The following is a 60,948-nucleotide window of genomic DNA, read 5'->3' on the forward strand; positions in this document are numbered from 1 at the left end:
TGCCCTATATTGAATGGCTGAAATTTAATGGTGGGGCGCTGAAGGATGAGGAATAGAAGAATAGGTGGCACCCTGGGGTTTAGAAGCTATAAAGGAGAACCCTAAAATGGTTGGTGGAGATTTCACATTTGGGGTGGCTAGGGTTAGCTAAGGAGGAAAAGATTAAGTTAAAAAGGCTCCCTAGGGTTTTCTAAGGAGAGGGGAGCATGGTAATACAATAGGATGGGCGCTAATTGGGTTTAGTAGATAAGAGGCGCCCTCCTATTCTTAGTTCCTTACAAAAACACCCCCTCTCTCAACTGGACTTTGCACCAACTTTCCAAAAACTACACTTCGATTATGAAAACTTCCTAGTTTTCTACATAATTTGCACAAAACCCCTCAGAAGTCGCATAATTGATTTTAATTAGAAAAATTATACACTTCAGCTAATCGAATGCCGAAAATACCCCTAAATTGATGCCCTTAAGGCATCAAAATGTAGGATTATCAATACTCTCTTCAAAGTAACAAACAACATGTAAAGAGAAGGTTGGAACACATTAGTGCCTCTCTTGAAAGTAGAAGCACCCTTTCTGAAAAATAACAACCTTCTTTTTTTAGCCTTCATGTGAAGAAGGGAAAAACTAGAGACTACAGTCTTTACTCTCTTGTCAATAGGACTAAGTCAATAAGGTTGAGTCCTTTCCTTTCTTTGGACCAGAGTAAATGAGAAGCTAGAAACGTATCAGCCCTTTCTAGCTTCTATATTTATCTAAACCTATGTCCTAATCATAATAGGACTTTTACTTAGCTCAATAATTGAGACTGTACTTTAAATAATGGTCTATACTTGATTACTTAAAAACTTTTTAGGCCCATTGACATATAACTTGGGCCAATTCTAGTTTACAACATAGAACCATGCTTATTAGTTATAACATCCCTAACCCATTTAATTATGGATCCTTTAAGCCATATGTATTGATATAAAAGGGGGCACTATTAAGTTCTTAATTTTGTTAGACTGGGAGCAAGTTATTAGATTACTCCCAATCGCAACTTAAAAAAAAAACTAAAACTAAAACAAAGAAAACAAGATTTCTTTCCATTTTGATCTTTTAAGCATAGCTAGTCCTATGGGCAAGCTGAAACAATTTAAGAAAGAAAGGAGCCTACAATCCAGTATAGTGAATAACATGTCCCAAGTTAATTGAACCTTATTTATAATGCAATAAGCATTTAATGGACCTATAGTAGAGCCCATTTAGTGGGATAACACACTCTAAAATGATTAAATCTATATTAATTAATAATCTTGTGAGGTGTCCCACTTATTTATAAAAGGGATGTCAGTTGACTTATTCTAATAAGAGGGATACTTTCCCTCCTTTAGCCACTTGAAGTAGGGAGGCACATATTACCCTAGAGAGAGTTATTTTCCCTCCTTTAACCACTTTAAGTGGAGTGACACATGTCACGAATAGAAGATTCTTTTCCCTCCTTTAGCCACTTTAAGTGAGGTGACACTTGTCACCCTAGGAAGAGAAGAATTTTTTCCCTCATTTAACCACTTTAAGTGGGGTGACACATGTCATCCTAAGAAGGAAGAGTTTTCTTTTCCTTCCTTAACCTATTTTAAGTGGGATGCTTATTAACACCCTAACAAGAGAGGGGTGAAAAGATACTTAACCACCTCCCTCCCCTATATAAACCTCTCTCCTACAAGTAGGGGTGGCAACGAGCCAAGCTTTTCATGAGCTGCTCGAGCTCGATTCGTGAAAAGCTCAGCTCAGCTCGGTTTTAGCCAAGACCGAGTTCGAGCTTGAGCACAATTCAATGGCTCGATTATTAAACCAGTCGAGCTCGAGCCTACTAGAGCTTAGCTCGTGAGGCTCGTGATATATATATATATATATATATATATATATATATATATATATATATATATATATATATTAATGATTATAATTCTTAATTTTTTAAATATATAATTCATAAGCCGACCTCAAGCTTATGAACTTTTGACTCGAGCTGAGCTCGAGTTCAAGGTTTTGGCTCGAATCAAGCTCGAACTCGAGCTCGAGCCTTATAGAATAGTCCCGAGCTGAGCTCGAGCCTGATACTATTCGGCTCGGCTCAGCTCGGCTCGAATCCACCCGTACCTACAAGGAAGAGGGTTAATGCTATTTTGCTGGCTAATGTTATTTTGTTAACAGAATTTCCGGCAACAAAAGATAATCAAGTTTAGAAAAAGAAGATTATTGTGGTGTGGGGAAAAAAGAAGAAAATGATAAAGAGGAAGGTAGGGATTGAAGTGTTCCTCCCCTACCACTTCACTATGATACTCCTACAACTTCCTTTATGAGAACCGTCTTTCCTTCTACTTCTTTCACCTTTATCTCTTTATTATTATTTTTTTCTCTCATTCTACATCCTTGTCCATGAAAGTTGCCTGATTATGATTTTTCACACCATATTCACCTAAATTCATTACTTTATATGACAATCATCTATAGTCTTATTCATGAAACTTGGTTGATTATGGTTACTCACACCATGATAATGCACATAACACTATTTAAAGGATGGACATCTACAACCTATTCATGAAATATGACTACTTATGTCCTTATTTGCTTGTTATGCACAAAAAAAAAGTTTATTTATTTATATTTACTAGTTTTAAAATAAAGAGGAAATATATACTAGAATTATCAAAGAAACATTTTATATTAAAATTCTACTTAGTTTAGTCTATTCACTTGTACTTATAAGCCAAAATCAAGATGTTTTTTCTACCCCTTGTAGAGATGTAATTAAAGGGATGTCTACATGATTTCCTAAATGGGACTTACCCAAATATTGAAGCACCCAGTTATTAGTTTAATTTAGTGAATTATGTTATGTGAGAAAGTGTACTAAAGATCTTCCACTAATAGGAAAATATAAGAAAACAAGCATGAGAAGAAAAGCTAACATAAGAAAAGCTAGATTAAGAAAACAAACAGTAACACTGAGAACCCAAAAAGAAATTAAGGGGAATAAACCAAACAAACCCTGCAATCCAAAAACAAATAGTAACACTCAGCATCGCAATGGGTATCAACATTTATACTTCTACAATAAAGAAAATAATTGTCAACATAAACCCCTATAATTGGAAAACAAAGAGAACCCCCAAGATTAAGGGGAAAAATCCTACCAAATCCCTACAATAAAAAAAAAAAAAAAATAGTAATACTCTCCACTACAATGGAAATCCACCTTTTCACCGACTGAACCTTCATGAGCACCATCTTTGAAAAAGCAATTACCTGATGAAGAAGCAATACTCAATGTAGTAACTTGTGACACAGAAGGAAAAGGAAAGATTTTTGCTCTAGAAGACTTCTTCTGCAGACACCCAGAGAGAAAACAAAGAAACCTCACCAGAAATGTTCCAAAAAATCCAAGCCTAACTCCCATGATAGACACAAGGGGGAAGAGAATGGGAGGGGCAAAAATGCTCGATATAGCTTTCAAGAAGGTTGGAAGACATTTCCCACATGGGGTGGGCCTGGTAGGGGACCACATGTGAAATCTAGGACTTCTCTTTCAAGGGCCAAATAAAACTTCGCATGCATGAACGTACAGATGCAATGGCAACAGCAACAACTGGTGATGAATACTGAATCTTTCCAAAGATAAGGGGGCAAAATCCGCCAGTGACAAATGGTGAAAAAACCAATGGAAAGATAGGGTTTTAGAGAGAAGGTGAAGCCGGCCAGTGACTTTTTTCCCATATGTACAAAACTATCAATAAACTCCAAAATCCAAAACATTAAAAAACATATCTAAAAATCAATGAACCAAAACACCTAAAAAACATGTCACAGTAGAAACCAATGTACCTTCAACAGGAGGAAAGCACAATGCCCTACCAGTCACCATGCACAAGACCTGGAACGCCACAAAGTAAGAGAACAGGACAAGAAGGAAGAAACAAACGCTTGGAAGCCAAGGAGAGCACAACAAAAGGGGAGAAACAGACACATGAAAGACAAGATAGGGTTTCAAAAAGAACAGAAGAATGTAAGTTAGGGTTTCACCTGAGAAAAAAGAAGCAAGTAGGGTTTAGAGAACTTCAAAAAGGGTAGAGGATAGAGTTCCGAGGACATAGGCAGGAAAAGAACTGAAAGGGCATTTCACACACTCGACAAACATCCCATGTGCAGACATAATAACACTAAGGGGGATAACCTCACATTCACTATATGAATACCATGTCCAGGGACCATAAAGGCTAGGGAGGAGCAACCTTCCACGCTCCATACCCTTCCTATGTGCAGATACCATTTGTTGCAAGGAGAGCGCACTGTTGTACACCCATTTTGTTGTTAGTATGTATATTAGATGTTGGAATCTTGTGGCAATGGAAAAACCTGATGGAGTTGTGAATTGATCATGGATGCATCTATTTACAATGTTTTTTTGAGTTGATATGGAGCAGAAAATACTGAAATGGCATTATCTAAAGTTTGTTGGTTTGTAGTTTGTACTAAAATGCCAACATCTAAGGTCTGCTGCTTTGGACAAAGATCTGAATTTTGAAAGCTGCAAAAAGCAAAGCCCAAACCAGAAAGGAATCTGTTTTTGCTCACTTGTTCTATTCATGCAGATCATCAACCTACCAACAACATCAATTATTGAATGTGTTTCCATTGTATGCACTGTTAACTGAATTTTCACATCACTCAATCTCCATTGATATATGCTGCACCAACTATACATGCATTTGTGCTTCCCTCTGAATCTGGTACCAATGATAACATTCAGAATTCACTCTTTCTTTCTTCTTGTTCTTTTGCCCGTCTAACAATTAAATTGATTGTTCAGCAGCTTGTAACATTTCCAATTCTTGCCACAACCTCCTTTCTTCAGTGAAGATATCTCCCAACATACTTCTATTCCATCTACTCAGCACACCTATGGAGGGGTCAACTGATAATGTTTTCGACAAGATTTCACTCATTCTGATGGTTAGAATTTAGTTTGACATGAACACAGTCTGAGGAGATGGCCATGCATATAGGACATTTTATCCATATATGTTGGTATGGCGCTTTACCTTCTGGAGCTTTCCCCACTCTAAGATATTCAGAAGATTCATAGGATAAGTCACCAAAAATCCTTACAAGAGCAGGCTCCATCAATGAATCTGTGAAACCGAACTCGGTCCCTGACAATGATCTCCCGCTCATATATTTTACTGATTAACTTTGTCACCTCATGGCAATCCCCACAGACCCTTAAGTTCTTTACCACTCGAATCACCACAGGAGCCTTTGTCTTTAGTAATCCATAAGCAATAGCCAACCTTTCACTGTGCTCAAAAAGAGCATTTTCTTTCTCTTCATCACTCACATCATGTAGAACATCTGATGTACATGGCTCATGCCCAGCATGACGAATGCGATCAGATATATCCTCCAAAAGTCTAGTTATCTCCTTTGTCTCTGGGTGGGATCCATCAGCCATCACAAACTCATGTATAAAACCATCAATCTCTATTGAACTGCAACCAGGAACCAACTTCAGGCCATTGTCCTTCATCTTCTTCCTCACATATTTCGCTTTCTCCCACTGTGAACTTGATGCATACATATTTGATAAAAGAATGTAATTCTCCCCATTCAAAGGCTCCAGTTCAAGAAGCTGCCCTGCGATAATCTCCCCTTTATCCAAAAGACCACTCTTCCTACATCCTACAAGTAATGTCCTCCAAATTACTGGATTTGGTGATATGGGCATGGCTTCAACAAAAGTGCATGCTTCTTCAACAAGGCCAACGCGACATAGCAGATCAACCATGCAACCATAATGCTCAATTGATGGTTCAATTCCAAGCTTGAGCATGCATGACCAATATCTCCAACCTTCAGCTACCAGCCCACCATGGGCACAAGCAGATAAAACACCAACAAAGGTTGCCTTATTAGGCTTAACCTGTAGGAGTTTTCAAAATGAATTAGTTAACTTGCCAGTATTTGGCATTATGTAATTCTCTTAAGCAATTGAAAGAATGAACACTATCGTATTACCTTCATTTCTACCATCTGAGAAAAGAAATGTAAAGCATCCTCTTTAAGGCCATGAATTGCCAAGCCCATGATCATCGAGCTCCAAGCTTTGGTATCTCTCATAGGCATTCCATCAAATAATTCCCGTGCTTTCTCAATGCACCCACACTTAGCGTACATGTTAAAAAGTGCAGTACCGAGTTCAAGATCGACATTAATCATATGCTTATCAATAAATGCATGGACCCATCTTCCCAAGCCCAATGCCCCAGCAGCAGCACAAGCAGAAAGTACACTGACCATGGTAACCTTATCCGGACTAATCTCTGTCTTTTGCATTTCCCTAAACAAACTCAAAGATTCATTAACCAGCCCAGTTTTAGTATACCCACTAATCATGGTGCTCCAAGCGACTAAATTCCTCTCAGGAATTTCATCAAACGCACATCTAGCAAACCGAATCTCCTCACATTTTGCATAAAAATTGACAAGTGCAGTTTGTATGAACTGACTCGAACCGAGCCCGGATCTCAGAACATGGGAATGGATCTGCAGTCCTTCTCTAAAAGCCGAAACTATTGAACACGCCTTGAGGACAAATGCCAGGGTGAAGCTGTTCGGACTAGGGTAACCCCTTTGAATCAACCTTTTGAATAAAAATAACGGCTCTTTAGATGGGATTTCCAGAAGGGAACAACCCCTGATCAAGCAATTCCAAGAAAATATGCTTGGGTTTCGAATCCGAGAAAACACACTTCGGGCATAATCAATGTCCCCAACAGGCGAGAGGGCACAAAAGCCCACGATCTTGTTCAGAGCGTAAGATAAGGTGGTGGAGGGGAGGCCCTGTACTAGAAAATGGGCGTGGATTTGGTGCACAATACGCATGTTCGAACATTTTTGGATTAAAAAATCAATGTATGCCTCTTGTTCGAGCTCTTCTTCTTGTGGAGTTTTTCTGGTAGAGAGGGGGACGACAAAGCTCATATCTCGTATGTAAAGGTTTCGGACGTCTCCCCTGTTAGAACAGTGACCCGACTAATGTCATGGAATAGGTGGAACAAGTAACCCAAACAAAGAACAGACTGAAAAGAATAAAATCAAATCAAAATAAAAACGAAATGGGTATATCAGTTTCTCCCACTGATGCTATTGACCATGACCATGCCAGCAGGTTGTTCCGAGAAATGAAGGGAGTAGTCCTTCAGGTGAACAGAGCACCAAAATTGCAGTGTGAAAAACCAAACAATGAGCTTTTCTACCACTAAAATTGATGGCAGTTTTATCCAGCATTTATGGAGTGGTGCTCTTTAGATGCAGCAAGAGATCTTCTGGCTCTGTATTCGAACATCCCCTGATCAGCAGTGCTTCTTATGGCCAAGCGACCTTTAACCCGGTGGATCCTATGAATTGTTTTGAGCAGGTTGAATCTTCAATTGGCTTTACGTTAACGGATTCAGGAATCTTCTGGCTCATGCTCTTGCAACCTTAAACCGAAGCAATGGATTTGGGTTTATCAGCTTCCACGGAGTCTAGGGGTGAAAATGGATCGGATTATGATGCGATTTGGTCCTATTTTGTCGGGTTTTGAATTGAATCGGATAATTCGATCCGACTGAAAGGAATCCTATCCGATAATATCAAATTCGGATCATCCTTTCAGAGTTGAAAAAAATACTTATATATTTTGTTTTTCTTTATATAAACTGTTATGTTTTTTATTATAATAATTTGTTAATCACCATTTATGAGATCCGATTGGATCTTCAGGTTCAAATAAATCTCAGATATGTGTTATCAGATTGAATTCCAATGTACCTTGATTTGAATCCAATCCGATTTATTTGCATCCTTCATTTCTTTCTTCTATTTATTCATACAGGTTGAACCCAATTTTTGAAAACCCAACTAGGAATGGCAATGGGGCAAGGTGAGGACAGGGGGCCACTCTCCATCCCCAATGGGAATCCCCATGGCTTGTGATTATTTTGTTTTTTATTTTTTATTTCATTTAAAATTTTAAAATAAAATAGTTAACATTTAAAATTTTATTAAAAATATATAAATGTATTAAAACATATTCAACTATATTTTTAAAAATATTAATATACATACATGCATGCATGCATGAGTTAATGAAGGGGGAGTAGAGGCAACAATGTCAAAAAGTTTAATGAAAGACAATACTATTAGCATAAAGTAAGGTATTGAATTGCAATTATCAAAAACTATAGGCAAGGTTTAAGCAATTTACTCTAACTTAAACGCCCCAACAACAGGGGGGGCATCTTTGTGAAGTGAAAATTAACTTTGAAAGATCAAAACACCATTCCAACAACTATAAAATGACTAATTTTTAAGGGTATTTTGGTCAATTAAATTACTTTTAATTCCTACACCCTTATCCTCTTATTTCCATTACACCAATTTTCACACTCTCTCATACTTTCATATACTCTCACATAATCTATCATAAACTCCTGCTTCCATATACTCTTATTGGCTTCCTAGTCTCTGATTCTCATCTTTATTTAAGTTTCAATAAGAATAAGGCTTGTTCAATGTCTCAAATTAGCAATTTGGCAGGTTTTGAAGCTTCATACATTGAAATCAAATTGGGATTCCCAGATTAGAAAATTGAGTAAGTGGTAATTAATTTTCATATTTTTAGGGTTTTAATATTTCAAAATTTTAAATGGTTGGTTCTTCTCAAAATCTCTTTCCCTACAATTATGAAAAGGTCTTCCATTTTAGGATAGGCCCTCCCATTAGTCTATAACGCCCCTATCATCAATGAGACAATCTAACTTACTGTCTCAATGCAATAAATGGCCCAATTTTATGGTGCATCACTATCCACCAATTCAACATATTTTCATGCCATTGACGAAAGACCTTTAGAGATGTCATTCTATGATAATCTCTATTATTATGCACTTATATTGTTTATGAGGGAATAATAATAACAGCCCATAGGTTAGTTTAGGTCATACCAAAGTGACTCCAACTAACATACATAAAGTTAGGTTCAAATGGGTCCAAACGGGCTAAGGTTTCCACGGGATTCACCTCTTTGGAGAGGAAACAAGAGAATGGTTCATAATGTTGGGGATCATCCAATGCTCCATGGAACATCATGGCAATAAAGTGGATTGTGCAGGGCGTAGAGAGCCACATAAAATCTTAAAATGGGCTAAGAACTTGTGGCCCGTGTGCGAATTACATTCACATAACACATATCATCACATGTACTTGATCAAAATCAACTCAAAGCTTGTAAAACATAGGCCCATTTAGATTGACACACTATCAGCCGCCCATTATTGGACCCCTTTATCAAATAATATATGTGTTGGTATATAAGATCAACTACAAAAGCAATTCAATCCACATAGTAGTCCATTCTAAATGGATATATCTTGCTTGAATCTAAACACAACTGGGTTTTACAAGCATGGGCCGAACGAGTCCATGTAATGGCCCATCAAACCATTTGATAAGGTCTGTAATTGATCACTTAATCAATGATTTAAAAGGCTATTATCAGTCCCAAAAGAAATCTAAGTTCAGCCCATATAGAGTGGACCAAAAGTAGGTCAAATCAGCTTAGGGTTTGGTGTCCAAACCATGCACCAAATTCAAGTCTATGATCTGAAAGATTTCAATTATGATTCACAATCAAATTATCATATATAATAAACAATAAGAAACTCAAAAATTAAAGCTAGTAGGGTTGGGAGTGTGATGATCCGAATCCGATCCAAACAAAACTTCAAAAACACATCAGCTTCTCCTATGCACGTCAAACTTCTTTCTCAAAATGCACTACAATCCCTAGTTGTTTCTCCAATGTAATCATATGAGAAAATCCTAATTTTCTAATGCTCACATCAAGAAAAATCTAACACATTTTGCCAAAGAAAAAAAATTAATTACAATTTATGAATGTATGTCAAAATTGCATGGTGTGCATCAATATTGCACCTAATAAAGAATTCCATCTCCAACACACTCCACCCCATAGATTCAAGATTTCATTATAGAATTATTCCTAATATCAAAAAATATAAAGATTATAATCACAAGCGCAAAACCGAGAACCAAATTTTCAATTCACAAGTTAACTAGGTCAAATCGGCTAGACTAGCTTAGGCCGATTTGATCTTTGTTTCAAATCTAATTTAGTTTGGTCGAAGAACTAAACCTAGTTCTCTAATACCACTATTGGTTAGTTTTGAAATCATATTTCACGTGGCTGAACCAGATCTAGTGACTAGAGAAATTATAAAAAAAAAATTCCAACCCAACTTGGGAATTGATTTCTCGGTAATTTGAAATCTAATTTTTTTTGGATCGATCACACACTAATTCAGATCAGATTTGAAACCCAAATTAGATGTTGATCATACTTGATATGAAATCAACAAAAGTAGCTCCCCGAGTGGTAATTAACGCCCAATATCAAACCTAGACCGGCCTCTTGCTTAATATGGCACAATAGTGTGCCTAAAGACAATTCAACAAAGAAGTCTCAACAAATCGTACACCAACCTTGGATTAATGCAACTGTGTGAACCTTGATATGATATTTTTCTCCAAAACCACAACTAAGGACTAAAGAGAATTAACCCCTACAGTGGTTGGTTCGAACTAGGGTTTATGGGGTGCAAGGAAAGAGAGAAAGAGTGCAAAAGAGTGGGGAGAATTGGAATGGTTTGCCCCCTCTCTCCATACCTAGATCCATACCCATTTTTTATCCAAATTAAGTTGTCATGTGATCTCTTAACTAATATATTAGTAATGTGCCTAAGTTAAAAAAAAAAACTATTTTGAAATAAAAAAAAAGTTCTTTCTCAATCAAAACTATTTTTAAATAAAAAATCATTTCATATTAAATGTGTATGTCACACTATAAATTTATGTGTACAAGAAACTTTTTAAGATGTTCATGTAATATTAGATGTTCATGTGAACATATAAGTTTAAAATGTAACATGCACATCTAATATGAAATAATTTTCCCTTTAAAAATCTTTTTAATTGTCATTTTAAATTATTTACAAACAAATCATTATTACTAACAATATCAAGAGTAATAAAGATTTTTTATTTCAATACTGATGTAGCACAATCCGGACACTCCTATCAGGCGCTCGCGTGGCTCCTGAGAGGTACCTAAAATGAGAGGAAAGAGGAAGAACTCCCGGGGGGTTTCCTGGTAGGAATGCTCCAATGCTTAAATTAGTATTGTGTGCAAGAAGCTGAAGGAGAACGAAAACTAAGAGTGCAGGTTGCACTAGTGATTCAAGATACCTTTTCCTTGAGGATAAGCTCCTTATAACTGAATTCCGTTGCTTCAGGCCCTCTGACTTCTAGTAGGGTAGGTATAACCGCCACTGTCAGTATGTCACAGCTGTTACAAGCAGGGCTGAGGTGGCACATGCGGTGCCATCGTGCAGGGTACGGGTCTGTCAGGTGTGGGATGCCTTTCTAAAGGTGGCAGGCACGGCGAGAGGACATGCCTACTATTCGTAGGTTTGTCGGGTACGGTGGTCGGGCAAGAAGCCCTCCTGTGGTATACCAAGCTGTTCTCCTACGAATTACCCTGAGTTATGTTGTTCTTTGAGTGATGGGCTGCCTGTAGTCGCTTATGCCGAGCTAGCCGACCCGAGGTCTTTGTGCCTCAGGGCGTCCAAAGAAGAATCAGTGCGTTCTTGCTTGGGAGTGGCCTGAGGTCCATTGGGAGGAGCTCGGGTCTCAAAAGGGGTCAGGGTGCCCCAAACTTGGGACCCCCCGAAGTGCCTTAACCCTGGAGAGGTGTGGGCAAGGCAGCTTTCGGCGAGTAGTTTACCTACCAAGTTGTTGTGCTGAATTCGGTGGGACTTCCCCTCCGAGTTGTGCTCACATCCGTTGCGTTGTCATGCTGAGTCACTATTTGAGCTAGGTCACGCCCACGTGTACCTGAGCTACGAGGTCATGCCAAATCACCCTCCATCAATTTCCCCCCACTCCCTGCGCTTGCAGCGGTGACCCAACGCGGGGAGGTCATGACGTGTCGAGTGGATTTGTTGATGGTGTTTATGCTACGTTATCGCGGGTTCCGTCCAGCTGTACCGGTCTAGCGCCCAGCTCGACCGAAAAGAGATTTGACTCGCGTCCAGATTATGCGTGGACTTCACATGACTTGGACTTTGCGGATGTCAAAAACTTGCTAAATCATTTTCGCCTCAAAGAACCCGCAGTCGCAGCTATAAATAGGGGGTCCATTGGCCATTTTCTTCGCCAAAAAGCTTTCGTCGTTAGCGTTTGAGCTCGCACCAGGGGTCTCTTAGCTCGGGTCCTCCAAGTCATTATGTTCTTCTAGTCCGGTTGCGTTTCTTTGGTGAGTCCTCCCGAGCTTCCTTTTCCCTTCTAGTTTGTTTCTTTCTTTTAGTTCGGTATGTCGTCTAGTGTAGACAGTCTCATCAACGAGCCCGAGGTACGTACCTTGGCTCAGGATGTCCCCTCCGCTGCCTAGCTGTCTGAAGTACGGGTGGCTTTAGGTCATCTGGCGTCCACCTTCCACTGAGGTTGGGAACCAGTTAAGTTCGGACCTTCCATAATGACCTCGGAGAGGCTTCAGGACCTCATACAAAGGTTCCGTCTCCCTAGCAAGTACTCATATAGTCTTCCCACCGGCAACTTCCCATGGGAGCATGGTCCCAACGAGATTGTGATCTTCAGGGAGCAACTGATAGCCGGGCTCAGACTTCCACTTCACCCTTTGATCGTTGAGGTGTTGGTACACTTTAACATCACCTGGGACCAACTCCACCCGAACTCCATACGGAATGTAGTGGGGTCCATTTCTCTTTGTTTTGACCGTTCCCTCTCCATAGATTTAGATGTTCTTAGTACGATTTTGGCTATAAAGAAGAGCGCTCCAGATGATCTCCCGGGGCATAGGCAGTCCTACTGCCTGTCCCTCCGCTCGGGTTTTAAACTCATGCACAAGCTCCCGAGCAAAGTCCCATTGATTGGAGGATAGCCGTTCAAGACCCTAGTGTCATCCTGGACAGGAAGACCAAGAAGGAGCTCCAGTCATTGGCTCAGCTTGGGTTGCATTACAAAGACTTCACTTCTAAGGAGAAGCTCGTCCAAGCGAGCTTGAGTCCGGGTAGGTTTTCCCCACTTTGGCTTTCCGCTCATATATTTGCTTCAGGTTACTAATGTCATGTTTCACTGCAGGTCCCATGGAGGCAGAAAAAATAAACAACCAGAAGCTCTTCCATCAGATGAAGAGGAAGAATCGCGTGGCAAAGAAGACATGTGTTGGGTCCCCGCAAGCTTCAGCCGTGCCTCGACTTCCACAAACTTCTACCTCGGGGCCCGAGGTGGCAGCCATGCCCGCCATCAACTTGGAAGAGAGGGCTGTGCTTAAGGGGCCCGAGGTGATGGCGGAACCTGCCGCTAAGCCCGCCGAGCCTGCTGCCGAGCCCGCCAGACTTGCTAGAGAAAGCGTTGCCGAGGCCAACACTGCCGCTGCCGGGGCTCATCCTACCAAAGTTGCTGCCGAGGTCTCCAAGAGCTCTACTAATGATGTGGAGATGACGGCTTCCAGCTCGGAGGGTCAGGGGAGCCAAACCATCTTGAACCCCCAATGTAGCCTGAAGAAGAGTAAGCTGGCTGCATACTCGAGGGAGGTCAACGAGTGGGCCGAACTCACTCCTGGTCAGCTCGGCGCCCGAGCCATCACCCATACTATGGTGGTGAGTCCCCCTTCTTTTTTCTCTTCTCTCTTTTTTTTTTGGTGATCTCCCTCTTAACCGGTTCTCCTTTTTGCAGGTGAAGTCCACCATCCGCACCTTGACCCTCCAATCAGATCGACATCTGAGGCGAGCTCTGGAGGCTGAGGAATCGTCTCGCGCAGCCCATACTGAGTTGAGGGCAGCTCATTGTTAGGTTCACCGCTTGGAGAGCGACGCCTCGGCTCAAAAGAGTTTCATCGAGGTGTTAATGTCAAAGAAGGGAGAGCTGGCTCGAGATAAAGGCAAGTTGAGGCCCGAAGTGAACGGTCTCAAGGTCGGTCAAGAGGCCTTAGGGCTCGAGGTGAGCAGCCTCAAGGCTGAGCGGGATGCCCTGAGGCTTGAGGTACAAGGCCTCAAGGAGGCAAAGGGGAGACTAGAGCATGAAGTGGGGTACCTCTAGGAGGACATAAGGGAGAAGACTACAATCTTCAAAGGTGCTCTCAAGGAGGCCAAGACCCAGGCCATCATTGACTATGTCAACTCTTCGAGATTCGACGATGTGATGACGGAGGCCTACTGTAAGGGCTTCAAGCTCAGTCGGTAGCTGATCAGGCACCTCTACCCTAAGCTGGACACGAGCGCCAATTACTACTTCACGGATTATTGATGACATCGTGCGTCAGTCAAAAGATGACCCCGATTCCGAGGATGAAGGTCCCGAAGATGGAGCAGAGGATGCCGGCCAAACACTGTCCCCGAGGGGGCCCGGATAGAGGTGGTGGGCCCCTGAAGTAGTTCGCTCTTGTAACTTAGTCTTTTTCCTTTTTGAACTGTGAATGTACTTATCCTGAGCCTTTGAGCTCGGGTAAAAATTCTTGTACCTGAACTCTCTTTTTAGTGAAACATAGTTTTTTTTTTAGTATCTCTTAGTGCAAAAATACTTCTAAGTGTGAGTGGATACTGAGCTAGTCAATTTAATGTATAGGTTACCCGAGCTGTGTAAGAGCAACAGGGGTGTAGACGTCGTAGGGTTCATACCCGAGCTGTCTTTCCCTTAAGGGTTAGATATAACCAGGTTTTGTCAGTTTGGCGTTTTGTGGCCGTTAGGCTTTGGGAGGGATTCGTAGTCCGTTCTAGAATTTCCCCATACTGGAGTGGCACTTGGCTTTTTCTGGTGCACTCTTTATTTTTACTAAGGCGATCTTAACACCCAAGCTATTAGAGTTGTGTACGCAAAGTGAGTGACAAAGTAGGGTACATGCCCGACCTGTCTGTACTTAAGCTAAGTTGACATTGGCTGTCCTTAACAGGTTCGACTTGTTGCATGCCAGGGTGGGCTATTTGTTACAAGGTTCATGCCCGAACCAACTGCACCTTGGGCGTTGTAAGTACTTAGTTCATGCTGATGGCCACTAAGTCATATACGTTGCCGAGGTCTTTTCATTAGCTCGGTGTTTTAGCCCTTAGGCAAGAGGAGTTGGCTCATGGCCCACTCTCGGGGTCTACTCATGCCATAGAGGTGGTTGGGTCCTGTTGTGCCGAGGTCATGTTAGCTTAGTATTCTGGCCCTTAGGCTTAGGGAGTGGCTCATGGCCTACTCAATTTTTACAGATAATATTGCCTCAGGTTGATAATATTCCATGCTCGAGGTACTTGTTTCGCTTCAAGATTCACGAGCTTGTATGTTCCTTCCCTGAGCACTCATTTCACTCGATAAGGACCTTCCCAGTTGGATCCAAGCTTGCCAGCGCCGGGCTCAGGTACCATAACTTTACGAAGGGCCAGGTCGCCAACGCGGAGGTTTCGCTTCTTGACCCTAGCGTTATAGTACCGAGCTACTCTCTGCTGGTAAGCTGCGGTCCTAATGTACGTGAGGTCCCTTACTTCGTTGAGTAGATCGAGGTTGGTACATAGCTCATCTTCGTTTGTCTGATCACTGTATGTTTCTAGCCGCAAAGTAGGTACTTGGATCTCTGCAGGGATCACTGCTTCGGTGTCGTAGGTAAGGTTGAAGGGTGTTTTTTCCATGGTGGTCTTCTCCGTGGTCCGGTAGGTCCATAGGACATTGGGTAGTTCATCTGCCCACAATCCTTTAGCTCGGTCCAGCCGTGCCTTTAGTCCACGGAGGATGGCTCTGTTCGTAACTTCTGCCTGGCCGTTTGCTTGAGGGTGCGCGACTGAAGTGAAATTCTATTGGATCCCCATGTCTCGGCACCAGTCTTGAAACTTGATGTCATCGAACTGCTTGCCGTTGTCGGAGATCAATACCCGAGGTAATCCAAAGTGGCACACAATGTTCTTCCAAAAGAAGTTTTGGACATTTCGAGTTGTAATCGTCACAAAGGGTTCGACTTCCACCCACTTGGTAAAATAGTCCACTGCCACTGCTAAGAACTTCCCTCCACCCGTTGCTGGTGGGAATGGCCCGAGTGGATGGGTACCCCACTGAGCAAAGGGCCATGGGATGGTGAGATACTTGAGGTTGGCAGCAGATTGGTGGTGAATATTGGCATGTCTCTGGCATTTGTCACATTTCCTGATGAGCTCAATAGCGTCTACCTTCATTGTTGGCCAATAATACCCTTGTCGGAGTGCATTTTGGGCGAAGGCCCTGCCCCCCAAGTGTCCACTGCACAGAACCTCATGGGTGTCACGGAGTACGAGCTTGGCTTCGGTAGGTCGCAAGCAATGCAAGTAGGGGAGCATGCAAAATCTCCGGTATAGTTGTTCGACTATCATGACATATTTGGTTGCCCGGCGCTGTACCCTTCTAGCTGCATTGCGGTCTGCAGGGAGGGTCCCGTGGAGTAAGAAGCTCGCGAGCGGGTCAATCCAGCTCAGCTCTGCTTGAACGACGGGAGTGACCTCCTCTGCCCCCTTGAGCATGCTAGGCCGAGACAGGTCCGCTATGTATACAGTTCTCATGGTGATGTCGCTGGTGCTAGCTAACCTGGACAGGGTGTCGGACTCTACATTCTTTGACCTAGGGATTTGTCTGATAAAGTGTGACTGGAAGTTGAGTAGGGCCTTTCTGACTTTGGCTAAGTAGGCGATCATGGTTGGCTTGCAAGCTTCGTACTCGCCGGTGACCTGGTTGACCACAAATTGGGAGTCGCTGCAGACAACGATGTGCTTGGCTTTCACTTCTCTGGCTAGACCTAGTCCAGCTATCAACACCTTGTACTCCGCTTCATTGTTAGATTCCGCGAACTCGAAGCGTAGTGCGTACTCTAGATTTGTGCCACTTGGGCCATGCAGAACTATTCCTGTTAGACAGTTTTGTATGCCCTGAGCTTCAATCAAGATGATGTACTAAATGAATAAAATTGCATATTTGATTCATGTTCCCTTGGTATGTTTATGTGTAATACCATTAAACTGGACACTTAATGAGACTCATGTTAGTTTAGAATGTTCACAGCCAGTGGGTCGGTCTGGGGAGACCTATCCTGACAAGGCTGACACTGTGGTGCCACCAAGTCAGTTGGGGAGGTTTGTCTCAGCTGACAAGGTGAGACCCTAGGCACACACAGTGTAGGATTAATTGAATCTTTGAACTGGCCCAGATTTCCAGTATTGCCCTGGACCTTGGAAATTAATGGGCAAAACTGGAAAATTACACCCGACCCCTAGACTCGATTATGATACTGCACTAGGTGTTGGATTGGGTTGTCTTTGATATACCAATCAGTGAGATCCTTAGCGGGGCTCAAAACCTGGGTATGTTGGGATAGTCTGAGAATTCATCTGAGTGGGTGATCATAGTGACAGGATCAGCCCCTTTGTCAGGCAAAGGTAATGATCGGGGATGCACTCTCACTGATGAAAACCAAGACTGTCGGTAGCCGATTTCAATTGTTGAGATTTTTTTTGCAAAATATATTTTATATGAGATATGAAAGTATATATATTATGGTTTCAAAATGATTTGCAAAAGGTTTTAATTCCCGGGATCTATATAAGCAGAGTGCAACACTGTTCCTTGCAGCCGAGGGAGAGGTCCTCTCTTGTCGGGCAGTGTATGATCATTATGGGCTGAGAGGTTAAGTGTAAGACCATTGAGAATAATACCTGATGGGAAAATCTTGCATCTGCCCATAGTCCCTGTGTGTTTCAGGGGGTGCACTGTCCATAACAGTGTATTCAGCCAGGCCTTGTAACAAAAGCTGGGCCAAACCCATGTGGCTGATGTGTAGATCAATGTTTGGGTCCCACACCATACAAGGAAGCCCAACTGGGCAGTAGTTTGGAAGGCTAAGTGAATACATAACCTTAAATGGGCCTTAAGTCCATTTCGAACTGGGCTAATTTGATTAGTCACTTAAAGGGGCGAATTCTGAGATGGATCAACTGATAAGATTGGGCCCAAACCTTATCCACTTAGAGAGTCCAAGATGTAAATAAGATTTAGATCTGGAAGCCTCCTAATTAGATTAGGAGATGGCTGATCTGATCTACAGATAAGATAAGGGTTATCCCTTATCACTTAAAGGGACTTCTAATCCAAATATGATTTGGATCAACAACTCCTAATGGGATTAGGAGCTGATCCCTTTAAGATTATAAAAGGAGGAGGGGGCGGCAGCCTTTAGACATGCAACCATCACACTCTTGTCTCCAGAGCTGAAATCACAAGAAGAGAGAATTATGCACATCTGTGAATATTCTCTTGCCGCCTCCTTCCTGCAGCCGCCACCTCTAGCAGTTCGATCTCCAATTCTTGGGAGAGATCAAGATCTGATCTTAATATCAATCTTTTGGGAACGGATTGATTGGAGTTGTACTCACAAGCCATCCAGTTGATTCTTGCGAAGGGTCAAGTTCTTTTGGAAGAACACTACTGACTCTGCTCCACCCTGCACTGTGCCATCTTCAGTGGGAGCAGATTTTGGATCCTTCCTTGGGCATGAACACCTCCGTTGGGAGATACTATTTCTCCGTATCAGGTATAATCCCTCCCTACTCCTTTTGGTTCAGATCTGGTTCAGTTTATGGTTCAAGAATGATTCTTGAAAATCTGATTTTCTAAATAGGGAATGCGATTCTTTGTTGAAGGGAGAGAAAAATTTTTGAAATTCACCCCCTTATTCCACAACCTTTGGGCATCCATGTGATGGATATCCTATCCCTTCAATTCTAGCTCCATTGCCCTACTGGTTTGAGGAGCCATCTACGTGAAGGATCCAGGGTTCCTCATCCCAGCTTGGGCTTGGTCGAATTAGGAGAGATGCCACACTAGTTACTACCTCACAGGGCTCGAACTCAACCGGCCTGGGAGCTTCGGGCTCACCTGAGTTGGGAGCCTCGTGCTCAATCAGCCTGGGGGCTTCAGAGCCAAATGTGCACTCGGCGATGAAATCTACCAAGGCTTGGGCCTTAATGGTAGTTCGCGGCTTGTACTGGAGATCGTACTCGCTGAGCTCAACGACCCACTTCGTCAACCGACCAGAGACCTTAGGCTTAAGTAAGACTTGCCTCAGAGGTTTGTCAATGAGAACAATAACAGTGTGAGCCTAGAAGTACGGGCGGAGCTTCTGAGCTGCAATTACCAGTGCGTATGCTAGCTTTTCTATCTCCGGGTATCTCGTCTCTACTCCCTACAATACTTTATTAACATAATAGATGGGTCGTTGGACCCGATCTACTTTCTTTATTAGTACCGAATTGACCACTTCGTCGCTCGCCGAGAAGTACAATTCTAAAACATCACCCTCCTCGGGTCTAGTTAAGATTGGCACACTAGCGATGTATTTCTTGAGCTTGTCAAATGTGAGCTGACAGTCTTGGGTCCACTCGAACCCTTTGCTCTTGATTGCCTTAAAGAATGGCAGACATTGGTCCGCCGATTTGGACATGAAGCGGCTCAGGGCGGCTATGCGGCCATTCAACCTCTGATCCTCCTTCAACTTACGGGGTGGTCTCATGTCTAAGATGGCCATAACCTTATCCGAGTTGGCTTCAATGCTGTGTCGGTTAACGATGTATCCTAGGAACTTACCCGAGGTCACACCGAACACACACTTGTTTGGGTTCAATCTCATATTAAACTTATGCAAAATTTTAAAAACAGAATGCAAGTCTTTTATTAATTAATGTGAGAATTGAGTTTTGACGACCATGTCGTCTACATAGCATTCTACTTTTTAGCCGATTAACGGGGCAAACAATTTATTTACGAGCTTTTGAAAGGTTGCCCCTGCGTTTTTCAAACCGAAGGGCATAACCTTGTAACAGTAAAGAACGAATTCCGTGATGAAGGTAGTTTTTTCTTCGTCCACCAGGTCCATCTTGATTTGGTTAAAGCCCTAATAGGCGTCCAAGAAACTTAGCAACTCATGCCCTGAGGTCGCATCCACCAAACGGTCGATTCTGGGGAGCGGGAAGCAGTCTTTCGAGCAAGCCCGGTTCAGGTCGGTGTAGTCGACGCACATGCACCACTTGCCGTTGGCCTTCTTTACCAGGACGGGGTTGGCTTATGAGTTATGAGTTCGGGGTCTATACCGGGCATCTCTGTCGCGGACCATGCAAAAATATCTAAATTTTGAAGTAAAAAGCTTACCAGTTCGGATTGTAGGGGCTCCTAGACGGAAGCGTCGATCTGAAGCATCCAAGTTGGGTCTGCTGTTGAGGTCGGACCGCGACTGTTTCTTCCGTGGGCGTGGCTTGCTCTTCACCTTGCTCCGTGGATCGTTCCAGTTCGAGATCATCGACCACCTTGGTTTTCCCCTTCAAGGCGGCAACGTAGCACTTGCGGGACTCGAGCTGGTTGCCCCGCGCTACTCCCACACCAAAGTCTATTGGGAACTTCATAGCCAAGTGATAAGTGGAGACCACCGCCCGTAGGACATGGGTGATCGGTCGACCTATTATGGCATTGTAGGGTGAGGGGGTCACTACCACCAGGAAGTTGTGTTCGAATCTGACCACACAAGGCCATGTGCCGATCTCTATAGGTACTGTTACTTTCCCAAGGGGGCGGACTTCCTCTCCGCTGAAGCCTGCTAAAGGGGTGTTCGTAGGCCTCAGATTCCTTCTCTACAACTAAAGCTGGTCGAACTTAACTTTGAAAAGGATGTCGGTTGAGCTACCTGAGTCCACGAGTACGCGTCTGACCTCGAAGTCATTGATTCTTAGTTTTATTATGAGTGCATCATCAAGGGGGTAGTGGACCCCTTGCGTATCGTCTTCTATGAAGAAAATTGGGTCTCCCGTCTTCGGCCGCTTTGAGGGGTTCCACCCTTCCCGGGTGGCCTCACGAACTAACGTCCGAGCTATTGCTGAAGTGCAACCCGCAACGATCAAACCTCCCACTATCATGTGGATGGTCCCCTGAACTGGCCTCTCCTCTGGAGGCTGTCTCTACGGTTGTTCGGCCGGCCTGCTGCTGGACTCGGGAGCATCTTTACCGTGCTCCACTTGCCTACCTGTTTTGTTACTATTGTTGTAATTATTATTTTGTACAAAGCTTCTCAAATATCCGCGATGGATGAGCTACCCTATCTCGTCGCGGAGGTTTTCATAACTCTCGGTACTGTGACCGTGGTCTTTGTGAAAACTGCAATACAGACTCTTATTTCTTTCATTGGAATTCCCCCTCAAACGGGGTGGCCACTTCAATGGGGTGTAATCAGCTCAATCCGGTACAGGAGCTTGGAACAATTGACCTAGCTTTACCCCCTAAATTGTTTCCTTTTTTTTCTTCGGCTGTCCCCTTGACTAGAAGTCTCTCCTTCTCTCTTTCTTTTTTCGGGTGCGCCCTCGCCCTTCTGGTTGATCTCCTCTTCGTTGGCTATGAACTTATCCGCAAGCTTCAGAAACTCGGTTATGGTCGCGGGTTGGTTGACGACCATGTGCCACTTGAACTCTTTGTGTGTCACGCCCTTCTTGGCTGCTGCAAGGCGTACGACAGGGTCCAGGAATGGTATATGCATACAAGCGTTGGTGAACCACTTGATATAGCTCCAGATGGACTCTCCCTCTCTTTGTGCTATGTTGAAGAGGCTTTCTTCAGTTCGTGGGCACCGTTTGTTGGTGACGAAGTGGGACGTGAAGGCTTGTGCGAACTGTGCCCAACTTCTTATCAACCCAGGTGCCAATTTTCGGTACCACATGCGGGCTACTCCCCTGAAAGTAGTGGAGAAGGTCACGCACATGCACAACTCACTGACTCGCGCCAGGTGCATCTGTGACTGAAAGGCATCTACATGATCATTAGGGTCGAATGACCTGTCATACTTCTCAAGAGGGGGGAGTATGAAGTCCTTAGGCATTGGGACTGCCAGGAGTTCAGAAGACAGAGGGGTGGAACCGAGAGGAGGGGAGCTTTGGCTTCAACCGAGCTTACCTCTTCTTTGCCCATGAGCTCGAGCAAATCGCGGGTGACAGATCGGCAAGCTCGGCAGTGGTGCCTCTGCTTCTTGGTGGGCTCGACGTTCGTGCTGCTCACCTCTGCACTGTCTGGATTGGTTTGCGCAGGTAGTAGCCCGGTCTGCTGATGATGACTGTGGATAGAGGGGTCATGCTTGGAGTCTGTTTCCAGAATCTCGAACCGATTTTCAAGGATCGGGGTTCCAAACTTTGACTGCCGAGGTGACGTTGACTTGCTGAGCTGGGGTCCTCCCGACCTGTCCGCCCGTGGCGAGATCAGGGTAGCCGGTTTCTCCCGTCTGCCGTAGGGGGAGGCCTGATTTTTTGGGAGATTTTGGAGGGCCTCTCCTCGTCCGGAGGGTGCTCGCTCTGGTGGCGAGACTTGGCTTGCTGCGAGGCTGGGGGTTGAGGTGGGAGCTGAGGCTGCTGAAGCTAAGGTTGGGGCAGCTGGAGGAACTACTACTGATACTGATACTGGGAGACCTGGTGCAGTACATGTTGTTGATAGAGCTGAAGTTGTTGGAACTATTGCATTTGAGCCTGCATGGCCCTCATGCACTGCATCAGGTCCTCCAGCTGGTTCGGGCTGGCCGCTAGGGGCACGACCGAAGGTTCGGTGAACGTCGTTCCGACTGTAGCAGAGAGTGGGGTGATGACAGGTGCCATTGTGAGGGGCACGTTCAAGCTAGGGATTCCATCCGCTGAGAGGGGGACGGTGAACTGTCCGATACAAACAGTAGGAAGCTGGGGTTGTTCCCTGGAGTTATCCATTTTCGTGCTTCATTCGACGTTTTTAGAGGAAGCCATGAGCATTGGATTGTTTCAAGGAAGAAAAAAAAAATTGAAAGAGTTTAGAGAGAAAGGCCTTTTGAAGCGTTTCCCGCAGACGACGCCAAAAGATGTAGCACAATCCGGTCACTCCTAGCTGGCGCTTGCGTGGCTCCTGAGAGGCACCTGAAATGAGAGGAAAGAGGAAGAAATCCTGGGAGGTTTCCTAGTAGGAACGCTCCGATGCTTAAGTTAGTATTGTGTGCAAGAAGCTGAAGGAGAATGAAAACTAAGAGTGCAGGTTGCGCTAGTGATTCAAGATACCTTGTTCCTTGAGGATAAGCTCCTTATAACTGAATTCCGTTGCTTCAGGCCCTCTGACTTCTAAGGGCAATTATAACCACCACTCTCAGTCTGCCACAGTCGTTACAGGCAGGGCTAAGGTGGCACGCACGGGACCGTCGTGCAAGGTACGTGTCTGTCAGGTGTGGGACGCCTTTCGAAAGGTGGCAGGCACGGCGAGGGGACATGCCTGCTGTTCGCAAGTTTGTCGGGTATGGTGGTTGGGCAGGAAGCCCTCTTGTGGTATACCGAGCTGTTCTCCTATGAATTACCCTGAGCTGGGTTGTCCTTTGAGTGACGGGCTACCTGTAGCTGGTTATGCTGAGCTAGCCGACCCGAGGTCTTTGTGCCTCGGGGTGTCCGAAGAAGAATTGGTTCGTTCTTGCTTAGGAGTGGCCCAAGGTCCATTAGGAGGAGCTCGGGTCTCAAAAGGGGTCAGGTGCTTCAAACTTGGGACCCCCCGAAGTGCCTTAACCTTGGGGAGGAGGTGCGGGCAAGGCAGCTTTCGGTGAGTAGTTTACCTACCGAGTTGCCGTGCTGAACTCGGTGGGACTTCCCCTCCAAGTTGTGCTCACGTCCGTTGCACTCGTTGCGCTGTCATGCTGAGTCACTGTTTGAGCAAGGTCACGCCCACGTGTACCTTAACTACGAGGTCGGGCCAAATCACCCTCCATCAAATATTATAAGTATGTAAAGTATGAAAAGGCCACTTGTTTAGAAGTTACAAGTATAGTAGACACATTTGGAACGAGTTACCCCCTTAAAGATGGCTGAACACTAATCTCCAACAGCTTAGAGCTAGGGACCTTGCTATTTTCTCTTATGTTAACAGGCTAATATAGAATTCAAGAAACCAGAAAATTTTCAATAACAAAATTACAAGCCCCAGTTCTTTATCTCTAGAAAATTCATATGTGGATAATTATGCTGTTGCTTTAGACTCTAATAATGCTGTTAAGAAGAGTGCTACCAAAAAAAATTGGAAAGATATCATATGAAAACCTTTAGAAGCTCAATGGGTCAAACTTAACATTGATGGGGCTGCCAAAGGAAACAATGGTGGAGCATCGACCATTGGAATTCTTCATGATCATTTGGGCAGGTGGAAAGGCAAATACATCGCCTACATCAGCAGTGCTATCAATGATAAGACCGAACTTTGGGCTATTTGTGAAGGCCTCAAGCTAGTTTGATATTTAGGACATAGAAATGTTATTTTGGAATTGAACTCTCTTTCTACAACCTAACTCCTCAATTACACTAACAGCATACCCTAGAGCTTAACTAGTCTAAAGGAGGATGTGAACAATTTACTCCAAAGAGACTAAGAGACCCAAATCAAACACTGCTACATAGATTCCAATCGATGTGTGAATTTCATGGCTAATTTAGCATGGAACTTAAAAGAAAGCTTCAAGTTTTTTGACTCCTTGCCTTTGGGGATTAATCATCTCCTTTTAGTTGTTGCAATGGGGGTCTCTACCCCAAGACATTGTCCTTTTAGATTAGGCTCTATGCCTACTTGTGTTTTGTTTTCTTTCTTTTAACTATTAGATATATCAAAACAAGTATTTAAAATACTTGCAACAGTTGAAGGGCCAATATGTGGCCCTTTAGGTTTTGTAAAACTTAAAATTTATTTTTTGTAAAATCCATGATTCATCAATAAAATGCCTTGTGACATAAATATAACTAATATTATATTTGGGAGTTCAAATATCATATGTAAGTGAAATTTTAGAATTAAGATTTGGCAAAGTAGGAATTAAATTTTGTTTATATGAATAAAATTTTTTTAAGCATATGATATAATAGTATGTTTTAGAAACACTCATGTTGGGGTGGTTACATCAACAATAATAGCACATAGACACTCATATTGGGGCTATTGTATTGTAACTGGACATAATTAAAGCTAAAGTTGTAGAGAAAGGGATTTTGAGGGAAACAATCATTTAAAAAATTAAAATATTAGAATCCTAAAAATGAAAATTAATTACCACTTACTCGGTTTGTTGATCCGAAATCCGAATTTAATTTCAACTTGTTTCTAAGCCTCCTAAATTTCTAACTTGGCAAGTTTTTTTTGTTAGACAACGTATGCACTTAGATCCAATTAGATTGATGTACAGATACATTTATTGTAAATGAATAAAAGTACATTGTTGTTTCATGTTGATATTAGTATATTTAGGTGTAATTACCGCTTAAACTGGACACTTATGAGACTCAAGTTAATTTAGAATGTTCTCAACTATTGGATAGACTTGGGGAGTTTATCCAGCCAACGCTGACACTAATGTGCTACCAAAATAGTTGGGGCAACTTGTCTTAGTTGCTAGGATTAGACTTGAAGCACATGTAATGTGTGTTTAGATGAAACACTAAACCTAGACCATTTTCCAAAATTGATATCTGCAATGATATCCTGGATAGTCTTAAAACCATGTATGAGGAGCAGAATCATTCTATAAGGCAAAAGATCATCAAACTATTGATGGCCATGAGGATGACCAAGAGACAACCAGTTCATGACAATGTCATGTAGATGATAGGTTATATAAATGAATTGAAGGCTCTTGGCTTCCAACTTGATGATAGCACCAAGACTAATGTCGTCTTGAACTCTCAACCCTCATCCTTTAATCAATTTGTCATGAACTACAAAATGAACAAGCTAAAAATTAGCTTGCAGGAGCTCAGCAATATGTTGCAAAGAGTTGAACAACTGATTAAGAATGATAAGCTGTGATGGTAGTCAGCCATGCTTGTTAAAGGTGGAAAATCTGGCAAGAAGAAAATGAAGGGTAAGAAGAAGCCTAAAAAAAAATGAGGCAAACAGAAGAAGCAGAAGAGAGGCAAGTCATTTGATGAATGTCACTTCTGCAAGCAAACTGAGCACTAGAAGAGGAATTGCCCTCAATATTTGAAATCCCACAAGAATAAAAAAGATAATTTCAAATCACTTATAATAGAGACCAATATATTGGTCACTTTTGCATCTTAGTGTATTGACTCTAGGGCTTCTAATTATGCATGTAACACATTGTAGGGGTTTAAGGAAAGCAAAAGTCAAAATGATGACGAGGTTGTGCTTTACTTCAAGACGACTACAACTGTTGCATCTACTACTATAGGAATAGTAGATTTAGTTTTTAAAGAATGAATTGTTACATTAAAATATTGTCTTTATGTTTCGTAGCTTAGAAAAAAATTGATTTCAGTTTCTAAATTATGTAAGGATGATTATTCTATTTTATTTAGTAATAAAATTGCAATTAAATTGAATAACAAATTCCTTATTCATGGAGAACTTGAGAATGGTTTTTATATTCCCCATCATTCTCTAGAAACAAATGTGACTGAAACCATATCAGAGCATATCCCCAAGAAAAGAACACACGATACAATTAATCCCACGTGCTTGTGGCATTACCGATTTGATCATATTAATAAAGAACGTATTACAAGATTGGTGAAGGATGGTCCTCTAAATTTTCTTACTACAGAAGATCTACCAATTGTGAACCTTGCCATTAAGGCAAGATAGCAAAAAGGCCATTTATAAGTAAACTTGAAAGAAGTATGGGCACACTTGACCTTATACATACTGATGTATGTGGTCCCATGAATATTATAACACAAAACCAACATTGTAATTTTATAAATTTCAACGAAGATTATTCTTAGTATGGTTACGTGTACCTAATGAGATACAAGTTTGAATCTTTTAAAAAGTTCAAGGAGTTTAGACAAAAAGTCGATAAAAAGTTAGGAGACAAATTAAAGCCTTTGATCAAATCGATGAGGTGAAAATCTCTCCAACGAATTCAAATACTACTTAAAGGACAATGACATTATATAACATTTTTCTCCTCCAGCTACACCACAATTAAATGGTGTGTTAAAGAGAAGAAATAGACTTTATTACTTATGGTCCGATCACTCCTCGTCCATTCAAAGTTACCCATAATCTTTTAGAGACAAGCATTGGAGACTGCAATTTACATGCTGAACTAGGTTCCAACCAAGTTAATTCCTAAGACTCCTTTCAAGCTATGGACCAGTAGGAAACAAAGTGTAAGGCACTTGAATATATGGGGTTGTCCAACATACATCACAAAGACAAGTGCGAACAAATTGGAAATCAAAATCAGTCATTGCCTATTTATAGGCTACCCCAAGGACTCTATAGGTTATCTCTTCTATGACCCATGAGAACAAAATGTATTCGTTAGTCGAAATGCCTACTTCTTGGATGAGAACTACATTTTGCACAATCATCATCAGAAAATTATTCTTGATGAAGAGAGATCAGAAGTAGTAGGAGATATCCCATAGATTCCTAATAATAATATCTAGCTTAAAAGATCTACCTAGGTTTATAGACCTCTAGTACGTTACATCTATGATCAAGAAAGTTACTTGATAAAAACTACGAATAGTGATAAATAGTCTATGAAAGTTGAGATGGACTTGATGAAAACCAGCATAGTTTGGATTCTCATAGACCTTCCCCCTAGGGTGAAGTAAGTGGATCTATAAGAGAAAAATGGCCCTGATGGAAAAGTTGAGACCTATAAAGCTCGGTTTATAGCAAAAGGGTACACTCAGAAAGAAAAATCGATTACGAGGAGACATTTTCACAAGTGGCCATGCTTAAATCCATAAGGGTACTATTAGCTAGAATTGAACACTACGACTATGATATTTGGCATATGGAGGTTAAAACCGTGTTCCTGAATGAAAATCTTACTGAAGATAACTTTATCCAACAACCGCAAGGCTTTGCTTCTAAGGGCTAGAAACACATGGTGTGTAAGCTAAATAGATCCATTTATAAGCAAGCTTCCAAGAACCTAGAATATCCGATTTGACTCAATAGTCAAACAATTTGATTTTGAGCAAAAATTGGATGAACCCTGTGTTTATAGAAAGATAGTGGGAGATAAGGTTACATTTATGATTCTTTGTTTGATAACATTCTACTTATTGGGAATGATGTAGGAATGTTGACTACGGTGAAGGTATGGTTTTGTAGCAATTCTCCATGAAAGATCTTGGAGAAGTCTCTTATATCTTGGGATTTCGACTCTATAGAGATAGATCGAAGAGGATAATTGGGTTATCCCAATCTACTTACGTTGACAAGATCGTCAACAAATACAACATGCAAAACTCCAAGAAAGGATTTGTTCCTTTTAGGCATGGAGTCGCTCTCTCCAAAGGAATGTCACCTAAGACTCTTAAGAAGATTGAGGACATGAGAAAGGTTCCCTATGCCTCGGCCGTAGGGAGCACCATGTATGCTATGCTATGTAATTAGCCAGACATTGCTTAGGTCGTTAGGGTTATAAGTAGATACCAATCATATATAGGACAAGAGCATTGGACTACTGCAAAAAACATACTAAAGTACCTATGAAGGACTAAAGACTAGTGTCTCGTCTTCAATGGTAGTTTACTACATATGGTTGGTTATACTAATGTCAAATTCTAGGCTGACCTAGATGACAAAAAGTTTATATTTGGATACGTTGGGACCTTATGTAGTGAGAAAAATAGTCCACAACAAAGGCCAAGCACATTGTCATAAGTGAGGTTGCCTAATAAATAGTATGGATGAAGAAATTCATCCTGAATTTTGGAATCCTACCATATCACCCATTCCACTATTGTGTGACAACACTAGATCTACGAGAGATTGTTAGTAGAGGGGACATCCAGATTCAAAAGGTAGCATCAATGGAGAATGTGGCAGACCCATTGACTAAGCCATTGACACAAAAAGTATTTGAGAAAGACGTGGATAATATCGGACTAAGGCTTGTACCCGATTGGACTTAAGTGCAAATGGCATATGTTAGACAGTATATACCCTTAGCTCCAATTAGATTGATGTATAAATACATTTATTATAAATGAATAAAATTACATTATTGTTTCATGTTGATATTGGTATGTTTTTATGTAATTACTCCTTAAACTGGATACTTATGAGACTCACGTTAGTTTAAAAGGTTCCCAGCCATTGGATAGACTTGGGAGTTTATCCTGCCAATGCTAACATTGATGTGCTACCAAAGAAGTTGGGGCAACTTGTTTCAGCTGCTAGGGTTAGACCCGATTATGATAGTACAGTAGGTGTCGGGTTCGGGTGTCTTTGATATACCAATCAGTGAGATCCATTAAGGGTCAAAACCTAGGTATATTGGGGCAATTTGAGAAATCATATGAGTGGGTGATCATAATTATAGGATCAACCTCTCTAATGTGTATATATATATATATATATATATATATATTGTTTTATGAAAATGTTTGCAAAAGGTTTTAATTTGGTATCCATTCAAGTAGAGAGTGTGACACTATACATCGTAGCCAGGGGAGAGGTCATTCCCTATCGGACAGTATTGTAATTATTATGGGTCGAGAGATTAAGTGTAATAGACCATTACAGGGTTGATTACCTGATGGACTTTATCTTACTTAAGTCCATTATCCTTGGGTCTTCATAGAATGGCCGAATTCAATGATCATTTAGGTGTAAATGTTGGGCACATATTGAGCCCATATTGATGTGCTCAGGGGTTCACTACATTTAGCAATAAATTCGGATAATCCTTTTCATAGAGGCTGAGCTAGGATTTATATGAGGTCATTGTAGGATCCCACGCCATAAAAATTAGGCCTAAGTTGGCCATTAAACATCTTGGGTCATCAGCCTTTGAAGAAAATGGGCCTAAGGCCCATAATTAATAAGATCAAGTAAGCTCTCATATGACAACTTAAGTTGTCATGTGCTCTAGTTCAAATTTGGGTTTGGAAATGAGTATGGAGCACCCATCCTCTTAAGAGGATAATGCTTATCTCTTAATAGAGTTTAAATTCATATTAAATTTGGATAATCTCTTAATTTGATTAGGAGAGTGCTCCATAAGGAGATAAAAGAAGAAGAAGGCAAACCGGACTAAAAGACAATTCTCTCTTGTTCTCTTTTGTCTTCCAAAAACCATATCACGACCTAAGCTTTCAATAAATGATAGAGATCCATTTTCTTTTGATATTTGCAAGAAAAATTCAAAGGAATTTCAGGCTCACCTTCCCCAATTTGATCCAAGCAGTTGGGTTAAAGTTTTGTTGAAAACTATGTTGTTGAATCCGCTTCACGTATACACTATGCCGTATTCAGTGGAGGCTAGTTTTAGAACTAATTTGGGCGTGAACTTCCAACTTGGGGTCTGCGTTTGTAGTATCCGTATCATGTATAAATCTTGATCTTTGTTTGATTTCAAATTTGCTCCGATTTAATGCAAGATTGATCTTAAAAAATGCAGTTTTTCAAAACATAGGGAATTCAATTTTTAGAAGGAATAAAAAATTTTTGAAATTTCACCCAACCATCTAACATTGTTCGACAATCCATATAATGGATCCTAACCCTTCCAACATTTTTCTTGTTGAAACTTGAATAAAATTGAGAATTAGGGATTACCGAACAAGAGAGTATGTATGTGAGAGGATAGAAATTGGTGTAATGAGAACAAGGGAAGGTAAGAGTATCTACAAGAGTTAAAAATAATTTAATTAACCAAAATGCCTTTAAAACTATCCATTTCATTGTTGTTAAGATAAACATTTTGATCTTTCAAAAAGTTAATTATAATTTTACTCAGTTGCCCTCAAATTTTCTGTTATATAGCATAGCTGTTGGGAGGCATTTGTGCTATTCTTTGCCCCCCCCACCACCACCAAAATGCAAAATATAGGGAAAAATCCTAAAAAATTGAAGGAAAATTTTCTTAAACTACCCCTAAGGTTTAGAAAATTGACTAACTATACCCCTATCGTTTACATATTATCTTAAAGTACCCTCAAGTTTTATGTCAATTGTCTAAGACCTCCCTTACCATTAATTTTCTATCTCACTTTGTTCACATGTAACATCAGGTGACAGATAAATATTTTATAATTCCTAAAATACCCTTTCATGGTTCCACTCCATTGTCCGATTGTCTTTGATTTCAATTCTGATTCCGTCTTCGTTTACGTCTCCGTCTCCTGCTCCAACTCTGTCTCTAATTTCAATTCTGATTCCGTCTTCATCTACGTCTCCAGCTCCAACTTCGTCTTCGTCTTTGCCTTTGACTCCAATTCTGACTTTGACTCTGCAATTTCTATAGGAGCCCTTCTTTGAAAGCTTTTGTCAGTAACATCACACAAGCCATTAAGCTTACAAGTACCGTGGCATCAACGACAAATGAACAAATAATCCTTTATCGCCATTATCAGTGTTTTCATTCTCCACCTCCGATTCCTCCTATCAACAAGATCAACACCATCGTCACCGCCTACGAGGTCCCACTTCACTCTGTGCAATGAACTAGGAGGCATTTCGCAAATTCTTGAAGCAGCAACGGTTGTAGATGGGAGGGTCAGAGATAGTTGTAGCGGCAATGGTGAGGTATCAATAAAGTTAACAAGGAGGAAGGAGCGACCGATTTGGTTAAGTTGAAGAGTTTCTTTTGAATAACAGTTGTATCATACTAAGCTTCACCATCTCTGTCGCTTTGTACAGCTTCAAGTACAATGCCTCGCCCCCCTCCTGTGAGAGAGAGTGGTGGAGATTCGGGCACTTGTGGTGGCAGTTTGGGCATTTGTAGAGGCGGTTCTCGACTGACAATACCTTTAGAGAAGAAGACTGAATTGACCGGTGAGTAGAAGTCGCAGCGGCGCCGATGTGGTATTACACTGAAACAGGGGTAATGAGGTCGATGGGGGGAAGAAGAATAAGAAGAAAAGTAGGAAGAAAGAGAGAGAAAGAGAGAGGGAAGATAGAGAGAGGGAAGAAAAATAGAAATGAAAAGAAATCAAGTTGGGTTCGAGGCTTTCCTGCCTGACGGTGATCATTATTGAATTAAAACAGAAATATCAAATCGAAAATTTTGGTTTCAGTTTTGGAAGTTAGAAATTCAAAAATTAAAATTCATTATATATTATTTAAAATACAATATATAACATATAATATATAACATATAATATATAATCTATAATCTATAATATATATTATAGGTTACAATATTTATATATTAATTAAATTCGATTTTTAATCAAAATGAACAAAAAATTTTGATTTCGGTTATTTTGGTTTTCATTTTTTTTATTTCGATTTTTAATCAAAATGAACCAAAATTTTCGATTTCGGTTATTTTAGTTTTCATTTTTTTTATTTCGATTTTAAATTTTCGATTTATTCGCCATTGTGCCTTGCTGGGCTGCGGGTCGTCTTAGCACAACCCACTTCTTCGTATTGTATCGTATTGGCCCCGCAGGCCTCAAAATCCAATCCCGAATGCCACAGTGGTATAGACCGGGTCTGACAAGGCCCGATTCGTGTCCTGCTGGCCCATGCCACACACGGTCGGGCCGGCCCACTTTGCATCTCCCCCAACGCGAAAGAGACGGGAGGAACTTTCCATTTTTGAAAGGGTAAGTTGGGAAACTACCAACTAGCCGTTGTGAGGACAACCAGTCAGTTCATGCCCATGCCTTAACGTTCAAAAATTTCGAATACCGATGATCATTATACGTCGATTTCCTTTTCCTGACGAATACCTTTTTTAAATACTCTCAGATCTCTTGCTCTCTTGTTCCTCTCTCTCTCTCTCTCTCTCTCGCGCGCGCGCGCGCTCGCTCGCTCGCTCGCTCGATATTCTCTCTCGATATTCTCCGAGGAAGAAGATCTAGACCCTCATCGTTGTCTTCTTCTCTCGGAATCTTGTATTGATTTCTCGATCTCTATTTCTCCGTCCGTATAATAAGGTGAAGATGACTACCGAAACTCAGGGCTACACAAATAATTCTCCTGCAATCGCTCCTCCCCTCCCCTCCTCGAAACAGCCGGTTCCCGTTGCCAAGAGCGTTGACACCCAGTCTGTTTTGAAGAGGTACATCGTATTCCTAATCGTGTTCTCTTGATCGGGTTGTTTTTCGTGTATCTTTGAGGTTTCAATATTGTGGCGTCTCTAATTAGGGTTTCTTTCACTCCTTCAGCATAATTCATATTGTTATGGTACTCTTTTATTTCTCCCTTCTCGCTACACAATATTTTCTTAGCCCTTATGGGGAGTCTAAGTTGATTTGAATCTTCTTAAATTTCGGATTTGATATTCAGTTGCGTTCCTTTTATTTAAATTTCTGACGTTGGTTTCTTTCTGTTCTTTTTGTTGATTCATGGGAACAGATTGCAGTCCGAACTGATGGCCCTAATGGTAAGAATATGAACCAGGATTTTTACAATTTCAAAGCCCTAAAAATCTTTTTCTGTTTTCTTCATCGACTTCTATAATTTAGCTTTCATCTAATACTGGATTTTGACCATTCTGTGTATTAAATTTTACTCAGATGAGTGGAGATCCTGGTATATCTGCTTTTCCAGAGGAAGACAACATATTCTGTTGGAAAGGAACCATCTGTGGAAGCAAAGATACTGTTTTTGAAGGCACAGAGTACAAGCTCTCCCTCTCCTTTCCTGCTGATTACCCTTTCAAGCCTCCAAAGGTTAAATTTGAAACCAGTTGCTTCCATCCTAATGTGGACGTTTATGGAAACATTTGCTTGGACATCCTTCAGGTACCTATGGAAACATTTCAGTCTGTAACAAACGAGCTTTTTTGCTTAAATTGATTTTTTTTAGTGATTTTAATCTAACAATTTTTGGGGATAACAGGATAAATGGTCATCTGCATATGATGTGAGGACCATTCTGCTTTCAATCCAGAGTCTACTTGGAGGTAATTGTCGCATTTTAATATGAATCTTGTTCAAATTAGAATTTCATTTGTGCTGAATTTATGTTATTACTTTGTTGGTTCAGAACCAAATATAAGTTCACCTCTGAATACCCAAGCAGCTGCACTTTGGAGCAACCAAGAAGGTATAAACGTTAATTTAAGGGGGTGGGCAAATAATGGGTTTTCATTCCTTTTCTATGAAAAATAATCTAGCGTCTTTACTTGTATTTCTTGTCTGTTTTGCAGAATACAGAAAAATGGTAGAGAAATTATACAAACCTGCTGCTTAATTTGAGTTTCCAAATTTTCCCAGTTGAGTGTACAATGTATTCATTTGAAGGGATAAATGAGACTTTGTTTTAGTTTGTCTAGGTTCTTTCTTTTCTCTCACAAAGCGATTGTTGTCACCAATTTATATTTTAAAAGTTTGGGGGTGGCTCCCTTGCTTCGTGAAATTTGTCCAATTTGGATTTAAAAGGCATTTTTTACTCTCTCTCTCTCTCTCTCTCTCTCTCTCTCTCTCTCTCATAGATGTCATCAGTTTATATAAAGTTTGGGGGTTCCCTTGCTAAAGAGATTGTTGTCATCAATTTATATTTAAAGTTTGGGGGTGGCTCCCTTGCTCGAAATTTGTCCAATTTGGAATTAAAGGCATTCTCTCTGGGTGGCAACGGTGCGAGTTTGGGAGAGTTCGGCTTCAGTCAGGGCAAAGCCCATTCAAGCAACCTCTACTGCCATGTATTGAGAGAATATTTCTGTACTTGTATAGTTGTGTGCCAATCTCAGTTTGGGAAGGGTTTTATAAATTCTAGACCCTGCTTTACCTAACCTCTCAATACCAACCCTCTGAACTTCTGATACTTCTGATTTTATGGAGCATGAACTTTTATATCTTTGCTACAAAGTATGCCACCTGGCCTCTACTCTCCCTAGCAACCACTCCAATAGAACAATTCCCATTACTCCTAGAAGCATTAAAATTTATGTTGATCTCATCTTGTCTTGGTTCTTTCCATTTCAACTCTAATATAATCTGATAGGTCACTTGCTTATCAATTAACTTTGGTGGCGGCCACCAAGAGTTTTGAAAGATCCTATTATTTCTACTTTTCCATATATGCTACAACATCATGCCTATATACATCAAATGTTAAGGAGTTTGAAGATTTAAATCTTCTTACTTCTATTACACCATTCCAACAAACTCTCATTCTCATTCGGTTTAGGGATCATTTTATCCAAGGTAAGCTACACTTGCTTTGCAATCGGGGTGCTTAATAAAAAAATATGGGGTTGTTTGGCAAGTCCTTCTAGATAGATTTCAACAGCCCAATAGATGAGAAAATGCACTGAGTTTTGGGGTCTTGTCTTTTAAAGACCAAGAATGTTTGGCTTACGTCGTGGTCTACCAGACTATTAAAAGCAACCAAGAAGGTTATTTTCAGTGTGAAAAGACTGGTAGCTTCATTTGAAGCTTCCGACTTTTCTCATTTTATAGTCTTTCTCACATGCTCATCTTTGGATCTTTCAGTTTATGTGATGCCGAATGGGAAAAGACCATTTTTTGGTCTTTTAAGCTTTTTGAGATGCACTGAAAAGATTCACCAAACACCACCATGGTTGGTGCTTTTTGGATGATTCAGTTGTTTGCATCTACTTTTACTCAATTAAGCCAAAATATACAAATATTTCAATCCTAAAATATCAATAGAGAACTATAACGATTAGCTGGTTTAACAAAAAAAACTGAGTCAGTCCACTAACCAATTTGCTAGTTAGACTCCAAAAACTGGGCAATTAGAAAAATTTGCCATAATTGGGCAACCCAATTGGTGAACTGATATCAATTTCAAGAAATTGGTTGTTTTTATTCATTTTTTAAACTCTTATACCAACTTCTATAGATCATGTCACAACTTTGTGCTCAATATATGCATTACCAAGGGGCCAAAGGTGCCTTATACTATTATTTTTACTAGGATGTCCATGAAAAACCAAAAAACTGAAAAACCAAACAGAATCGAGAATGGTTCAGTTTTTGATTAACCTACAAAAAAACTGGCGGTTAATTGAACCGACCAGTATATACATTTTATATGTATATTTTATATATATTTTTAATATATGTCACATATTTTTTTATATATTATATAAATATATATTCATTATATATGAATATATACTTATATTATATTTATAAATATATTATATATATTATATATTTTTAAAATATTTATAATATATTATACATCATTTATTATTTATAATATAATATTATACACATATTTATATAAAAAATGAAAAACAAAAGAACCGAATCAATCAAAAACTAAAACCGGTGGACCAGTTAATCGATGATACCAATTCGGTTTCAGTTTGGAGAAGTGGAAAAATCGGTACCACCGATTCGGTTTGCAAAATATGCCCATGGTTCGGTTAACCGAACCGTGGACACCCCTAATTCTTACCAAAAAATGCATTATTATTTTTAGGATGATGTTTCATATACACAATTGAAACTGATTATGTATATATATATATACGTATATAATTAATATGTATATAATTAATATTATTATGTATATTATATATATTGCTTTTAGGATGATGCTTGTTAATGGGTTAATTGATTTTGATTAAGGTGATTGAACTCACCCACCACTAGATTTGCTTACTGGTCAAGTTCAAGACAGGCTTTACCTCTATATTAATAAAGAATGTTTAGGCGTCAACCTAAGCTCAACCCAATCATCGGGCATTGATCTTGAGCCTAAGACCAACCTTGTACTAAAGCCTGACCAAGAAGTTGGGCAAGAAGATTTTTTATTTTTATTCAATTTTTATATTAAATGATCTCAAAACCCAAAAAACACTACAAGAAAATCGGTCTAAGCTGGCGATCTTCAGTCCGCCCCCTAAACCTCTATCGGCTTAGACATAAAAGACCATCACCTTTGAAGGTTGGTCCGAAATGGTTCGATTAACTCTAAAGCGGCAGTACGTTAGAACCGCCAGCTTAGCATTAATAAAGGTGATGGCTTTGACCGTCGCCTTAGGTCAATCAATTCTACCTACCCTTTTAGGTCACGGTCTGAACCACCAGCTTAGGTTCTATTTGACCGCTGCCTTAGGCCAGTGAAAACTCTAGTTGCCTTCTTAGGTGGCGGTCTAAGCTACCGGCTTATGACAAATCTCAATTTAATACGTGTTTAATACAAATCTCATGACAATTGATTCAACGATACATAACAAAAATAAAATAAAAAATGTAATTAAAACAAAATTCTATTAATTGAATTATTTATTATTATAATATCCAAAACAAATTGTTTAAATACAATATCCAATTGGTGTATAAAAGTACAAGGAATTAAAAAAAAAATCCAATTTCCAAGATAATGTAACATGTCTTCCAATGCAAATACATTTAACATAATGGTTGAACCTGCAAATCATACCATATAAACTGTTAAGGAATGGATTATGTTTATCAGTAAAAAAATTGGTCAATGCTTAAAATACAAGATCAAGTAAAATGAAGTGAAAATATTTAAAAGAATATTGTTTTCTCACTTTGTAAGGGTTGACTTTGGCCAACTTGGATGTTTGACACTTGAGCTGCAAGAGAATGTCGATTTAAATTATTTATAAGATCAAAATTTTGCAACTGATGACAATTAAAAAAAATGCAAATAATAAACAATTTATAAAATGAATTACATGCATAGAATGGAACATGTTAACGAATTGAGGTGTTAAATCATCCTTGAAAATTTGGCTAGAGCATTCCTAAGCATAAAAAATTCTATTATCTATGTCTTTCTAAGTGGATCCTACAAATGTCAGTACAGATAGGGGATGCAGATAGAATTGAAATCCTAGCAGTATTACAAGGGTTGAAGCTGGCCAAGAGAACCAAACTAACCAATATCATCATTGAAGGGGATTTTAGAGTGGTGGTAGAGTGGGTTTGTAATGAAGATGTCCTTGGTAGTATAGACACATCATGAGGGAGATTCCTGAACTAAAAAGGGACAGGTTTGTTGCTGTTCAGTGGACTTATAGAACTACAATGGGCTGGCAGATGGTTAGCAAGGCAAGGGGTTGAAAGAGAGAATTTGGTTATGGGGGAATGGTTACAAAACTCATTCTCTTAGTCATTACGCAACTCATTCAAAGGGGTCCAACAAATTGGTTACCCAATTTAAAGAAACTCAACTAAATTAGAACCAGGCCCTCAGACCAAGCCCTTTCAAAATTTTAACATATGCCTAACCTAGGCTTACCCAAATTGCACTCGTTAGGCATTCAGTTCTATGACATTCCTCCACCCACATCAATCCATTAACCTCCATTTCTATTCTCCAAACTGTCATTCCACAAGCTTCCTTCATTCTGTAAATCTTCTAATACCATACCCCAATAACATATACACATGCAGAGATTGTATAGAAATTTTATATACACTTATAGTAGACTCCAACAGCTACTACTAACATACTAAGCAAAGTGCAAAAAGGATTAACAACACTAGGCTCAATGCAACTTTATTTGCACTAGTACAAATAAATAGGAGTGAAAATTCTGGTTCACTTTTACTCCAGGTTTTACTTAACTTTGGTACAGATCTTATTGTATTTCATTTATATATGAAAAAAAAAAGGAAACACAGTAAAACTTGAAACAAAAGTAAACTAGAATTTTCAATCAAGCTCATTTGGACTCCCATACTTCATTTAAGTGCAAATGAAATTGCACTAGGCCTTAGGTACTTTTTATTGATATTGAGGTGGCAAGGTCTAAGGGAGGTGTTTTCGTTGTTCAGCATAAATACACCCTTGATCTTCTTAAAAACAGTTAAAAAAAAAACACAGGAAATTTGTTTCCAAGATAGAAGATACACTATGGGAAAAAAAGTATCTGAAATTGAATGATCAATAAGGTGAGCACTACAGGATATCAGTATGTTTCAACACATGGTACAGAAGCAAATCTATCTCGATCCAAACCAGATATTTCATATGACATTGAAGCAGTTATCCAATTAAGTTGTCCTCCAAAGTCTAGTCATCTCAATATTTTGAAAGAATAGACACATGAATGCTGAGGCCAATTCATATTAGATTGAGGAGGCTTAGTTACTAACAAAAGGTCAACCTCTAGGCATTCTACATCAGTGGAAGGAAATCTAGCCTCTAGAAGAGTAACAAACAATTCGTGGTGGTTATATCTACTTTTAAGGTAAAGTACATGGACCTGTGAGTTTCTCTGCTTGAAGGCATTTCTCCACAAACTTGAGTGTTGCCCACAATCCAATTCAAAAAAGAGAGAACTGAACACATTGAAGTGGATAGGAATGTCACATAGCCTACGGAGGATCAGTTACCAAATATAACCAAGGTGATTGTAAAGTCCAATCTGCTTACTATTCCCAGCAAGTTGGGTATATATGACAATTATGCTCCAACCTAAGGGGGAGAGTTGCATGATGCATTTGAGACTACAAGTATAGTAATATAAAACACCTTAACAGGAGTATATTTTATAATTTAAATATATGTTTTTGAGTAAATAAAGAGGAATAGGAATCATGTAACCTATTCTCTCCTTTCCTTAAACTGTTTTCCATCAACTTTATTCTCTTCATTTCTTCCAACTATGTCTCACATTACTTTACATTCTCATGATGTACATTCCCATAGTTTTTGTGAAGTAATAAAATGCACAATTTACCTTCTTGAAGAAAAAATTATGTAAGTGAACCAAATATGTGTGAATATGCATGTACTTATCTATGTGTATGCACTCATAAGTATGTACACACATATGAATACACATAAATAGATGTATATGTAATAATATATGATGCATATAAGTTTTATCTAGATAAAAGGGCTTGTATGCATCTATGTTTTAGTGATGCCAAATTTGTCCATCAAAAAGTAATTCCTTGATATTTGCACCTAGGTAAGTACAGATCTTCACAGAGCCATTACAAGGAATATCCGATGTGCCAACAGGCAAGTATGGCTGCCCGGCACAAAAATCCGAGGGCTCCGTCCAACATCCACCCTCTTGTATTTCTCATGCTGTAGATACAAGTTTGTAACCAAAATATAATGCACCTAGTAAAGTCAACAATCTCTAAACAATGCCATCAGAAGTGAAACCTTACCATAGCATTTAATCCTTTACTGGTTAAGATATAGCGGGCATGTATGAGGCCATATAATAACTCTACTGCAGATTCAATCTCACTGTGTTCTTCACCATCCAACTCACCTGTAAGATGTTTTCCCAAAGATAAAATGATTCCTAATGTAAGGAACAGGTAATGTTTAGAGATGAGCAAAGACGCAATAAGTGGTACCAACGGTAGTGGTTCCACAGCAATTTCAAATGTTTAAAGATCATTACAGCCCACATGCACATTCTTAAGCCCAAAAGGCATCAAATTGCCCCATTATACCAAAAAAATTTGAAAAATGAAAAATCCGGATGTTGAAAAAAATGACCATTTCCATTAATTCATAGCAAATTTGATGAAGGACGATTTGGCATTACCTAGTAAAAAGGGGACACGTGGACATGACCTGATTAAGATGATAACTCAGCCTGACATGCCTAGTCTGCAATAGATCGAGCTCGAATATTCAACCAGCTCGGGAAAAGGTCACCTCGAGACAACATCACCTCGGTACAAGATCGCAACAGGATCACCTCGACCCCAAGGCATTTCGGCATTCAATCCAATTCGAAACTAAAAAGCATCAAATCAGGGATACCGACTCAAACCACTACGTGATGATCCCGGAAATCCCTCCAACGGATTCCGAACCTCATGGGATTACGCCGCATAACGGCAAGCCTTATCTCCTTCTCGCCTGGTTCGGACGGAATTGATAAGGCTCCAACCCCGATGGCTCAAGGTACGCGTGATTTCTCTGCTCTCTAGCTCTCTACATTCTCAAAGCAATTTCAGCTCGCAACAGCTTACTAACTTAAGCATCGGAGCGACCTCGCCGGGTTAGCCACCCCGGGTTCTCTAATCTCCTTTTGCAGATCCGCTTATCTCGCCGTCTGACTGGAAGTCAGATTATCCTCCAACATGGAGTAGTGAGATCGCGCAACATTGTCACTTACTAACTTTATATAAGATTGAAACATTGCTTAACTTGTTCCAACACCTAAATATGATAAAGTGAAGAGGAGATTCGTGGGGAGGGTGAGTGAAAAAGATAGAAAAGAAAAATAGCTAGGGAGGATTGTATAGAAAAACCATACCACTCAAAGAATCATTATCCAAAATCATGTCCAATGGATGGTCATAATAAGGAACTTGTCCTTGAAGTCCACACAAGTTGAAATCATCCTGTATATAGTCCTCATCAACTTCACAAAGGAGCTCATTTCCTTTAAGCCCACAATACCAAGAGATCCAAGACGACTCCTCTCCATTGGAACTACTAAGTTCTGTCTCCTCACTTTCTATAGATGAAACATGTTAAAAATTAGGATACACTAATCATGACAAAAAAAAATCTAACAACTGCCTAAAGACAGGAATCATTGGATTGCTGAAAAGCATGTAGCACATAGTATTATGATTAATGAAGTTCTGGTTTGCTTTTCGTAAAAATTATAGAACTATACATTTCTTTCCATTTGATCATAAAAGAAAACTACAAAAAACAACTATTACAAATGCTGAATCTGAAGCTTGTTCTACACGGATCATTGGATTGCTGTCCCGCCAAATGTTGAAGCTTGTTCTACACGGATCCTGTTGTTACGCAATCTGACTACTCCTAGCTAGAGGGCGATCTGACTTCCAATCGAGCAGTAAGTTGGATCTATCTGCAAGACAGTGGATCAGAAAACCCAGGGTGGCTTACCCGGCGAGGTCGATCCGATGCCTAAGTTAGTATGTTGTAAACGTGAGCAGAGCGCTTAAGAGCTTGAGAGATCGAATGCTAGAAAGTAGAGTAATCACGCTTACCTTTGCCTTGAGGTTTTTGTCTTAATATACTGGAGTACTCGTGGGTCTAACGAAAGAGCTCCGAGATCTCCGAGGTGTGGAGATAGGATTCATTCCACTTCCGAAGGAGCGGTATGTAGATAAGGCTTATTGTTTCACTTCCGACTTTGGCGAAGCTAGGATGAGTCCTCATCGTGATCTTGGAAAAGTCAGGATCTGTTAGCTCATCGTGATCTCGAGAGATTCAAGATCTGTTAGCTCATCGTGATCTCAAGAGATTCGAGGTCTGTTGGAGAGACCTCTGGAGTCAGTTACGTGGCGATTCGGGTTGTTAGCCTCGAGCCGATACTTCAATTCTTTAGTTTCGAACTAGATTGGATGCCGAGGTATTTTGATGCCGAGGTGGCTGAATACCTGAGCTCAAATGTTGCGAACTAGGCTTGTTGGGCTGAGCTTTCATCCCTTAGTCAGGTCACGCCCACATGTCTCCTTCTCGCTAGGTTGGGCTAAATCACCCTTCATCAATTGCCCCCCACTCCCAAAGCTAGGGGTATCGACCCAGTGCGGGGAGTTCATGATGAGTCCAGGTGGATTTGGCACAAGGTCTAAGCGGCTTGACAGGCGAATCGTTGGTCGGACCTGTTCGACCACCCGACTCAACTTAGGAATAACCCAGGTCGTGTCTGAGTTACACACGGACGTCACGCCGTTTTATAAACTCCACGGACATCAAAACACAAGATAAATCGATTCCAACCATAGGGGTCATGCAGCCAATTTTCCTAGGAGTTGTTGGACCATTGATCCCCGGATACACTGGCTATAAATAGGGGCCAAGGGGCTCATTTTCCTTGCCATAAGTCTGAAAATCCGCAATCTTTGAGGTCGCGTTCAAGTCTTTCCAAGGTCACTTTCCTTTCTTCGGTCTTCCTTTTGGTGAGTCTTCCTTTGCTTTTTCTTTTCGATTCTATGCCTTTTAGTATGTCTAACTTTAGTTTTGATAGTCTCTTAGACGGGAGAGGTGAGTCCACTAGAGCTGAGGTGGGTACCTCGGCTCAAGCCGTGGATCCTCGTCCTACCGAGGAGGTTACTTCGGGCTAGGCTCCTAACCCTAGTAGCTCAGTACAGACTCCCCAGTAGCTCGCAGCTGGTCTTCGTCTTCCACTTCACCCTCTCATAGTCGATATCGTAAAGTTTTTCAACATCACCATAGATCAATTACACCCAAACTCTATCTGCAACGTCATAGGGATCATTTCACTTTTCCACGATTGCAATCTTCCCCTTGACCTCGACGTTTTTTCTTCTATTCTTTCCATAAAGAAAAATTCATCTTGTGTTCTACCCGAGCACAAGCGAACTTACTATTTGTCACCTCATCCCAGTTTCAAACTTTTGCACGAGCTCCCTAACAAGGTCCCGGCCTAGAAGAGGCGCTATTTCATGGTCCACAATACTAAGGGGTGGCCTTTCCCGACTCATTGGAGGGCAACCATCTAGGACCCCGGTGTCAGATTGGACCTGAAGACAAGGGAGGCGCTCCGATCTTGGGCGGAGCTCGACCTGAAGTTTGAAGACTTCGTGACCGAGGAGAAGCTCGTGCAGGCCGGAGCTCAGCCTGTAGGTTGTTGTTCGATGTACTTTCCCTCAATTTTACTTTGGTACTGTATCTGACAGCTCATTTTTTGTCAGAGCTATCATGGACATCCCCACCAACGAACTCTTCAGGAGCATGAAGAAGAGGAAGAAGAAGAAAGCCACCAAGAAGGCTCGCGTTGAGCACCCACTAGTCGTCATTCCTGAGCCCGAGCAGTCGTCAACTACCGATCAACCTCTTGTAATAGATCTTGTCGAAGAGGACTCAAGAAAGCCCTCCCCACCCCATGTGCCCAAGGAGGCTACGTCTTCGGAGTATTTTGACTCTGAAATTCGGCCTTCTCAATAGCAAGGGCATGGTATTTGTTGAGGAGGTCGCAAATTGGGCTGAATTTCCAATTGCTCAGCTCGGAGCCCGAGCGGCTACTCACTGCATGGTGGTAAGTTCTCGGACATGTCTCTTCAAACTGTCTTGTAGTTGGGTTTTTGGTATATTGACGCTTGTTTTCATTCTCTTGGTAGGTGAATTCCACCATCCACGCCTTGGCTTATCAGTCTGAGGTGAACTTGAAGTGGGCCCTCAGAGTCAAGGAGTCTTCCCGAAAAACTCATGCTGAACTGAACATAGCTCGCAATGATAATAACCAGCTAAAAAATGACGCATGGGCTAAGGAGCTGCTCACTTTGCTGATGTCGGAGAAAAAGGAGCTTGTGGAGCGTGAGGCAGCATTGAAGAGGGAAGTGGAGAACCTAGAGGCTCATGTGAAAGAACGAACCAAGCTACTTCTTTAGGCAATGGAGGAGGCCAAGGCTAAGGCGGTCGAGGAGTACAAGTCCTCAGTGGAGTTTCGGAAAGAGATGGTCGAGGTAGGGACGGCGAGCTACCGCAAAGGATTCAAACTTAGTCAGTGGTTGACCCGACGTGAATTTCCCTAGCTCGACCTCAGTGCCATAACTACTTCGAGGATCACAGAGGAGAAGGTCGTCGAAGTTGCCCAAGAACCGGACTCCGAAGCAGAAAGTGACGGCAACCTACTCGACGAAGATGAGGAGACCGGTGCTAGCGAGAGCCGCATGGAGATAGACCCTCCCACCGAAGCCTCCAGCAAGGATGAGGAGCCTCGAAGTGACTAGATGCCTCTTTTCTTGGACCGTGTTTTGTAATACACCGAGCTTGGTGCATTGTAAATTTTTTTTTTTGTATCTGAAATTCCATATCAATGAAATACAAATGTTTTTGCAATCTTTGTGTGCATAAATTTCTTTCTTCTTCTAAGTGTAGATAACTCCCGAACTGGCGAACTAAACCAAATGGGAGTGATTTTATTTCTAAGTGTAGGTTACCCTGAATTGTCAAGCTAACGAGCTAGACTCCAAGTAGAGATAATTTTGTATCATTGTACGCCGAGGTGGGCGGACACTGTAGGGTATATACCCGACCTATTTGCACACGGGCTACTCGCTTAAGTGTTGGTTATCCCTTAGTGTCGAGCCATTGAGCTTGACTTCAAATGGGATTAACCTCTTGTTATATGCCACAGTGGGCTAGACATTGTAGGGTTTGTATCCAAACTGTCTATGCCTCAGGCGTGAGAACTGGTCTGCCTATGCCAAAGAGGCGACTAGGACTTGTCTGTTTATGCCGAAGAGGCGACTAGGACTTGTCCGCCTATGTCGAAGACGCGACCAGGACTTATCTACCTATGCTGAAGGGGCAACTAGGACTTATCATAGTGTTGAGGTCTTATGTCAACTCGGCACCATGGCCCTTAGGCTTCTGTGAGTGACTCGCAGTCCTCTCTCCAGTTCGGTGATCTTTTTGACCAGTTCGGTGGTCACAAGTAGTACCTTCTTAGGTTTTTGATATTCCAAGCTTGAGGTACCTACTTCCCTTCCAAAGTTTGGAGCTCATACGTGCCTTCCCCGAACAACCGTCTTACTCGGTATGGACCTTCCAAATTCAATCCGAGCTTACCAACGTCGGGCTCAGGTACCATAACCTTCCGAAGAACTAGGTCACTAACGCGGAAGTGTCATTTTCTTACCCAAACTTTATAGTACTGAGCTACTCTTTGTTGGTGAGCTGCAGTCCGGATGTAATTCAGGTCTTGTACCTCTTCTACTAGGTCTAGGTTGGTACAGAGCTCGTCATCATTCGTCTCCTTGTCATAGGCCTCCAATTGTAGTGTGGGCACCTCGATTTCTGTCGGGATCACTACTTCTGTGTCATAAGTGAGGTTGAAAGGGGTTTTACCTGTGGCAGTCTTAATGGTAGTTTGATAAGCCCAAAGGACACGGGGCAGTTCATCCACCCACAACCCCTTGGCTCAAGCTAAGCGAGCTTTCAGTCTGCAAAGTATCGCTCTGTTAGTGACTTCTACTTGCCTGTTCGCCTGAGGGTGTGCCACCGAGGTGAAATTTTGTTGAATTCCCATTTTGGCACACCAGTTTTGAAACTTGATATCCTCAAACTGCTTCCCATAATCAGAGATGAGTACCCGAGATAGCCCGAAGCCATATACTATGTTTTTCCAAAAGAAATTTTGTATGTTGCAGGCTATGATCGTTACCAAAGGTTCAACTTCCACCCACTTCGTAAAGTAGTCTACTGCTACGACCAGGAACCTCCTCTGTTCTGTCACTGGCGGGAAAGGGCCAAGGATGTCGATTCCCCACCGCGCGAAGGGCCATGGACTAGTGAGGTATTTAAGATCAGCAGCAGGCCCATGGTAAATGTTGGCATGCCTCTGACACCTGTCACACTTCTTGACGAGCTCGATTGCATTTGCCTTCATCATCGGCCAATAATAACCTTGTCGTAATGCTTTCTGTGTGAGAGCCCTGCCCCCCAAGTGTCCGCCGCACAAGCCTTCATGGGTGTCGCGGAGTACATGCTCAGCCTCTGAGGGTCGCAAGCAGCACAGGTAGGGGAGCATAAAAGACCTTCTATACAGCTGACCATCTATAAGGATGTACTTAGCTGACTGGCGCTCTACCCTTCAGGCCGCATTGCGTTCTACAAGTAGGATCCTGTGAAGAAGATAACTTACGATTGGGTCAATCCAGTTCGGTTCTGCTTGTGATACGGGAGTGACCTCTTCTGCCCCCCCCCCCCCGAGAATGCTAGACCGAGGTAAGTCCACTATGTACACGGTCCGCTTGGTGTTACTGCTTGTGCTAGCTAATTGGGACAAGGTGTCGGGCTCATCATTCTCAGACCTCGGAATCTGTCTGATGAAGTATGAGACGAAGCCGCGTAGGATCTCTTTGACTTTGGCCAAGTAAGCAGCCATAATGGGGTCACAAGCTTCGTACTCACCGGTGACTTGGTTGACCACTAGCTGTGAGTCGCTGCATATGACGAGGTGCTTTGCCTTCATTTCCCTTGCTAGGGTTAACCCGGCGACCAATGCTTCGTACTCTGCCTCGTTTGATGTTGGGAATCCGAACCAAAGTGTATTCCAGCTTCACCTGGCTTGGGTCGTACAGAATTGGTCCTGCACCACTTCCTTGCTGGTTGGATGAGCCGTCGACATGGAGAATCCAAGGCTCCTCGTTCCAGGTCGGTCCTACTCTATCCGGGAGTAGTGTCACGCTAGTTGAAGCTCCTGTTGTATGATCGAGTTCGGATCGGGGGTTGTAGTGCTGAACGTGCATTCTACTACAAAATCGGCCAAGACTTGGGCTTTGACTACTGGCCAAGGCTCGTACCGAATATCGTACTCACTTAGCTCGATAGACCACTTTGTCAATCTCCCAAAGACCTCGAGTTTGAGCAGAATCTGCCTCAAAGGTTTGTTGGTGAGGATGATGATAGTGTGGGCCCAGAAGTACGAACGAATCTTGCGAGCTACTATGATTAGCACATATGCTAATTTCTTGATCTCCGGGTACCTAGTTTCTGCATCTTGCAAAATTTTACTAACATAGTAGATGGGTCGTTGAACCCAATCTATTTCTTTGATTAGTATTGAGCTGACCACCTCGCCGCTCGCGGAGAGGTACAACGTTAATACGCCCCCTTCCTCGGGTCGAGTTAAAACAGGGGCGATACCTAAGTATCTTTTTAGCTCATCGAAGGCAAGCTGACATTCTATAGTCCATTCGAAGTCTTTGTTATTTCTTATGGCTTTGAAAAAGGGTAGGCAATGATCTTCCGACTTGGACATAAAGTGACTCAGGGCGGCTATCCGACCAATCAACCTCTGAACCTCTTTTATCTTGTGGGGTGGTCTCATATCTAGGATGACCTTTATTTTCTCTGGGTTGGCTTCGATGCCACGTCGGTTGACTATATAGCCTAGGAATTTACCCGAGGTGACTCCGAAGACACACTTGTATGGATTTAACTTCATATTGTATTTTTGAAAATTTTGAAAAACACTCCAGAAATCATTTAATAAACGTTTTCACAATTGGGTCTTCTCGACCTTGTCATCTACATAACACTCTATTTTATGGTCGATCAATGGCTCAAAAATCTTATTTACAAGACGACGGAAAGCTGCCCTGGCATTTTTTAATCCGAAGGGCATGACCTTGTAATAGTACAACCCGAGCTCAGTTATAAAAGTAGTTTTCTCTTCGCTGACAGGGGTCCATCCTAATCTGGTTGTAACCAGAATAGGCATCCAGGAAGCTCAACAATTGATGCCCTGAGGTCGCGTCCACCAGGCGGTCGATCTTGGGTAGCGGGAAGCTATCTTTCGGGCAGGCTCTATTCAGGTTGGTATAATCGATGCACACGCACCACTTTTCGTTGGTCTTTTTCACCAAAAATGGGTTAGCCACCCAGCTCGGGTAATGGACTTCCCTGATGAAGTCTACCGCGAAGAGCTTCCTAACTTCTTCATCGACTACCCTCGAACATTATGGGGTGAGGTTGTGCTTCTTCTGTCTTATTGACCTTACTAAGGAGTCGGTATTCAATTTGTGAGTTAGAATTTTGAAGTCTATTCTGTGCATTTCTACTGCGGGCCAAGCAAAAATATCCAAGTTTTTTAGTAAGAAACTTACTAGTTGGGAGCGGAGTGGTTCGTTGCTCGAGTAATTGATCTAGAGAGTCTTGGCCAGGTCATCAGTTGAGACCGGGATGTGGACCGTCTCCTCTATCGGGGCAACTCACTCGTTGGCATATTCCGCTGGTCACTCGAGCTCGACATTATCCGCTAGCTTCGCTTTCCCTTTGAGAGCAGCTACGTAGCATTTATGAGAATCAAGCTGGTCACCTCGTACAACTCCTACTCCATAGTCAGTTCAAAACTTCATTGCCAGATAGTAGGTGGATACTATTGCACGTAGGGCGTGCGTAATGGGTCGGCCTACTATGGCGTTATAGGGAGAGGGAGTCACGACCACCAAGAATGTGTGCGCAAACCTTGTGATATTTGGCCACGTGCCGGCCTCTACGGGTATCGTGACTCGTCCGAAAGGTCTGACCTCGTCACCGCTGAAGCCTACCAGAGGAGAATCTACCGGTTTTAAATCAATCTGATGTAGTTGTAGCATGTCAAAAGTCTCCTTGAATAATATATCCGCCAAGCTACCTAAGTCCACCAGGGTGCGCTTCACTTCGAAGTCGTTGATTCTCATTTTTACCACTAGAGCATCATCATGAGGGTACTGGATCCTGCATGCATTGTCCTCTGTGAAGTATATTGCTTCTTCAAGCTGAGGTCACTTTGGCAGGTTTTCCTCTTCATTTTCTAGCTTGCAGACTGAGGTCCTCCCGACTGCTGATGTACACCCCGCAATGATTGACCCGTCGGTAATCATGTTAATTACCCCGTGGATCGGTCTTTCTTCGGGAAACTATCGCGAAGGTTGCTCGTTCTACCTGTTGGTCTCAGGGGCATTCCTTCTCTAGTCCCCCTGTTGATCTGTTTGCCAATTTGCTTGACCTCTCTCTTCTCGTTGTATGAAATTCTTTAGGTATCCACGGCGAATAAGCTCCTCGATCTCGTCATGGAGGTTCCTGCAATTCTCTATGTTGTGCTTGTGGCCATTTGATGTTTCGGTTCCTTGTTGCAGGATCTCCCCTCAACCTGGGAGGCCATTTGATGAAGGAGGAGTCCTTAATGGCCATTATGATTTCTCCTCACTTATCGTTCAATGGCGTGTAATTCGTTCTTTCGACAAGTGGGGTTCTGGAGCGCCGACCTGATTTGCGAGTTCACGAGAGAGACCGGCTTCTGGATTTGTTTCCTCCCCTGCTCGGGGACTTGCTCTTCCTTCTTTTTTGTCCTCCATTAGTTGTGTCTTTATTGTCTCTTTTCCTCTTTTCTATTGGTGGATTATCGGCCTTCTGATTGATTTCCTCTTTGGTACTGATGAACTGATCGGTTAGCTTAAAATCGGTGATATCCTTTGGTTTGTTGGCCACCACATGCCATTAAACTCCTTGTGGGTTATTCCTTTCTTCACTGCAATGAGTCTTACCGCCGGGTCGAGGCCTGGTATCTGTAGGCAGGTGTCGTTGAAGCGCTTAATATAGCTTCTGATCAGTTCTCCTTCCCTCTAAACTACATTAAGAAGGCTTTCCTGTGACTTCGGGCACTTCTTGCTAGTGATGAAGTGCGAGGTAAATAAGTGTGCGAACTGGGACCAGCTTTTGATGGAGCCTAGCGTAAGATTTCGATACCAGGTGCAGACTACCCCTTTGAACGTAGTGGAGAAGGCCACACACATACAAGACTCATTAGCCCTAGTTAGGTGCATCTGAGACTGGAAAGAGTTCACATACAAGACTCATTAGCCCTAGTTTGGTGTGCTCCAATACCGCTCTGCCGCGAGGTAACTCCATGTTCCTTGTGGGATTCTGGGGCTGGCTATCACAAGGGACGGAGAGGCCCTGTCTTGAGTTCACACCTCGAACCCCGAACTGGTTACCTAGTAGTGAACCATCATTTTCTTGCTGTGAATGCTGATGAGGATTGGTCCTGTTAGGATGAGTATCCCTGAACTTGTTTTCGAGGTTCCCTTGCAAGGCCAGTGGAGTAAGTTGACTGTCTCTTCTCCCACGGGGAGAGACCTGACTCATGAGAGGAATCGGTACTTGTGAGGTCTCTTTGCCCCGATGGGGAGATCGGCTGATGTTCTGGTTAGTCCTAGGCCGGTTCTGATTTTGATGGGCCCCTGGGTGCCAAGGTGGAACCGGCTGTTGGTTCTACGACAGTGGAGGAAGCCGATGTTGATACTGTTGGTACTGTTGAAACTATTGGACCTGCTTCATCTAGATCTGGATAGCCCGGACGCACTAAACCAAGTCATTGAGTTGGGACTGCCCGACTCTGAAGGGAACCATAGAAGGCTCAAAAAAAGTTGTGCCTACCACTTGGGGTAGTGGGGCACTCACCTATGTGGTGTTTGGTGGTGCGGTCAGTGTTGGAACTCCAAACGCGGTAAGCGGGATGGTGAATTGGTCGATGCACACCGTAGGGGGTTGGGGTTGCCCCTCGAAGACGTTCATCTCGCTGCTTTTTCCAATATGACTAGAAGATGCCATTGACGTAGAAATCAAGGTTGGTAACTGTAAAGAATGGGGATGACCTTTCGATTGTTTCCCACAGACGGTGACAATTGTTGTTGCACGATCTGACTACTCCTAGCTGGAGGGCAATCTGGCTTCCAATCGAGCAGCGAGCTAGATCTATCTACAAGACAGTGGATCAGAGAACCCGAGGTGGCTAATCCGACGAGGTTGCTCCGATGCCTAAGTTAGTATGCTGTAAACGCAAGCTGAGCACTTAAGAGCTTGAAAGCTTAAATGCTAGAAAGTAGAGTGATCACGCGTACCTTTGACTTGAGGTTCTCGTCTTTATATACTGGAGTAATCGTGGGTCTCACAAAAGACCTTTGGGATCTCCGGGGTGTGGAGATAGGATTTGTTCTGCTTCCGAAGGAGCAGTACGTAGATAAGGCTTATCGTTTCACTTTCGACTCCTAACGGAGTTGGGATGAGTCCTCATCATGATCTCAGAAAAGTCAGGATCTGTTAGTTCATCATGATCTCGAGAGATTCAAGATTTGTTAGCTCATCGTTATCTCGAGAGATTCGGGGTCTGTTGGAGAGACCTCTGGAGTCGGTTACATGGCGATTCAAGTTGTTAGCCTCGAGTTGATACTTCGATTCTTTAGTTTCGAACTAGATTGGATGCCGATGTGTTTCGACGCCCAGGTGAGTTTTGGGTCGAGGTGGCTGAATACCCGAGCTCAAATGTTGCGAATTAGGCTTGCCAGGCTGAGCTGTCATCCCTTAATTAGGTCATGTCCACGTCTCCCCTTCTCGCTAGATCGGGCCAAATCACCGTTCATCAGATCCAATAAACCCTAATAGGATGAACCAGAGGAAACCCTAAAATTCAAATATAGAAGCCACATGGAAGCATCCAAATAAACGGTATCACCCACCTTGATATCATTGACAATATCAACACGATCCTTGGCACTAAGAGCTACAAATGGTAAGGAAACAGACAAGGATCAAGGTTACAAATATACGAAAAAGTTGAGACAGTAAGAGAGAGGGAGAGAGATAGGGAAAGAACAAAGAGTCAGACCGAGAGAGAGAAAGGGCTCGGGTTAAAGTTAGTTTTGCTTTACCAGTAGTGGCAGTAGGAGAAGGGGAAGCGAGATCGGCCATGTCGAATCCATCCTTGTTATTACTCATAATGGCGAGTGGAAGGTGCAGTATCAACAAAAAATCCTCGAGAGTTTAGAGAGAAAGAGGAGGGAATCAAAAACCTTAGATATCAATACCAACAGCAGTAGTAGAAAGAGGGGGGAAAGGAGATAGAGGGCATGAGTTGCGGAAATACAAAGAAGATCAAACACGGGAATGCAAAGGTTTTGATATTTTAGGTTTATTTGGTAGAATAATTGGTTTTAGACCGGCTCAAATCCGGTTCAAACAATAAAGCCTCGTGCCAGGTGCCAAAGACCGCTGCCCAGCTTTTATTTTTCTTTAAATTAGTTTAGCAAGCGGCGGTCTTTTTGAGAAGACCACCTTAGCTCTCTCTAAGGTGGCAATCTTAACAGAACGTCGGCTCTAAACTGCTGCCTTAGATTGTTTTTCTTGTAGTGAATATCCCAATTTTCCCGCTATAACTTTTTGACCATGAGTAATTAGAACACCCACATTAATTCATATCTTACATTTAATTCGAGAAGCAAAAGAAGAATAGAACACCCACCTAGCAATCTTCTTATCTTATGTTGATAGTAGGGGTGCAAGTTGGATTGGCCCGATCTAACAGTTTACACTGTTTTGTGCTCGGGTTTCGGTTTGGGCCTATTGAAATTTTGACAAAATCCCAACCCTAACCCGGAAAAGTTGTACCCCTAGTTGATAATGTCTTGGTCAGTAGAAGGACTTCCTCTCTAATTAACCAACATTTGGACTATGTGTCATTCCAAAAGGGGAACTTTCTCAATTGCCTATTTTCTATGTCATTACTTTCTTAGGCCATGTTTGGAAGTGCTTAAAAATAAGTACTTATTTAGGCCATTAAACACTTATTGGTATTTGGGAAATAAGCCCGTTATATGTGCTTATTTTAAAAATAAGGGCTTATTTTTTAAGCCCAAATTTCCAACTTTTTTAAGTGCTTATAAAATAAGCACTTATTCAATTTTTTTCTTCCAAAATTATCCCTAGTTAAATTTTATGAAAGTACTTTTACGAAAGCACTTTTATAAAAATATTTTTATGAAAACACTTTTGTAAAAATACTTTTATGAAAAAGCTTTAACACTTTTATGAAATTACTTTATAAAAGCAATTTTATGAAAGTACTTTTTTGAAAGTCCTTTATAAAAGTACTTTTACAAAAGTTCTTTCATAAAAGTACTTTTGTAAAATTACTTTCACAAAACTACTTTCGTAAAATTACTTTCATAAAAGTGCTTTCGTAAAAGTACTTTCTTAAAAGCTCTTTCGTAAAAGTGATTTCACAAATGTGTTTTTGTAAAAGTGCTTTCATAAAAGTGTTTTATAAAAGCAATTTAATAAAAGTGCTTTCAAAAGGGTATATTTTGGAAAATTGAAAGAAAATGAAGGACAAAATAGCCACAAATGCTTATTTAAGTGCTTATTAGAGAAAAAGACTACCAAACGTCCAATATAAAATAAGTGCTTATTTTAAAAAATAAGCACTTATTCAATAGGCACTTACTTTTAACTTAAGCACTCCCAAACATAGCCTTAATTCCTTATTTTGGAGGATACCTGTACACGCCTAGGATATACCATTCTTTGGATTTAAAGGAAAGCCTAGTGCACGAGGCTCCCACCAATGCAGATTTAGGGAGGGATAGATGTAGGGGTGTCAATTGGACTGGATTTTGTCCAATCCGATCTAGTCCAATATGAGTCCATTACAAATGAACCAGGTCCAATCCAATCCAATTAATGAATATTTTGGACCAGTCCAATTCAATGTCTGGACCATCCAATCTGTTCAAATTTGTTTTAATTTAGATTGGTTTCAACCTAAACTCGGCCCATTGACATCTATATTCTTATCTTATATCAATAGACCAAATATTGTCTTAATCCAAACCAATCTAATATGAACGGACCAGGTCCAATCCAACAAATATTTTGGACTGGATTGGTCCAACCCAATATGTCTTGTTGGTCCATCCAATCTGTCCAAATTGATTTTGGATTGGACAGGGTCTATTCCATAATCAGTCCATTAACAGTTTGACACCCTTAGACTAGATGTATGCAGCCTTATTACCTACACACAAACTTGTTCATGGGCTGAGTCAGGCTTTCACTTTGCATTAATAGATTATTCTAAGGCCCAAGCCCGATCCTTGCTCGACCATCGAGCCTACAACTTGGGCCCGAGCCCGAAGTCTAGCTCATGTCACTACTACTACTGAAGTGGCTGAATAGAGAGAGAGAGAGAGAGAGAGAGAGAGAGAGAGAAATTATAAAGAAAAAATAAAAAATGTATATATTAAATTATTAATATATATATATATTCTAATAAATATTATGTATTTTATATAATATATAAAATACATATTATATATTTCATAAAATATATAATGCTAAATCGGGTTGGACTAGACTCAGGCTAGCTATTTTGACAAATCCCAAGTCCGGCCCGAAGCACAGTCGGGCTTACTATTTTGGGCCCGAGGTCAGGCTCGTGGGCCTAATTATATGTCCAAGCATGACCGGGGGTGTAGGCTGGGCCGGGCCGTCAAGCTACCTGAGTCATGAACAAGCCTACCCACACATATAGAGAGAGGTTGTTTCCAAGATTTGAACCTTAGTCACTTAGGTTGCAATGGAGCAATCCTTGCACATATACCACTCCTTAGATTTGTATTCTAAAATTTTTCCTTAATTTTGAAGATATTTATTTTTAATAACATGAACCCAGAAATACCCCCCAACAACTATATAGGGAGTATTTTGGCTTTGGGGGGAGAAAAAATGACAACAATGCCCCCCAATAGCTATATAACTACTAATTTGGGGCATTTGGGTAACGTGATAAATGGCTTCATAATGACCAAAATACCTCTCCCAACAACTAAAAATTACTAGTTTTTAGGGTATTTTGGACAGTTAAATTATTTTCAATTCATATAAATACCCCTATCATCCACCATTCTCATCACATCAATTCTTATACTCTTTATACTCTCCAATTCTCAACTTCATTCAAGTTTCAACAAGAAGACTTTCTCAATCAAGTTATATCAAATTGAGATTTCAAACTGACAATTCGAATAAGTGCAATTGAATTATTATTTTTTTTAATTTAAAAAAAATGGATGACTCTTCCTTTTGAAACCAATTCCCCAACATTTTCAATGTCAACAATGTTCAGTCGTAGCACGATAGTGTCAGCACTGATATGCATGGATGCTATTGATGTCAGAGTTCCCACCCTTAGTATTGCTACTAAGGGAATGAAATAAAAGAGTACTAAGTTGACTATCTTGGTTTGGAAAATATTTAGAATAGGAGATGTTGAGGGGAAGAGAAAAACAACCATTTACCAAAAATGTAGGAGTAACTTTAGTTATAGTAGCAAAGGTGGTACTAGCCACTTGGGCAGACATTTACTCTTCCATGAGAAACAAGAAAAAGAAGAAGGGAAAGGAACCTCACCAACACAAATTGGGAATGTGGTTTTTTATACTTTTAAATATTCTCAAGAAAAAATGAGGAAAGAGTTAGCAAAATATATTGTACAAGCTTAACAACCATTTTTTATTAGCTGAATATACTAAACTTGAAAAATTTTTACGATATTCTATAAATCCACAATTTAAAAAAGTTTCTAAAAATACTGTTAGATAAGATGCTTTAAAAAAATTTTATTCATATAAACAAAATTTAATTTCCATTTTATCAAATCTAAATTCTAGAGTTGCAATTACTTTTGATATTTAGACCTCTAAAATAATATAAGTTATATTTGTGCTATTAGTCATTTTATTAATGAAAATTGACTTTTACAAAAAAGAATTTTAAGTTTTACTAGGCTTAAATGGCCACATATTGGCCCAACAATTGTTGCAAGTATGTTAAATACTTTATATAATTATGGAATTGAAAACCAACTTTTTTCTATTAGTTTTGATAATGCAAGTAATAATGATTCAACAATAAATATTTTAAAATCTCTATTAAAACCATGTTTAAATGGTAAATTATTTCATATTAGATGTGCATGTCACATCTTAAATTTATGTGTTCAAGATGCCTTAAATATCATTTCTCCTCATATTTCTAAAATTAGAAATTGTATTTTGTATATTAGAAGTTTTGGAATAAGAAAACAAGAATTCAAATATTTATGTCCAAATTAGGGTTTAAAATATAAAAAAAAATGTTTTAAATGTAAAACATAGATGAAATTATACCTATTCTATGTTAGAAAATTGTATTTCTTTCAAACAAATTCTTAATAATTTTTATAATGCAAAAATGCCACATGATATTATATTTAAGGAAGACTAGGAAATTACTATTTGTATAAAAGATTTTTTACAAAATTTTTATAATACAACTATGATTTTTCGAGTGTTTATTGCACAACTAGTTATTTTATTTAATCATTTATTTATGATTAATGTATGTTTTGCAAAATATAGAAAACATTCACAGTTTAAAAGTATTGTTGAAATAATGGAAAATATATTTTAAAAAATATTGGAAGAACATTTCTCCTCTTTATTACTTAGCTACAATATCAGATCTTAATATTAGGAAAGATGGGTTAGATATTTTACTTGAATCATATTGTGAAAATTTGAATATTAAAATTGGAAATAACAAAAGAAATTAATAGTTTATCATTTGATGTATAGTTTATACGAATCTCAAATGATAAGGCATAAGAAATCTGCAACTTGTATAGGTGCAACTTCTACTTTTGAAACAACTATTTCCAATAGTGGAAAAGAAAAAAATTGGTCTATAATAAGAGGCAGAAATCCACTGCCACATCATCAAGAAGTTCATTTACTAAACTTAATTTTTATTTACAAGAACATTTTTCTAATTTAGGTGATTCCTTCGACTCAAAAGAAATGAATTTAGCTTGATGGAGTGAACATGGAAAACGTATTCAGCTCTTGCTGCCATGGCATGTGATATAATAATCCCTCTGGTGTCTATAGTTCCATCAGAGTCTTGTTTTAGTGCAAGTACTAGGGACTATATGACAAGAGAAATTGCAAAAATGATGAAAGTTTGGAGATGCGCTTATGCTTGAAAGATTGGTTGGATGCTGAAGATGGATTGCAAGACAAAGGAGGGCATGATACTTCACCTAACGTTTCATCAGAAGCAGATGATGATCAAGGTTAAGGAGATGCAGGTGGAACTTGAAGAAAAATGATGAAGTCAATATTTTTTAGTATAGTTAATAATTGTATAGGATTTTTTAAAATTAATGTAAATTTTATTTTTCAATTTTATTTAAATTATTTGTTATTTTTTTCCAGGTGGAACTTGAAGAAAAATGATGAAGTCAATAGTTTTTGTATAGTCAATAATTGTATAGCATTTTTTAAATTAGTGTAAATTTTATTTTTCAATTTTATTTAAATTACTTGTTTTTTCAACAATATAATTTTTCATTTTCAATTTATAATTTTATTCTATTGTTTTTATATTTTATTCCATTTTCAATATTTAGTTCATCCATTGACCATTTTATTCCAATTTGTTGTCTATTTTGTATTTCGTTAAGTTTTTTCATTTTTTTGTTAAATTTTTCTAATTTATTCCCAAATTTAAGTATTTTACTTAGCAAAAAATGAAAAAAAAAATCAAAATGTCAAAAAAAAAAAAAAAACAAACTGGCCTAGTGTGACCCAAGCATGAGCCACATGGGCTTGGGCCATGGGCTGTGCCGTACCGACCTCTCAAAGTATCACAAAGGAGAGAAGCACAGTACAGCTTGGCCTATGGGCTGACATGGCAGAACCCATGCTTTGCGCGGGCTACCCTCAAGCCATGCTACGCCGGGACAGCACAACCCGATTTACACCTACCCTATACCTCATTTCTTAGCCTGTTCGGATTGTATAAATTGTAATTTGTTGATTCGGGGAGGGTGCTTATTAAATCAGTTTTTTAAAGGTCCAATTGGTTTTTGGGAAGAGGGGTTTGGAATCACCATTTCCATACTATCAATTCAGCTGGACGGAATGGGATTCCGATTTCTATTCTAGGCAGAATGGCATTTTTTCTATTTGAGAGAATGACCAGCCTACCTATTTGGAAATGAGAAAGAGAATCTTGGGCTAACAAAAAAAATAAGTGACCTAAAAAACCCCCAAACTCTATTTTTCCTTCCCTTCACAATGAAAATCTTAAGAGAAAGCCAGAAAAACATACAAGTCACTTAAACCCCACCAAACCGTGTATCTCTTCCTCCTTCCTCCTTGAGAATGATAATCTCGAGTTATCAAAAAATATGCGTACATATATATATTCTTTACTTTATCAACCTTCATTGAGAATCGTGCATAAATTATGAAATCTGACCGGTTCCCGTTTGAACAGCACACAAGCTCAAACGTGAGGCAAAAGGTAACAGAATTAATACTCATCCTAGTTGCACTCAGAACTCCCATATATTTATACTAGTCCAAATAAGATTTCCCATGCAATCAAATACAGCCATTAATACGGTTAATGAATGAAAATGCAAACTAAAAAGAACAGAAATTGGGGTTTTGTTAGTTTTCACTTTATTTTTGCACTATAATGTAATTCATCACAAAAAATAAAATATAAACCAATCAAATTTTACTTTGCACAAATACAAATGAAAATACATTACAAACAAACGAGGCGTTGAGAATCAAGCCCCTTAGAAATTGAAGTCAAGCATCGAAGAATGCAGAAAGATGAAATCAAGATTCGATGGAGACCTAGATTATCATCATGATTCCAAAGAAACCAACAAAGCCGCAGATTGGTTAGCAAATCAGGCTCATAGTTATCTAATTCTCCAATTTGCTTAAATTCATCACCTAGAACTTTGTCGATTTTAAATTGTTTGTACTTTTTTCTATGGTTTTTAAAGGCGAATTGGTTAGGGATGGTTATCGGGTCGAACGGTCCAGTCATTTGAATTAAACGGTCAATCTGTTTGATAAAAAAGTAAAAAAATAAAAAATAATCAAAACCGTTTAGACAATTAATCGCCCAAATTAGTAGTTTGCTGACTAAAATCAACAACTTTTGAAAAATTTTCAGTTTTGGGAAAACTGAAATCGGTCACCTGACCTATTCTTGGTTTTTCCAATCTAACCATCCGGTCCGGTCTGGTTTTAAAAACCATGCTTTTTCCCATTCTATCGAAAAAAACGAGGCCTTAAAAATGGCAATTCACTATTAATCACTTCAAACAAACATGGTCTCACCATAGAAACAGCCCAAAGATCACAGATCTGATTATGCAGGCATTATTTATGTGACTCCAATGCCAAAATTGCCCCTAAAAAAACACTTTATTCCTAAACCTTAACCCAAACGTGTCAGTCATAAGATGTAACACATAAGCCAACTGAACCGATCAACAGAAACCGCCCTGACTGATGACCAAGACCCCAACCGACACACGTAGTCACCTGCCAACGACACACGTCAGTTGGAAGCCGCCCAGACTGATGACCAAGACCCCAACCGAACGGTGAACAGAGACAACCGACCAAAAATTCTCGTTCTGTACTTCTGGCTTGTGCACTGCAGCCACTGCTCAGCCCCCAATCAAGTGAACACACCAGAAGAAGAGAAGGAAAATGTCTGCACCTCATCCTCCTACATGGGAAGTCCTCCTCCTCGTTGCTCACTACCTTGACCCCAAGACTCTAGCTATGGCGTCATGTGTCTGCAAGTCGTGGTCCGTCTGCATGTCCTCAGACCACCTCTGGAAGCCCATATGCTTCACTCACTACCCCTCCCTCTCCACCCTTCGCTTCCTCGACAGCGCCGTCTCGTATCATCGCCTATTCGCTCTTGGACAGAGCTCATGCAGGCGTCGTCTACGCAGCCCTTCAGTACCTCACATCTCCCTCGATCATCTTATCTTCACCATGGACATCATCCACGGCGATTCAAACATCCTTACTCTTGTAAAATCTGGCAGTGATCTCAACAACTGCTGGAACGGGGTATTCCGATTTGATATCGAGCTTCACGGCGGCAACAGATCGATAATAGAGATGTCTGAAGAGGTGAGAGTCACATGGACGGTAGTACTGAAAGGTTGGAGAGGGGTTTTCTCCATGATGGATCGTAAGGAGAAAGGAAGGCTTGTTGCGGCAGGCGAGCGGTGGTTCTCGGAGGAGCTCCCGTCGCCGGGGTGTTGCTCGAATGCGGTATCAAGTAGTCTTGTGGCAGAGTTGGGACTGGGGTTCTCTTATGCGAGTGATGGTGATAAGAAGAGGAGGGTGGAGAAGGTGAGTATGGGTATATTGAGTGTGGTTAGCTGGGGATATTTGGGCATTGATGATGGTCTGAGATACTTGCAGCATTTTCTTCTGCCAGATGCTGTGTGAGAGACTGGTTTTGTTTCTTTAGACTTGTTTTTTCATGGTGCTTGAAAGTTGATCATTGTACTGGTGTAGCCCTTCAATGGGCCCATCCAATGATGATCTGATTGGCTGCAGTGCAGATTTCATTTGCATTTGCATTTGCTGAGTGTAATTAAGTTTTGGTTTACCTTTCCTTTTGTCTTTCAGTTTCTATAGGCTCTGTTTGCTTGTTGGTGTAGATGCATGAGAAACAGGTTGTTACTTTAGATTTTTTTGTCTTGTTTGTTTGATAAGGTCTTTACGCTACAAGA

General features: G+C 40.8%; 3 protein-coding genes and 1 pseudogene across 4 annotated transcripts; 2 read left to right on the forward strand and 2 right to left on the reverse strand.

The window, feature by feature from the left end:
• Positions 1–4,389: 4,389 nt before the first annotated feature.
• LOC148872216 (pentatricopeptide repeat-containing protein At1g59720, chloroplastic/mitochondrial-like) lies at positions 4,390–7,528 on the reverse strand. Of its 2 annotated transcripts, XM_088968540.1 has the most exons (3): positions 7,199–7,528; positions 6,063–7,059; positions 4,390–5,967 (listed from the first exon to the last, which is right to left on the reverse strand). In XM_088968540.1, the coding sequence occupies exons 2-3, from the start codon at positions 7,026–7,028 to the stop codon at positions 5,140–5,142; spliced, it is 1,794 nt and encodes a 597-aa protein (XP_088824666.1). In that variant the 5' UTR covers positions 7,029–7,059; positions 7,199–7,528; the 3' UTR covers positions 4,390–5,139. The 2 variants fall into 2 exon arrangements, with proteins under 2 accessions (XP_088824666.1, XP_088824665.1); XM_088968539.1 differs by having other exon boundaries at positions 6,063–7,528.
• A 25,294-nt stretch (positions 7,529–32,822) lies between these two features.
• Positions 32,823–34,493, forward strand: LOC148872217 (ubiquitin-conjugating enzyme E2 20-like). The gene is made up of 6 exons (XM_088972550.1): positions 32,823–33,192; positions 33,489–33,516; positions 33,650–33,877; positions 33,975–34,038; positions 34,122–34,181; positions 34,285–34,493. The coding sequence occupies exons 1-6, from the start codon at positions 33,074–33,076 to the stop codon at positions 34,326–34,328; spliced, it is 543 nt and encodes a 180-aa protein (XP_088828676.1). The 5' UTR covers positions 32,823–33,073; the 3' UTR covers positions 34,329–34,493.
• Positions 34,494–39,951: 5,458 nt separating this feature from the next.
• Positions 39,952–42,476, reverse strand: LOC148872218 (casein kinase II subunit beta-1-like; annotated as a pseudogene).
• Positions 42,477–59,902: 17,426 nt separating this feature from the next.
• LOC148872219 (putative F-box protein At5g04010) lies at positions 59,903–60,661 on the forward strand. The gene has a single exon (XM_088970104.1). The coding sequence runs from the start codon at positions 59,903–59,905 to the stop codon at positions 60,659–60,661; it is 759 nt and encodes a 252-aa protein (XP_088826230.1).
• Positions 60,662–60,948: the final 287 nt, after the last annotated feature.

The sequence above is a fragment of the Nelumbo lutea genome, chromosome 2, assembly GCF_056320005.1.
Source record: "Nelumbo lutea isolate HS-2025 chromosome 2, American lotus-T2T, whole genome shotgun sequence".
In the NCBI taxonomy this organism is placed as follows: domain Eukaryota; kingdom Viridiplantae; phylum Streptophyta; class Magnoliopsida; order Proteales; family Nelumbonaceae; genus Nelumbo; species Nelumbo lutea.

Coding starts and splice junctions, on each gene's coding strand:
- LOC148872216 (XM_088968540.1), bottom strand. CDS start 7,028: ATGAGCTTTGTCGTCCCCCTCTCTACCAGAAAAACTCCACAAGAAGAA. Junction 5,968..6,062: donor CTCAGATGGTAGAAATGAAG/GTAATACGATAG, acceptor AAACTCCTACAG/GTTAAGCCTAATAAGGCAAC.
- LOC148872217 (XM_088972550.1), top strand. CDS start 33,074: ATGACTACCGAAACTCAGGGCTACACAAATAATTCTCCTGCAATCGCT. Junction 33,193..33,488: donor ACCCAGTCTGTTTTGAAGAG/GTACATCGTATT, acceptor TCATGGGAACAG/ATTGCAGTCCGAACTGATGG. Junction 34,039..34,121: donor AATCCAGAGTCTACTTGGAG/GTAATTGTCGCA, acceptor TTGTTGGTTCAG/AACCAAATATAAGTTCACCT.
- LOC148872219 (XM_088970104.1), top strand. CDS start 59,903: ATGTCTGCACCTCATCCTCCTACATGGGAAGTCCTCCTCCTCGTTGCT.